Source organism: Balaenoptera borealis, assembly GCF_965194805.1.
Source record: "Balaenoptera borealis genome assembly, chromosome: 11".
Lineage (NCBI taxonomy): Eukaryota > Metazoa > Chordata > Mammalia > Artiodactyla > Balaenopteridae > Balaenoptera > Balaenoptera borealis.
The window spans coordinates 53,474,292-53,541,611 of NC_138868.1; the positions used below are offsets into that span (position 1 = coordinate 53,474,292).

General features: G+C 50.5%; 1 protein-coding gene across 5 annotated transcripts; it reads right to left on the minus strand.

Moving 5' to 3' along the window:
* Positions 1-23,998: 23,998 nt before the first annotated feature.
* On the minus strand, positions 23,999-60,690 carry CHRDL2 (chordin like 2). Of its 5 annotated transcripts, XM_082343188.1 has the most exons (13): positions 60,148-60,690; positions 49,532-49,644; positions 45,369-45,462; positions 42,962-43,104; positions 40,622-40,715; positions 38,869-38,924; positions 36,851-37,019; positions 35,723-35,917; positions 34,189-34,362; positions 33,294-33,348; positions 29,710-29,802; positions 28,858-28,960; positions 23,999-27,243 (listed from the first exon to the last, which is right to left on the minus strand). In XM_082343188.1, the coding sequence occupies exons 1-12, from the start codon at positions 60,227-60,229 to the stop codon at positions 28,870-28,872; spliced, it is 1,359 nt and encodes a 452-aa protein (XP_082199314.1). In that variant the 5' UTR covers positions 60,230-60,690; the 3' UTR covers positions 23,999-27,243; positions 28,858-28,869. The 5 variants fall into 5 exon arrangements, with proteins under 5 accessions (XP_082199314.1, XP_082199316.1, XP_082199313.1 ...); XM_082343190.1 differs by lacking the exon at positions 33,294-33,348; XM_082343187.1 differs by lacking the exon at positions 23,999-27,243 and having other exon boundaries at positions 28,798-28,960.
* Between the last annotated feature and the right edge of the window lie 6,630 nt (positions 60,691-67,320).

The following is a 67,320-nucleotide window of genomic DNA, read 5'->3' on the forward strand; positions in this document are numbered from 1 at the left end:
TCCTGGGCAGACAAGGTGGGGAGAGGCATACCCGGAAGCCCACTCTGTGGTGAGGAGGGAGACAGGCTCAGGGGACAGTGCCGGCGTTCCCGTGCCTTAACCCGCAGGCTGAGCAGGGGTAGGGCTCAGGGGTTGGCAGAGGCCACAGGTGAAGGTGCCTGAAGGCAGGTCAGAAGTGTGTTTTCCAACATCACCAAGCAATTACCGCAATTCTGATGTCCTCTACCTGGGCACAAGACCACCCCCACCTGTGCTGCTGGCTGATTAGCTGCGAATTGGTGATTCCCACAACCTCCTCCTCAGGTTCGGTTAATTTGCTAGAGTGGCTCACAGAGCTCAGAGAAACAGTTACTTACATTTACCAGTTTATTATAAAGGATAAAAATGAACAGCCAGATAAAGAGATACAAAGAGCAGGGTCTCAAAGGGTCCCAGGTGCAGGAGCTCCTGTCCCCATGGAACTGGGGTATCCCATCCCCATCTCCCAGCAGGTGGATGTGTTCACTAACCCAGGAGCTCCCTAAACCCTGTAGTTTAGGGCTTTTTATACAGGCTTTATTATGTAGGCACAATTGATTGAATCATTGGTCACTGGTGATTGATTCAAACTCCAGCCCCTCGCCCCTCCCCAGAGGTCAGAGGTCAGCTGGCAGGGGGGGTGGGACTGAAAGTTCCAACCCTCTAATCCAGGGTGGGGGTCCCCTGGCAACAATTCAGGTGTGGTTGAAAGGGGCTTGTTATAAATAACAAAAGACATCTTCCAAAAAATTGCAGAGGAAGGAACACTCCCAAACTCATTCTATGAGGCCACCATCACCCTGATACCAAAACCAGACAAAGATACTACAAAAAAAGAAAATTACAGACCAATATCCCTGATGAATATAGATGCAAAAATCCTCAACAAAATACTAGCAAACAGAATCCAACAACACGTTAAAAGGATCATACACCACAATCAAGTGGGATTTATCCCAGGGATGCAAGGATTCTTCAATATATGCAAATCAATCAATGTGATACACCATATTAACAAATTGAAGAATAAAAACCATATATGATCATCTCAATAGATGCAGAAAAAGCTTTTGACAAAATTCAACACCCATTTATGATAAAAAAACTCTCCAGAAAGTGGGCATAGAGAGAACCTACCTCAACATAATAAGGGCCATATATGACAAACCCACAGCAAACATCATTCTCAATGGTGAAAAACTGAAAACGTTTCCTCTAAGATCAGGAACAAGACAAGGATGTCCACTCTCATCACTATTATTCAACACAGTTTTGGAAGTCCTAGCCATGGCAATCAGAGAAGAAAAAGAAATAAAAGGAATACAAAGTGGAAAAGAAGAAGTAAAACTGTCACTATTTGCAGATGACATGATACTATACATAGAGAATCATAAAGATGCCAGCAGAAAACTACTAGAGCTAATCAATGAATTTGGTAAAGTTGCAGGATACAAAATTAATGCACAGAAATCTCTTGCATTCCTATACACTAATGATGAAAAATCTGACAGAGAAATTAAGGAGATACTCCCATTTGCCATTGCAACAAAAAGAATAAAATACCTAGGAATAAACCTACCTAGGGAGACAAAAGACCTGTATGCAGAAAACTATAAGACACTGATCAAAGAAATTAAAGATGATACAAACAGATGGAGAGATATACCATGTTCTTGGATTGGAAGAATCAACATTGTGAAAATGACTATACTACCCAAAGCAATCTACAGATTCAATGCAATCCCTATCAAATTACCAATGGCATTTTTTACAGAACTAGAACAAAAAATCTTAAAATTTGTGTGGAAACACAAAAGACCCTGAATAGCCAAAGCAGTCTTGAGGGAAAACAACAGAGCTGGAGGAATCAGACTCCCTGACTTCAGACTATACTACAAAGCTACAGTCATCAAGACAATATGGTACTGGCACAAAAACAGAAATATAGATCAATGGAACAGGATAGAAAGCCCAGAGATAAACCCACACACCTATGGTCAACTAATCTATGACAAAGGAGGCAAGTATATACAATGGAGAAAAGACAGTCTCTTCAATAAGTGGTGCTGGGAAAACTGGACAGCAACATGTAAAAGAATGAAATTAGAGCACTCCCTAACACCATACACAAAAATAAACTCAAAATGGATTAGAGACCTAAATGTAAGACCAGACACTATAAAACTCTCAGAGGAAAACATAGGCAGAACACTCTTTGACATAAATCACAGCAAGATCTTTTCTGATCCACCTCCTAGAGTAATGGAAATAAAAACAAAAATAAACAAATGGGACCTAATGAAACTTAAAAGCTTTTGCAAAGCAAAGGAACTACAAACAAGATGAAAAGACAACCCTCAGAATGGGAGAAAATATTTGTAAACGAATCAACGGACAAAGGATTAATCTCCAAAATATATAAACAGCTCATGCAGCTCAATATTAAAGAAACAAACAACCCAATCTAAAAGTGGGCAGAAGACTTAAACAGACATTTCTCCAAAGAAGACATACAGATGGCCAAGAAGCAGATGAAAAGCTGCTCAACATCACTAATTATTAGAGAAATGCAAATCAAAAGTACAATGAGGTATCACCTCACACCAGTTAGAATGGGCATCATCAGAAAATCTACAAACAACAAATGCTGGAGAGGGTGTGGAGAAAAGGGAACCCTCTTGCACTGTTGGTGGGAATGTAAATTGATACAGCCACTATGGAGAACAGTATGGAGGTTCCTTAAAAAACTAAAAATAGAATTACCATATGACCCAGCAATCCCACTACTGGGCATATACCCAGAGAAAACCATAATTCAAAAAGACACATGCACCCCAGTGTTCATTGCAGCACTATTTACAATAGCCAGGTCATGGAAGCAACCTAAATGCCCATCAACAGATGAACGGATAAAGATGTGTACATATATACAATGGAATATTACTCAGTCATAAAAAGGAACGAAGTTGGGTCCTTTGTAGAGACGTGGATGAATCTTGAGACTGTCATACAGAGTGAAGTAAGTCAGAAAGAGAAAAACAGATATCATATATTAACGCATATATGTGGAACCTAGAAAAATGGTACAGATGAACCGGTGTGCTGGGCAGAAATTGAGACACAGATGTAGAGAACAAACGTATGGACACCAAGGGGGGAAGCGGCGAGGGGGTGGTGGTGGTGATGTGATCAACTGGGAGATTGGGATTGACACATATACACTAATATGTATAAAATGGATAACTAATAAGAACCTGCTGTATAAAAAAATAAATAAAATTTAAAAAAAAAAGAACTGACCAAATATGGAGAATGGAAGCGGGAAGGACATCTGGGCAGTGTGTGCTAGGTAACCCAAAGCTTAGAGATATCGCCATAGGTCTGATCCTGACAGGAGTCAATTAGCTTCACATGGGTTCACAGAGGCATGCCTCTCCTGCAAATGTGGATGCTTCAGAACAGCCCTGCCATACAGCCTAATGGGCCTGGCTTGGGCTCCTACTCACCCACAAAGAGCCACATCTACAGGAATGACCAGAAAAGCTGAAGGCTCTTGCCCTCTGCAAGGAGGCTTCAGTGGGAATGGGCCTTGGGAACTACGCCAAGGACTCGTGCTGCCCAGAGAGACCCAGAATGGGCAAGGACCTGGCCTGAGGTCACACAGCATGACGGATGGCACCCAAGCTGGAATCTCATCCCCTGCTGGTCCCAGCTGCTTTCTCCTCCAGCCCCGGCACCTTGCCCAAACCTGCTGCCACCCACTCTGCTTTCCCACCCTCTCCTCCCCTCCTCTCTGGCTCTTGTTTAGGCCAGGAGCATGATTTCAGAATGATGAAACCCAGCTCCTGAGGTCACACCGGCTTCTTTGCAGTGGCTATAATTTTGCATGGCCCCATCCCCCTGGGGAAGCTGCCAGGCCTTTGGCACATGTCTGGGGGAAAGGCGAGGATGAGACAACCAGAAGGGATCACTTCAAGCCAGGTCAAGAGGAATTGTACATTACAAATCATCTCCTGACCCAGCACTGGTCTGGGGAACACACAGACCCATAATGCAACCTTATGCTCATGTCACGCCTTCGCCCATCATCCCACTTAATCCTTGTGGCATCTCGTTTACACTCAGGCTTTCCAAGTCACCACCACCAGGCTGTCTGTACCTCTGTCCCCCAGGCCGTGCTGATTCATATCGCTGGGGTCTTGCTTCTGCAGTTTTCTCTGTCTGGATTGTTCTTTTCCCCTTCTTCCCAATCTTCCTTGTCTCCTTTACTTGGCTAACTCCTACTCATCCTTTAAGGCCCAGCTCTGGTGTCACCTTTTCCAGGAAGCCTTCCCTGACCATCCTCCCAGCAGGTGGGTCTATATATGTCCTCTCTGCATGCTCATAACGATCTATCTTTGTGTTCATCGCATTGTATTTTAATTATCTACTTACGTGTCTGTCTGTTCCTCCATCCAGAATGGGAGCTTCTCAGGAGCAGGGATGGGGTTGGGATTAGTGTGGTTCACCTAGGTGCCCTCCTCCCCAGCACAGAGCTGAGCCCCCAGCACAGAACTGAGCATAGCACGGATCACTGAATGTTCGACAACCCCACCTCCCCCTCCCCCACAAAGAGAGATGAGGCAGGAGTGTTAACCCCCATTTTACAGAGAGAAAACGGAGGCCCAAGAGGAATTACCTGAGCTGTTCAAGGTCCCAGGGTGAGTTAGTATCAGAGCAGGGACTAGAATCCAGCTCTCCTGGAGCTTAGACTAGTTCTCTTACGGTCCAAGGACAGCACTGTTGGAACAGCCAGCCAAATGGACCCACTGAGCCATACTAGGCGTATTAGTTTCCTATTGCTGCTGTAACAAATCACCACAAACTTAGTGGCTTAAAACAATACATGTATTTTATCTTATAGTCCTGGAGGTCAGAAGTTCAAAATGGGTCTCACTGGGCTAAAATCAAGACATTGGCAGCTCTGAATTCCTTTCTAAAAGCTCTAGGGAGAATCCATGTTCTTACCTTTTCCAGCTTCTAGAGGCTTCCCATATTCCTTGGCTCACGGCCGTCTTCCTTCCTCAAGGCCAGCAATGGCTGGTCAAGCCTTTCGTGCACTGCATCACTCTGTCACTCCCTCTTCTGCTTCCCTCTTCAATGTGTTAGAATCTCACGATTACACTGGGCTCACCCAGATAATTCAGGATAATCTCCCATCTCAAGCAGCTCATCTGCAACCTTAATTCTCTTTGCCATGTGATCTAACAAATCCTCAGGTTCCAGGGATTAGGAAGTGGCTGTTTGTGTGTGTGTGTTGGGGGGGGGGGCATTATTCTGCCTACCACACTGGTGGGCAAGGAGGTAATGGATCTGTCGAGGGTGGAGTGACTGGACTTGCCAATGTTCCCCGAACTGTCCTGGCTTAAACCTGTCATCCCAGGGTAACTACTGATAGCACCCCCTTTCACTCTCAGAAGTATCCTGGTTTGAAGGATAAACTGTATGGTTACCCCAGTCACAGACTATTAGAGCAGGAAGTCCAATCCTACCATTTTGTAGATGAGGAAACTAAGACACAGGGAAGAGAAGGAACTTGCCCTCCCTGTCACACAGTTAGTGACAGAGTTGAGACTAGAATCTAGATGTTTTGCCAGGAGGAGGAGGCCAGCTTGATGCCCAATTCAGACTGAAATCTCTCATCAAGTCAAGGTTTCCTAGAGGAAGCAGTAGACAGTCATCAATGATGATGGTAATGAAGATGATAATGATGACAATTTATTAAATACTTTCTATATTCCAGGCACTGCTAATTAGTGCTGAATATTTTATATGTATCATCTCCTTTTTTTGCCACTCCAGCGGCTTGTGGGATCTTAGTTCCCCAACCAGGGATTGAACCTGGGCCCTCGGCAGTGAAAGCTTGGAGTCCCAACAACTGGACCACCAGGGAAGTCCCTATATCATCTCCTTTGATCTTCATGGAAATCTTCCATCATTTTACAAATAGGGAAATGAGATTTAGTTAAGTGACCAACCAGAAGCTACTGAAGCTAAGTTTCAAACGCATATCTTTCTTATTATAAACCTAATGTCTTCCCTCTCAACTTAGAGGGTTACTGGGCTTGGGGAACTAAGAGGACTGGAAGATTTACTTTGGAGAAACATCAGCTTTAGGGCAGAGATGGAGAGTGAAAGAGGACGCTTGTGATTTACTGAGCCTGGGAATCTGCGAGGGAAAGAACATGAGGATGAGGTGGCTCAAATAGCTGTGTTTAGTTTCCACTGAGGATTAAAATTATGGTCGTGGCAGGAGGAGTGTATCTATTTATTTTAAAAGGTTTAGCTATTTTTTCCATATCTGCTCAATGTAGAACATTTGGAAAATACCAAAAGCAAAAAGAAGATAATAACAATCATGATAATTCCATACTCCCAAAGAATCACTGTTAAGATTTTGGCAAATTTCCTTACAGGGAGCTTTTAAAAGTGAAATATTTTACATATGAAAAAGTATAAGAGTAATATTATTGACATCCATGTACCCACCCTTCAGCTTGAGAAATAAGCTGTCATGTATATAATCGAAGTCTGGTGCACCCGTTTCCCATTGTATTCCTTCCTTCCCTGACAAGAGGTCCTTCCAGGCTTTTCTCTATGCATATTGTTTTTACTTAGTTGATGTCACTGTGATTTTACAATTCAGTTCCAGAAGAGTGCAGAATAAACATCAGAGGATCCCCAACCCTCCCTCAGTCAGCGGTTCTACTTTTTCTTTCTTATGGAAAATAGAAAGTGGCTTTGGACTGGCTCCACCTCCACACGTCTGGCTCTTGGTGACCTAGCGATGTCACGCCACCCTTGGTGGTTCCTGCCCCAGGTGTGCAGTTGAGGACCTGGCTCAGTGCGACCCCTTCCCCACCCCCTCCCCACCTGTCTGACCTCTGTGCTCTCCATCCTCCTTCTCGGGCTCGACCTCTCTGTTTTCTCCCCTCTCAGCCTCACTGCCTTCTCCTGTCAGTCCCTTCCTTTGTCTTCCCACCTCCTGTCTCTGGCACCTCTCCTTATCTAGGCCGCTCCCCCTCCTCTACTGTGATGCTCAACCAGACTATGCAGCTGCCCAGGTGCACAGAGCAGCTCTGCTTCCTGGTGAAAGCCCTGCTGCCCAAGGGTTATAAAGTCCCTCCCATCTTCCCCGCTGATGCCTGGAATTCCTCCACTTAAGCTAGCTTCTTGATTATCAGGGCTGGAAGTACACTTAGAGGCCATTTAGCATCCCCTCTTCCCCCCACTTTACAGCCAAGGAAATAGCCTGAGAGGGGAGAACTGATCGGCCCACATCGCTCTGCAGAGTAGACGACAGAGAAGAACCAGAACCGGGGGTTCCTGCCTCTTGTCCCAGTGCTCTTGAAAGCTTTCTTACTAAGTAGCACCCGCCAGGGCTGGACCACTCCCCAAAGCCTGCTTGCAGGGAACTGGTGTGTTGTGTGTTGGGGGTAGAGTGCTGGTGACTGCCACTGTTCCATCTGGAGTGACGGAGCACCTGCAGCAGGGGTGTGAGAGGGCTGGACCGAGACCTGGCACCTTCCCTTCTTCAGGGGAAGAGGGTCAGAGCTGGTGGGGTCTCAGATCATCCAGAGCCCACTCCTTCCAGACGGAACGAAGCCGGAGCACAGAGGGTCTCTGCTTTGCCCAGGGTAACGTGCAGTCTGTGGCGTTCCGTCGCCTGATTCCCGCTGACTGTCTGCCCAAACTGGCATGCAGTTAGAGAGAAAGAAACCCACAAGCCCCAAGGAGACATGGCCTCTCCTCCTGTGTTCACGTGTCCCCTCTGTCTTGTTTTCTGAGACACAGATGTGTGTTGGTGGGAATGAGCAGTTCTGCTTGAGTACAGTGAGGAGAGAGACCAGTCTGCTTGATGGTTTTGAGGTCATTCTGCAAAAAGTCTTGAACACCAGATGAACTTGATCTTTACCCAAAAGGATGCTGTGGGATGCAGGGAGTCAGGAGACAGAATGGAGGCCCAGCTCCATCGTTTACTAGTTGTGTGACCTTGGGCAAGTCACTAAATGTCCCTGAGCCTCCATGTCCTCATCTGTAAAATTGGATAACAATAACATTTAACGTGCAGGTTAAATAAGACGGTGCAGGGCGAGCACCCAGTGCAGAGCCTGGCCCACACACACTTGCCTGCAGTAAGTGGCACCTGTGTGACTTCTGCAGATGGCCTGGGCTCCCACTGGCTCCTGCTGCCAAGACCCTGAGCTGCACCCGATTCCTTGGACCTTGCTAAGCGCTCCCCACCGAGGGCTTGACCCCATGGAGGGTCAAAGGTGAGGGGGATTCGTTCTCTCTAACCTGTCAAACACAGAGCTCAGTCTTTCTGAGGAGCTAGCTGCGTGCACACACAGGAGCTGCGATTCTTACCGGTGAGGGGTCAGATGTGCCAGAATGGGAGCAGATGTCCTGGGAGGGAACACCCAGAGGTGCGGAGCTGAAAGGCAGTTCTGGCCACGCCACATGCTCTTCAGGGCTAATAGCTCAAGATTCTGCTCTGGACACCAGTACCTGGCACAAGGCCCGGCCAGAGCAGACATCAGGGAGTGACAGGGGGCAGCACCTCCTGCTGCATCCAGACCCCTCTCGATAACATCCACAGGCAGCCAGGGATGCTGCAAAGACCACACACTCAGAGGCAGCTCCTACTGGGCTCAGCCCAGTTTCTCTGCCACTAACAGTACGACATGGGACAAGCCTCCCAGCGGCCTCCCGGAATCTCAATTTCTCATCTGTGGACTGAGGATAATACCAGCCACCTGAGGGGGTTGATTTATTCCATGAAATATCATGTATAGAGCCCACCGCACAGCGCCGGCATAGAGTAGGTGCTCCCCAAAACGGTGGTGATTATGTTCTGTGTGAATCCCATCTTCCCGGACAGACTATGAGCTCTTGGAGGGCTGTGCTGGGGTCTTTTTCTCTTGTGCCCCCTCAGACCCAAATGGTGCCAGGTACCCAAGGTTTTTTTTTTTTTTTTCTGTACCCACTGACCAAATGACGGAAGAATCTGCTAACCTGAGAGAGGGAAGAAGGCAAGGATTTGCCATTTGGTGTTTTCACGCGGGTGAGGTCATAAACGATGAATCACGTGTAATTGGATGCTGAGTCTCTGTGTGGTTTCCAATTTGTGATCTCATTTTATTCGCACAACCCCGCCCCCTGCCAACATCATGTTTTGCGGGAGGTTATGGAGAAACTGGGATTGGTCGCCCCAATTTCCAGATGGGAAAATTGAGCTTGGGAGAGGCTGAGTGACTTATCTGGGTCACCTGGCAGTTAATGCCATGGCTGGGGCTTGCTTCTCCCTTCCAGCCCGAGGGTTGGTGCAGGAGTCCAGGGCTAAGTTTGGGTTGCTCAGGTTGCAAGGAATAGAGAGCCACTGATTATTATGGGTACACGTGGGGATGGTGAGGGAGCACAGGACTTCTCGGGAGGAATGGCCTTTTTGATATCGGCGTCTAAACTGCAGCTCTGCTGGCCGAGCAGCCCCTCCAGCTGACGTGCAGCCTCAGCTCCCACCTTAGCCTCTCCTGGTTCCATGACCCAGCCTCTCTCAGCCTCTGCTTCTCTTTCCTGCCTGCTCTCTGGGCCTCCCATTTAAACCCCCTAAATGACAGAATCTGTTAGCTAAACAAGCATTTTGGTTGCAAGGAGCACAGGCTCTCTCAAGCAATCTTAGGAATCCATTTCTGGGCGTTGGGTGGGCACACATGGTCTGGAAGTGGGAAGAGCTCAGACACCAAGGCAGCCCTCCGCCCTCTCCACTCTCACCTGCCACTGCTCTGACCAGCCCAGTCCAGACCCCTGGAGGGTGCATTCAGACAGGCTGAGCTATTCACCACTGGTGAGCTGATCACCTCACTGGCCAACCCTTCCCAGACACCACCTTGGGGCCCAGGGAACCCGTGAGCTGATGTTCTCCCCACCTCTGGATGGATCAGTGGCCTTTCCTGGGCAAACACCTGCCCAGCCCCTGCTTCCTTGAAAGGACACAGGGTAGCTGTTTCACCAGAAGAAAATGCTGGACAGGTAAGGCTGTGAACATCCTTACTGCCTTCAGACTGGCTTTGCCTCTACTTATCCTGGAGTGCCCCTAGGGGGCAGGATTCCCAGGCCAGGGCACCTCAAAGAACATTAATCTCTCTGAGGTCCAGCTTAGGGATGGGTTTTTTTTTAGCCTGAGATGTGGCTAGGATAGAAGGGGCATATAACTCAAACCTGGCAATTTATGTGTGCACAGTAGCCATTTTCATCAGCAGGGGCTATGCAGGTAGCAGGCTCTCTGAGGCAGGAGCTGCCTCTCTATTGCAGATGAATCTGGAGCGTGAACGGGGTGAAACAGCCAGTGACTCCCAGGGTTCACAGTCAGAGCCCTGTCAGCCCACCAGGTGTGTGATAGCTGGGGACTCAAGGCAAGTGTTGCATCATGGTGTTCTGGAAAGTTCTAGGCAGCAAGTGGGGAGGTATAGATGTGGTGAGGCGCCCCTGTGGGTGTGGGGGAATGGCTGGAGTGATTGCACAGGCCCCAGATAAGCCCACCTGGAATGAGTCCTTTGCAGAGTAGAATTCACTGTGACGTCAAAAGAGGAAGTGGGAGGGGGAAGGGTAAGCTGGGAAGGAGTGAGAGAGTGGCATGGACATATATACACTACCAAATGTAAAATAGATAGCTAGTAAAATAGGAAGCAGCCACATAGCACAGGGAGATCAGCTCCGTGCTTTGTGACCACCTAGAGGGGTGGGAAAGGGAGGGTGGGAGGGAGATGCAAGAGGGAGGGGATATGGGGATATATGTATACGTATAGCTGATTCACTTTGTGATACAGCAGAAACTAACACACCATTGTAAAGCAATTATCCTCCAATAAAGATGTTAAAAAAAAAAAAGAGGAAGAAATGGTCCGCAGACCCCACCCGAGGTGAGCCTGGGGCTCTAGAGACCACGGGGGGGGGGGGGGGGGGCAATGCCCAGGGCCAGCACAGTCAGGCCCCCTCAAGGGAGGTCACGTGTCTTTGTGTTGCTGACCACTAGCCCTTCCTGCTCTAGACCCTGAATGGGGCCTGTGTGAGGGCCAGGAAGATAACAGCTCTGGCTTTACTTTCCCATTCCAGGAAATGGCATTTGCATCTGGTCTGATTGATTCATGGGAGGGTTAGAGAGATCAGGGAGAAGCCACCTAATAGGGAGAGGCCAGGCTTTGCCTTGAGTCTATAAGAGCCAGGATCTACCTATGTAATGTGTCCAGGGGATGCCACTGAATCCAACCAAAAGCAAGGTCACTGAGGGCAATCTGGTGTTTCTGGTCATGGGACATCCCAGTGCACTCTTAGCTCTCATCCATGGGGACAGCCAGAACAGAAGGCTTCCAGAGGCAAGTAATGCCTCCTACAGGCTGTCCCCACTGATTTAGAAGGAACCCAAGGCCTCCTGAAGTAACATGGGGAGGCTCCAGTCCCAACTTTACTGCATGACCTCGGACAAGTTATTAAGTGTCCTGAGCCTTGGTTTCCTCAAGTCACCTGGGAAATACAATATGTATTCTGTTTTGTGAGTTCACATGAAAGCACCTTGAACACAGCAGAGCTCTGTACACACCTAAGCAGATCTTGCAGTTAGACTGTAATGGAACTTAACCAGAAAGCAGGGGCCTGCCTGTCCAGTTCACCTTTGTGAACCCAGTGGCTGGCATGCAACACGTGCTCAGTAAATCTTTTCTAAATAAGTCAGTGATGGAAAAGGAGCATGTTGAGACTCATTATTAACGATGGTCATTCCATCAGCCAGCAGAAAGGGAGGCCAGGGGCCTGTTGAAAAGGGCATCGGGCCAGCAGACCCAGTCTTGCCACTGGCTTGCTGAGGAACCCAGGGCCAGTCAGACTACCAATCTGGCCCTCAGTTGTCTCATTTGTTCAATGAAGGAGCTGGACGAGAGGCGCTCTCAGGCTGCTTCTCAGTTCTGAGGCCCCAAGGATTTGCTGGGTGGTGACCGCGACCTCACCCCCATCTGGATCCATGAACCACTCCTCTGGCCCCGCGCTCCTCCCCTCCTGTTTTCTTCCTTCATCTTGGTATTTTTTACTCTGATTGGGCTGTTTTCTTTTGCAGGAGTTTAAACACCACTTTGGTCTCTTTGTACAGATGTGTTCTACCCCCCTCGCCCCCTCATCCCTGACCTCTACTCTGATTTGGGGAGCTCCTCCAACCACCTTATAGGCAAGACCGTCTTTCCCCTCAGCCCGTACATCCCGCTCCCCCATCAGATTGGGACAAGTCTCATCTCCTCCCTTGGGTTGGACCCAGGGCTGTGGCCGCCCTCACGACGGATGGGGGGAGGGCAGAGTGACACGCTCGCTGACAGACCAAGGCGATGCTCTGAGGGGAGTGGGCCAGCAGCCGCAAAGGTGCAGCCTGTGCCAGGTGGGCCTTGCCAGCTGGAGCTATTTTTAGAAGCCATGTTTGCAAATTCCGTGTTAATAGTGTCTCTGTCCAAGCTCTGGCTCCCAGGGCTTAGGGAGGGAAAGAGTCTTTGAGAAACCCTCCCTCCCTCCTTGTTCTTCTCCTCCTCCTCATTAGTGTGCTTCTCCTTACAGGTGCCTGGGATCAGTGGGGGACTCCCATCCAGGTCGGAGCCCTCCCCAGCCAGCCATCTGCAGACACAGGGCAAATGGGGGGTGGATGTGGGGGGAAGGGAGGTGGAGAGGCTTACAGCTCAGGTTGTTAGAGGCCCAGTCTCAGAGGGGAAGGTCCCCAGATACAGGACCCCCTCCGTCAGCGCTCATGTCACTGGATGGAAATTGTCAGTTGCCTGGCCTGTCACCACCTCACCCCACCCGGTGGGGGGGAACTCAGGCCCCCACCAGGCTCCGCATCTCTCTGATGGCACCCACCCTCACCCTAAGTCCCCTGCCAGGTCTTCACTGAGCCTGTTCTGGCCTAGGCTGAGCCCTGATCCTGAGGCACCGGAGGAAATACTACTCAATCAGGGTAACTTCCCAGGGTCAGTTCATGAAGGGAGGGGACTCGGGGCAGAGAGGTGAGCAAGGCCCATACAGTGCTATCCCCAGGGGTGCCAGTCTGGCAGGGGAGGCAGCGACCCTGTGCACATCATTACCACTGTGGTTGGAGGGGACAGCGCTCCCCACAGGGAGCTCCCCAAATTGGGGTCGGGGTCAGGGCGTGGGGTGGGACGTTACCGAAGGAGAAGCTGTGGGTGCTGAGAGTACAACCTGCTTAGCGCTGACAACTGAAGGATGAGTAGAAGGCAGGTGAAAAGTGGGTGGAAGGGACAGCCACGTGGTGGGAGCAAGTTCTCATCACAGGAGACCCTGGTGTAAAGGCCCAGAGCGTGAGCCTACGGTTCAGTGATTCTGTGACCTGAGCGGCCAGGGGATCCTTCCAAACACAGGGGCTCCCAAGGAGGAGGCTCTGGTCTCCTCTCCCTGGTGCCCACCGACCCACACAGACCTGCACCCCTGCAGGCACACACACTACCCCATCCCACCCCACCACCCAGTACAGCCCAGGATGGGAGGTGCCTCCCCAGCAGGGCAGTTCCACTGGTGCATACGCAGGGGATCCTAGAGACCCGGCCAGGAAGGGACCTCAGAGAGCCACACTGCTCCTGTTTAGGGCTCTACTTGAATACCCCAGCTCTGGGGAGCTCACTCTGACAGGCAGCTTGACAGGCAGTGAGCAGGTTCTGACCAGGGAAATTCTTCCTGCTGAAACCCACCTTCCTGTGACACTCCCAACTGGCCCTAGCCCTGGTCTCCCTCTGCTGGGAGACAGCCTCCTCTAGCTTCTGGAGTCCCAGTGTTGGATTCTAGGCCTGGCTCTTTCATTTAGAATTTTGTGACCTTGGGCAAGGCACTCAACCTCTCTGGGCTCCATCTGTAAAATGGGGCTATTAACAGAGTTAGGAGAAATATAATGAAGTGGGAAAAGCTTTAGCCCAGGGCCTGGAGTACAGTAAGCGCTCAATAAATATTAATTCTTAGTGATACTACTCGGTTACCATCATTACCACGTAATAAATACATGGGGACACTGAGGCTCCGAGAGGGAAGGGACTGGTCCAAAGGGGCCCCCAGAGTGGGGTGCGTGTCAAGGGCCGTCGATCTCGAAGCAGCCCGGGCGGGGGCGGTCGGTCGTGGCCTCAGGGGCCCTCTCCCGGCTCCGGGCCCCCCCCTTGCCTCCGGGGCACCACTCGGCTGCCGCGTTTTACGAGCAAAAACAAACACGTCCCACAAGCGGCCCCTGTGCGGCGCGGACCCGCGCCCGCCAGCACCGCCGCCGCCCGGTCAAAGCCGGCTTTGTGCCCGCCCCGCCGCCCCCGTGGCCCAGGCGATTTTAATTAGTGTCTGGGTCTGCGCCGGCTGATGGGAATCAAAGCCCCCGTTCTTCCAGCGTCCCCGCCTCCCGCCTCCCGGATCCCCCGGGCTCCGCGTACCCCTGCTGGCAGCCGCAGGAAGTGGAGCTTTCCCAGGACGCCGCCTCGAGTTCGAATCTCGCCTTTTACAGCCGAGGGACCCGGGGTACGTTCTTGGCGCTCTGAGCCTCAGTTTCCCCATTAATAATAGCACTCACCTGGTCAGCCAGCCCTTAACGTGTGGCTGGGAGGGTTTACATCAGAAAATAGCCGGGCGAGCCTTGGGACAAGGCATCAAAAACCCTTCTTAGGGGAGAGAAGGCTGCGTCTTTAAGCAAGTCGAGGTGTTCACCAGGGGAACGGAAACACCAGGGCAGCCCAGGCAGGGGGAACAGGGTCGCAAAAAGCTGGTGTGTCGCATCCTCAAGGGGGTGGGCCGGGGAGATAAGGACTTTCATTTGTGTGGAAGGGGTTTGAGGAGTGAGAAGGTCAGATTGGCTCTTCGGAAAGTTCACTTGGACTGCCCTGTAAAGGAGGGGTTGAAGGGTTGGTACTTGAGGCAGTGGCTTGTGATGAGGTCGGATATGACGGGCTGAGGCAGAGGAATGGGAGGAGGGGGCCTAGAGGGGGAAGGCCCCATCATGGGCAGCGTTCTTCTATCTGAGGTTTTGACTCTTATACTCTTTTTTAAAAAATATTTATTTATTTATTTGGTCGTGCTGGGGCTTAGTTGCGGCGGGCCAGCTCCTTAGTTGCGGCATGTGAACTCTTAGTTGTGGCATGCATGTGGGATCTAGTTCCTTGACCAGGAATCGAACCCGGGCCCCCTGCATTGGGAGTGCAGAGTCTTATCCACTGCACCACCAGGGAAGTCCTAGACTCTTATACTCTTGAGGGTTTCATAAAGGGTAGCCAGGACCTTCGGGTCCACCTGGGATGCTTGTTTAAAATACCAAAACCTGGCCTTACTCCACACCTGCTGAATCACAACCTATGGCCGTAGGTCCCAGAATCCACATTTCAAACGATCCCCATGTTGATTCTCGTGGGTGAATCTGGGATGTGCAGAGGATGAATGAGCCATAGTCTGTAGGGAAAAAAATATAATCCTTGGGCCCCATTTCCCCGGCGCCGTGCCTGAAGTGGGACATTGGGCCCCACTACTGAGTCTCATTCCCCTCATAGAGCAGCATGTCCTTCAATAGACCTCAGTGTCCTTGCCCATAAAATGGCACAGCCTCGCTCATCCACCCTCCCTTTTTGGGCTTTGGGAGGACTAAAGGTGCCCTTTTGTGGAAAAGGCTATTAGGGGCAAGAAAACTCTAAACAGTCCCCTCTCCCACACACTGCCATTAAGCAACCTCTCTAAAGGCATTTTTGTGCACGGCTGCTGCTGCTCAACACCCTTCTGTAAATCCTAATTGCCTTCAAAATAAAACTCTGACTCCTCAGCCTAATGTTCCAAATTGGGTCCTGGCCCCATCTCCAACCTCCTTTCTCACAGTCCCCCATCTTGGTCCGAAACAACCCTCCATCCCCACCCTGTCCCAAACAGCTGTGCTTTCCTGCTTCCTTGCCTTCGTCCCAGCTGGACATACACTTCCTCCCTCTCCCACCTCCCCCATTTTCAAATAGATAAATTCTGTCATTTCTTTATTACCCTGTTGAAGGGCTACCTCCTCCATTCCTGCCCTGCCCCACCCCACCCCTGCCTCAGTCTCCTATGAACTATTCCAGCACTCTTTAGTCCTCTGTTAAAGCACTACCTATCATCTACACTGGTTAAGATCTTGGATTTGGGAGTTTGATAAACCAGGTTTGTTGCCATGACTCTACCACCTTGTGACCTTGGGCAAGTTCCTTAACCTCTCTGAGACTCTATTTCCTCCTTGTGATTATTGAGGGGATTCAGGGACGTAGGGAAAGGGAAAGTGCTTGGGGCAGTCACTGCAGCATCATGGTTAAGACTGTGGGTTCTGAACTAGAGTGCATGGGTTTGAAACCACATTCCACCTCCACTCATTGGCAGTATGACTTTGGGTAAGGTTCCTAAAATCCCTCTTTGCCTCAGTTTCCACAACTATACAATTTGGATAATATTTGCGTAGTGGATAGATCATAGGGTGGCCCCCATGATTTCACACCATGTATAATCCCTCTCTTTGAGTGTGAGTGGAACCTGTGATTTGCTTGTGGCCTGTGGAGTATGGCAGAGGTGAAGGGATTTTGCAGATGTGATTAAAGTCCCAAATCAGTTGATTTTGAGTTACTTAAAAAGAAGACTATTCTGCCTGGGCCTGATTTAATCAAGTAAAAGTTCCTAAAAGAGGAACCAGACCCTCCCTGGAGTCAGAGACTCTCTGTTCCTGGCTTTTGAGAAGTAAGTTGTTATGTTGTGAGAGGGCCCATGAAAAGGGCATGTGGTGGTCTCTAGGAACTGAGAGTGGCTCCTGGCTGACAGCCAGCAAGAAAACAGGGACCTTAGTCCTATAACCACAAGGAGCTGAATTTTGCCAATAACCTGAGAATGCTTTGTAGTGGATCTTTCCCCCAGTTGCGTCTTTGATGAGACCACAGCCCCTACTGACATAGGATTGCGGACTGGTGACACCATAAAGCAGAGAACCCAGCTAAACTGTGTCCAGACTTCTGACCTATATAAACTGTGAGATAATAAATGTATTTTTTAAAGTATAGTTGATGTACAGTATTATGTTAGTTTCAGGTGTACAACATAGTGATCTGACAATCAAATACACCATAAAGTGATCACCATGACAAGTCGAGTAACCACCTTCCACCATACAAAATTATTACAGTATTATTGACTATATTCCTTATGCTGTAGATTATGTCCCTGCAACTTATTTATAACTGGAAGTTTGTATCTCTTAATCCCTCTCACCTATTTTGCCCAATGCCCCGCACATAATAAATGTGTTTTAAGCTGCTAAATTTGTGGTAGTTTGTTACTCAGCCTAGAAAACTGATAGTATCCACTTTATAGTGTTCTGGTAAAGATTAAATGAGGTCACCAAGGTAAAGCCTTAGCCTGTTCCCAGGCTCATGGGAGATGCTCAGTAAATGGTTGTGATTAGTTGCCATTGTTATTATGCTTAGAGTATAGCACTTTACAAAATTAAGTTTTTAATCATCAGCTTATTAATTAGTGCATTAAAAAAGTAGAATTTGCAAGCAGGAAACCTAGACTTGAGCAAACTTGCTAGGAGACCTTCACCTTGCTGGGTTATGTCTGTTAGGATGCTTTAGGCTGCAAGTACAGAAACCTGACCAGTGGTCACTCTCTTAGGTTGGAATTCCTAGAAGCAGAACTTGAGACAAGGAGTCATATGAAAGCGATGTATTAGGAACTATTTCCAAGACAAACCAGTAGTAGGGAAGTATAGAAATGGGGCCAGGAGGGCAAGTATTATATCAAGCCAAGTCCCCCAAGGGGGAATTTTGGCTCCATCTTGCAAAGGAGCTCTGGGGATAGTACAGATCACTCCTCAGAGCTGTACAGATCAGTGCAAGGCAGCTGGAGGACTGACACCTCTATACTATTCCATCATTGGTTAAGGGGCACCTTTGAGTGGGTGGGGGTGTAAATTCCCACACTCACAGGCAAAGTGGGCTCCAGCAGCCTGCGGGCGGTCTTCGGACAAGGAGAAGCCGATGCTGGCTGTTGGGAGTGAAAGCACATTGGAAGCCAGCATCTATGAAAATATTAAAGGGTCATTGGCAGTACTGCTACAGCGGCCTAAGCTATGAGGATATATGTTGTTTTCTTTTTTTTTTTTTTTTAATTAATTAATTTATTTTTATTTTTGACTGTGTTGAGTCTTTGTTTCTGTGCGAGGGCTTTCTCCAGTCGTGGCAAGCGGGGGCCACTCTTCATCGCGGTGCGCAGGCCTCTCACTATCGCGGCCTCTCTTGTTGCGGAGCACAGGCTCCAGACGCGCAGGCTCAGTAATTGTGGCTCACGGGCCCAGTTGCTCCGCGGCATGTGGGATCTTCCCAGACCAGGGCTCGAACCCATGTGCCCTGCATTGGCAGGCAGACTCTCAACCACTGCGCCACCAGGGAAGCCCTATGTTGTTTTCTTAACAACAACAAAAAAAATGTAGGTGATCCCCAGATTGTCTCAGTGTGGGTAATCGGTGTCATTGAGGATTCTGTTCTCTACAGCCTTCTTTAGCATTGCTGGCTTCCATAATCCTTGGCCTCATGGTCACAAGATGGCTGCTGCAGCTCCATGTCTCATGTCCTTAAACGATAGCATTTGAAGCAGGAAGCAAAGGGAGGACATCAGCAAAAAGGCTTTCTCCTCATGTGACTCTCTACTATGCAGAGGAAAATCTCCCCCCACCCCCCCACCCCACCAGAAATGGGGTCATGGGCTCAGCCCTAGACCAGTAACCGGCAGAGGGGTGTTGGGTTGCCAAAGCTGACTTAAGTCAGTCATGGTTCACTCCAGATGCTGAGCACCTATCCAGATGGGGTTCTGTTAGCAAAGAGGAGGTTGGGGAATGGCTACTAGGTGGGCAACCAACAGTATCTGCCATAGAACATCACTTTTCCTCATTTGCAAAAGAGTAATTTTGGTACTTGCCTCTGATATTTATAGTGAAGATGAAATGAGCTGATTTTTTTCCTTTTTTGCTGCACTGCATGGCATGCGAGATTTTAGTTCCCCCACCAGGGATCGAATTCGTGCCCCCTGCAGTGGAAGCACGGAGTCTTAACCACTGGACCACCAGGGAAATCCCCAGAAATGAGCTGATTTTAATTGCTATGTATGTTCACACCATTTCTTCTCTGCTGCACTGTGAGCTCACTGAAGGTAGAGGCCATGTCTCACTCACCTTTGCTTCCCTTGATTCTACCCTCTAAATGGTGCTTAACCCCGTCGACTTCTCTCCATCTCTACTGTCACACCCTAGTCCCTACTGCCATCATCTCTCTCATGATAGTTGAGATAAATTACTCATGGATGGCTTTGCTTCCATTCTTGGCTCCCTCCAAGGCTTTTTCTCCCACAGAAGCCTGAGAGATCTTTGTAAAACACAAATCTGATTGAGTCACCTCCTTGCTGAAAACACTTCCAGGCAAAAAAAAAAAAAAAAAAAAAAAGAAGAAAGGGGTGATATTCAGAATTATTACTGATTTGGAATAGGCTCTGGGCAATCAGAATAGGTGCCAGCATTGACAACCATGTGAGGGCATCCTCCCTGAGCACCATTCCTGTTCTGAGGGCCCCGGAAGAGCTGGCCTCTGCCTACCTCTCCTGGCTTTTCTCTAGAGGCTGTTGCTGCCACTCTCTGCTGCCTGTACCACCTGCCTCCACTGCCCAGCCCAACCGTCTTGCCAGGCTGGTCTGCTTGCACTCCCTGAATGTACCACTCTTACTTGTCTCCAGGCCTCTGAACATGCTGTTTCCTGGGACTGGAATGTGATTTCCCCACTTTCTCTGGCTGCTTCCTTAAAGTCTCTACTTAGGTATCCCCTCTTCCAGGATGCTTTCTCTGAAACCCCTCTCCTCATCACCATGGTCTCTCACAGCACCCGCCCCCCCCCCCCCACCGTGCTTTCTTCTATCAGAGTGTTTGTCACTCTCAATTGTCATGTTTATGTCTTTCTCCCTCACCAGACTGGGATCTCTTTGAGGGTACATTGGGACACAGAGGACCATTGCATCACCGGTGCTGGTAGTAATGGGTGGTGATAGTGGTGGTGGTGATGGTGGAGGGCAGGACAACCCTTAGGCCCAGGCAAGGGGGAACCCCATCCTGGGCCACACCCTCTAGAGGGCCCCAGTCTGACCCTCTTTCAGCTGCACCCCTACCCATATAGCACAAGGAATCTGTGGGATCAAAAGGATGTGTGCCCCCCCACCCTGACTTTAGACCAGGGAACCCAGGGCCCTGGTATTCTCTGCCCAAACAGCCTGAGTCTGCTTCCAGGACTGTGCAGTCCTCTTCCCTAGGTCTGTTCTCTAAGCCTGAGGGGTAGTTTGCCTGGGGAGGGGGGGAGGGTTTGGATGAAACTTGGACATTTTTCTAGTTATTATTGCTACATAACAGATTACTCCAAAACTTAGCTTAAAACAACTATTTTGGGAGGGAATTTTAAATATCTTTTATTGAAATATAGTTGATATATAATATTATGTTAGTTTCAGGTATACTACATAATGATTTGACATTTGCATACATTATGAAATGTTTACCACGATAAGTCTAGTAACCGTCTGTCCTCATATAAAATTATTACAATATTTGGACTGTATTCCTTATGCTGTATATTACATAATAAATAAATATCATTTATGATATAACTAGAGGTTTGTACCTCTTAATCCTCTAAACCTGTTTTGCCCACCACCCACTTCCCTCCCTTCTGGCAACCACCCATTTGGTCCCTGTATCTATGAGTCTGTTTTTGTTTTGTTTGTTTTTTTAGAATCCGCATATAAATGAGATCATGTGGTATTTATCTTTCTCTGACTTATTTCACTTAGCATAATACCTTCTAAGTCCATTCATGTTGTCAGAAATGGCAAGATTTCATTCTTTTTCATGGCTGAGAAATATTCCTATCTATCTATCTATCTATCTATCTATCTATCTATCTATCTCTATATATATATCACATCTTTATCCATTCATATGTTGATGGACACTTAGGCTGCTTCTATATCTTGGCTATTATAAATAATGCTGCATTGGTGTACATATATCTTTTTAAATTAGTATTTTTGTTTCTTTGGATAAATATAATACCTAGAAGTGGAATTGGTGGTTCATATGGTAGGTCTAGTTTTAATTTTTTGAGGAAACGCCATAATGTTTTGTATAGTGACTGCACCAATTTACAATCCCACCAACAGTGCACAAGGGTTCATTTTCTCCACATCCTTGCCAACACTTATTGTTTGTTGTCTTTTTGATAATAACCATTCTGACAGTTGTGAGGTGATATCTTATTCTGGTCTTGATTTGCATTTCCCTCATGATTAGTGATGCTGAGCATCTTTTCATGTGTCTGCTGGCCATATGTATATCTTCTTTGGAAAAGATGACTATTCAGATCCTCTGCCCATTTTTTAATTGGGTTGTTTCTTTTTTTGATGTTGAGTTGTATGAGTTCTTTGTATATTTTGGGTGTTAACCCCTTATCAGATGTATCATTTGCAAATATCTTCTTCCATTCACTTATGCTGCTATTTCATTTTGTTGATAAATTCCTTTGCTGTGCCAAAGCTTTTTAGTTTGACGTAGTCCCATATGTTTATTTTTGCTTTTGTTTTCCTTGCCTGAGGAGACATATCCAAAAAAATACTGCTAAGACCGATGTCATAGAGCGTACTGCCTATGTTTTCTAGGAGTTTTATGATTTTAGGTCTTACACTTAAGTCTTTAATCCATTTTTAGTTTATTTTTGCATATGGTGTGAAAAAGTAGTCCAGTTTGATTCTTTTGCATGTAGCTGTCCAGCTTTCCCAGCTGATGTCTTTTCCCCATTGTATATTCTTGCCTCCTTTGTTGTAGGTTAATTGCCCATATAAGTGTGGGTTCATTTTGGGGCTATTCTGTTCCATTGATCTATGTGTCTGTTTTTGTGCCAGTACCATACTGTTTTGATTACTGTAGCTTTATAGTATAGTCTGAAATTAGGAAGCATGATACCTCTAGCTTTGTTCTTTTTTTTTTTTTTTTGAAATAGATTGAGAAACTGATTGGAAATTGAATGCAAACTAAGACCACTTGACTGTTACTGAAATGAATAGCCCAGTTTGCTTTTTTTTTTTTTTAAAGAAATTCACGTTCTTTATTTATTTATTTATTTATTTATGACTGTGTTGAGTCTTCGTTTCTGTGCGAGGGCTTTCTCTAGTTGTGGCAAGTGGGGACCACTCTTCATCGCGGTGCGCGGGCCTCTCACCATCGCGGCCTCTCTTGTTGCGGAGCACAGGCTCCAGACGCGCAGGCTCAGTAATTGTGGCTCACGGGCCCAGTTGCTCCATGGCATGTGGGATCTTCCCAGACCAGGGCTCGAATCCGTGTCCCCTGCATTGGCAGGCAGATTCTCAACCACTGCGCCACCAGGGAAGCCCTCTAGCTTTGTTCTTCTTTCTCAAACTTGTTTTGGCTATTTGGGGTATTTTGTGTTTCAATACAAACTTAAGAATTATTTGTAAAATAACTATTTTTTAATGCTTATGAATTCTGTGAGTCAGGAACTTAGACAGGGCACAATGGGAATGGTGTGTCTCTGCTCCATAATGTCTGGGGCATCAGCTGGGGAGACTCAGTAACTGGGGGCTAGAATCATCTGGAGGGGTCTTTATCTGTATATCTGATGGTTGATGCTGGTAGTTGGCTGGGAGGCCAGTTGTGGCTGTTGACTGGAGCATCCATGTATAGGCTCCCCATGTGCTCTGGGCTTCCTCACAGTATGGCAGCCTCAGAGCACTTGGATTTCTTATTTGGAGCAAGTATCTTAGTAAACAGAGAAGCAGCTGCATTGCCTTTTCTGGCCTAGTCTTGGAAGTCACCCAGCATAGTCTATTGGGTTACAAATGAGTCACAGCCCACCCAGACTTAAGGGGAGGGCACATGGGCCACACCTCTCAATGAGAGGAGTATAAAAACATTTCTAGACATGTTTTAAAACCACCAAAGACATGTAGACTAGGGTATCTCCACCTAGTCTATGTGTGTATGAGGCTCCTCATAGTTCAGGACAGAGCTGGAATGAGAAGAGAGTTGGGCCAGGAGCTAGAAGCCAGGGGGTTGGTCTTCCTGTGCTTCCATGCTCTGGCAAAGAATTCAGAGAAGTCAGAAATTTTAAAATTTGAACTTGGCCTTCCAGGTCATGAAGAGAATATGTTTGTCAAGGTAGGAAGATAGAACATATTTATTTAATGGTTTGTTAGTTTGATTTATAGCTTTTAAATATTTAGGATGTGATAAATAGGCTCTATTTGTATTCCTGGCTGGGCCCTGCAAATGAGAGGGGTAGTCCTGGTGATGGAGGTGGCAATAATGGTGATGGCACTGGTGGTGATGGTGGTGAAAATGGTAGTGGCGATGATTCGAGGGCTCAGCATTTATTGAGCACCTACTATAGGTCAGCAGTCAACCACGTTGTACCACCATTGTCTTCATCGTCATTATTTCCCTTCCTTCTCTCCTTTCCTTCTTCAATAAGTACGTATTATTAGGGCTCTGCTAGGGGCTGGGAATACAAAGATAACCACCATGTGGTCTCTGGCTCAAGAAGCTTACTGACCAGTGGGCGAAAGGCTCGGGAACATCACTGCAGTACAAAAGGATGAATTCAATTACAGAAGAGTGTGCAATACTGGGGCAGCAGAGGGAACCAGGGAGGGCTATTCTGAGGAGGGCTTAAAGTCTAAGCTGGACCACTATAGGCAGAAAACAGGGAAAAGCATTCTAGAAAGTGGGAACAGCATGTTTAAGGTGTGGAAGAGAGGACACTGGCTTAAGAAATGGTCTGAAGGTGTAGCAGTGGCAGCCTGGGAACAGGGATTCCTTTTGTGACCCTTTATTTGGGGGACTGCTCCCCCAGTCCAATCATATGATTCTAATACCTCCTTCCTGATCACCCAAGATGGACCAATCCAAGTTCTCCCCGAGAATCTCTCTATTGGAATTGGAAGGGAAGAACCTTTGTATCTTATCTAATTGAGAGCTATCAGGATGCTGAGCAGTGCACGGTATATCTGCTTCTTGAAAGAGCTGGTTGGAAAGAAATTGCTGATAGGCAGGGGGCAACAGAGAGAGAACATCCTGATGGTGTCGGATCCTGTGATCCAGGTGTTCCTAGAGCCCACACCCATCCCAACTTGATCAGGTGGGGCAGCAAACCGGACCCTGGGATGCAGCTGGGAGAAAAAGTGGGGGAATTAGGGCTGAAGAGGCAGCAGGAGTCAGATCCTGAAGGGCCAGGAGAGGAAGTTTCAGTGCTATTCTGAGGGCAGAGGGAAGCCATTGAAGGAGGGGCTTAATGGAGGGGAGACAGGGTAAGATTTGTATTTTTAAAAGATCATTCTGGTTTGATAGGTAAGACTTGCTAGGAAGGGGAAAGCGTGGAGAGGAGAGGCTGGTGGCAGGGGAGCTGGCGAGAAGACAGATCTCATCCTCATCCCGGACATCATGGGGCAGAGGGAGAGGGCAGACTTTGGGGCCAGACCCTGCAGGTTCCAGTCACAGCTCCAACTCTTCATTGCTGTTTGACTTTGGGCAAGTTATGTGGGCTCTGTTTTGTGCCAGGGATGGATGAAGGTGGGGAGAGACATTAGGTGTCATGTGGTCATTCAAACAGCCTTGAGCTGGGGACCAGAGATCCAGGTCCTAACTCCCATTATAGAAGGTCTGAGATAACCCCTGTGCACAGAAACCCACACCCCCCAGCCCCTCCCAACTTCAGCCAACCTCCTAAGGCGCTTCCTGTTCATCTTCCACGAACTGACCCTGTGGGTGAAGAAGGCAGGCAGTGGGTGTCTTCCAGGGACCAGGGTGAAGGGAAGGAGGGTGGCCGGGCCTGCCTTGGAGAGAGATGCCATTGTGCCTGGTGGGGCCCCAGGCCTTCCTTCACCCCCAGGCCAGTCCCAAACCACAGGCCATGTCCTGTTTCTCAGAAATACTGCCATTTCCCAGAGCCCAGGGTTTGTTGGGGGACAGGGGGAGGTGGCTTCACAGCTGCTGGAGGAGGAGGAGGAGGAGGAGGGAGCCTCTCCAGGAAACCTGGAGGCCGGGCTTGGCCTCATAATAGGATGATCAACTTTAGAGGCCAGGAAGCTACCTGGGAAGGTTGAGTGGAGCAGAGCCTGCACCTGCTCCAGCCCAGGACCTGGCCCCTCCAGTGCTCTGGGATCCATCAGGGTGCAGAATCCCAGACCTCAGCTGGAATCCAAGCCTTCCATTTACTAATGTGTGATCTTAATTAGGTCACTTCCTCTCCCTGAGCCTTAGTTTCCTCATCTCCATAATGTGGTTGACACGCCCCACCTCATTGGGTTGTTCCGGGGATTAGATGAGACAACGGACTTGACCGTGCATGTGGGAGGGGATGTCCCTACTTCATCCAGAGCCCACCCTGGCCACCAAGATAGTGGATCCCACAGGACTCCCTGCTGCAGTCTCAGAGAGCCCCATCAGGGATAGAGCTGGACAGCCCCAGGAGACCACCAGCCCCAGGTCACCATAGCCCCAGGAGACCATCCCTCTCCCCCGTCACACTCATGGGGAGACCAGCCAGGGTTATGCAACGAGTTAGTGGCTGAGGAAGAATGGATTTTAACTTGTCCCTAAATCTTCCCTTCCTCCATCCTCACTCCTATTTCTTCTACTTTTCCCTCTCCTGTGAGGTCTCCTCATCAGCAAGACTTGCTTAAATTTCTCCCGCCTGAAAAACCCCCTTCTTCCATCTCATGTTCACTGCCATCCACTGCCCTGCCTCTCTCCTCTCCTTTACCACCCAAGTTCTTCAAAGGCTCGTCTGTTTCCTCACCTCCCAGACACCGCCTCAGCCCTCCACAACCTGCTCCTGCCTCCCAGCTCCCCTCACATTGCCCACGGCCACGGTCACCAGAAGCCCCCTTTCCCCACTGAGGACCCTTTCCAGGTTTCACCTATTGGACTCTCAGCCGTGCACTCTCCTGGCTTGTCTCTCGCCTCCATGCAGTTCCTTTGCTGATGCCCCGGGGCTCTGTCCTAATGACCCTTCTCTTTTCACTCTGCAGGCCAATGTCTCCCATCTCCTGGCGTTAGTTACCACCTGCAGGCCAACAGCTCCCAAATCCTTGTCTCTGGCCCAGCCTCCTCTCCAGACCATAATATACCCAAAGGGCTGGGGTTCTCTCCTGAGACTCAGCTCAGCTGAAACTCCTGGGTTCTCCCCTCAGTCACCACGTGAGGCACCAGCTGCACCCGGACTCCCCCCTCTTCCTCAGCTCTGCCTTCTCTCCCATCCCCATCGCCTCTCTCCTGCCCAGGCGTTGTCATCCCTTCCACGGATCCCACAGCAGCCCCCTACCTGGTCTCCGCCTCTCTCCTCCACACCGTGCTTCACCCAGCAGGCAGGGCCAGCTTTCTAAACCACAAATCTGACCAAAGCACTGAAACCCTTCCAGGGCTCTCTGCTGCCCTCAGGATGATGCCAAAGCTTCTCGGCTGGGCATTCAGCCTCACCTCCCTCTGCTCTTTGCCTCACATTTTATTATCCAGCAACAGTGAGCTGTTTGTGGTTCTCCTTGTAAGATGCTGTTTTTCGTCTTCCATGAAGCTGTCTCTTCCTGTACCACTGTCCCACCCGCCTCTCCCTGCCTCCACCTTTTCTTCTAACTCCTGCTCATCCCTCAGAGCTAGCTGAAGTGTCCTCCATCTGGGCAGGGGCTGTGGTCCCCACAGCCCTGCTGTCACAGCCCTTGTACTCATGGTGTTGTGAGGCCTCATCTCCTGCTCAAGATTCTGGCTCCCTAGGGACAGGCAGGGCCATATTGGTTCCTTACACTGTGTCAGTCATCTAGCACAAGGCCTAGGCCAGTGTAGATCAGAAAGTGTTTTATGAATGAATACAGGGAAGGAGAAGACAACTCAGAGTGATGTAAAGCCCTGGGAGAGCTGCTTAGAGATTCCCAAGGCAAGCCTTATGTTGATACACTCAGAAAAGTCTGGACCAAAGTCCGGAGGTGCTGACGGGCTGAACATGCTCCCATGGTGGGAAAGATCTGGGGTGAACATCACAGGCTTCAGATAAGTCCATCAGAGAAACCAGGAAGGCAGTTGGCCTGCAACACCAGGAAAAGTATACAGGGAAGTCATTCCTGTCCTGAGGCCCCGGAGATGCCTCTGATTACAGAGCCTTGCCTTCAACCCCATTCTCCAGCCGAGGGGAGGCGACCCTGTGCAGGAGCAGGGGTGGGGGTGGCGTGGCAGGAAAAGCCCCACTGAGCAGGAGACATCTGAGCTAGGTTGAAGGATGACCAGTTCATGGTGTGAATGGCTGGCTCCTATGCTTTAAATTCAGGAGGCTCAGAAGCCATGCCTGGACTTCCAAGTTAACCCCACGTGGTGCGCAAACAAGGCCAGAATGACGAGTCTTCTCCAGGAGGGACAGGCAGAGGCTGGGAGGAGTTGGATGTCTTTTGACTCAGAGGATGAGGGGGAGATTCCAACCATGTTCCTCAAACCCCAGCCTCTCAAACCAGGCCCCCTGGGAGCTGGCAGAGGGAGTTTGGGGAGGGTGATACCCATCCCTGCTCAGTAAGGGCAGCATTGGGAGGCTGCTTAGACGACTTCCCAGACCTCAGACGCCCAGGTACAAGACCAGGACTTGGAGCAGAGCCCTCTAAGTGGCTGCAGGTGGCAGAATCCAACCAAAAGCCTGCTTGACACTGTCTCTCCACGGCTTCCAATCAGGCTTGGGGTGGGAGTGGGCATGGCCGTGGGATGAGAGCACAGGTCTAGGAGTCAGTAGGTCTGAATTCTGGTTCTGGCTTCACCACTCATCACTGTGAGGCTTTGGGGAAGACAGTGGCCGATCCTGAACCTCTGTTTTCTCCTCTCTAAAACGGGGGTAATTCCTATACTAGTTCACCTTAAGTAGAATCATGGGCATTAAAACATCTTTGAAATGGCAAGGAATTGTACACGCGGGCAGGATAAATTACTGATGTTGTCTTTAATCGTAACTGTTAGGCTTTCTTCCCAGACCGTGGTGCCAGGGTTGGCAATCTGACTGCCAAGTCTTGGAAATCCTCTGAGGTGAGAATATTTGGGTTTATAACATTGGTCACGGTGGAACGGGGACGAGTGCTAGCTTGGAGCAAGAGACCGGGCATCCAATTCCAAATCTGCTACCACCCTGCTCTGTGGCTTCAGGCAGATTACTGCTCCTCCCTAAACTCGGCATCCTCACTGTAAAGTGTAGCTGACAATTGTAAGGATCCCTGGAATATCTGCTGGGAAAGCACTTTGAGGCTCCGTGCACCCCCCTCCGCTGGCTAACTCCAGTCAGTCCCCCTTCCTAGGCTCACTGCCAAAGAGCTATGGGAGGGGGACGGCCCACAAAAGCAGGAGGCGCCGTAGTTGGGGGCTGGGCACAGAAGCAGCACAGAGCAGGGGAGAGGCCACGATGGCAGACAAGGGTCTGCATCAGAAGGCTGGGGGAACTAGCCCTGGCTCTCATAACAACTCACCGTGAGGACACAGGCCAGTCTCTGCCCCTTCTTCCTCAGTTTCCAGCCCTGTGAAATGGGGATAACCACAGTTCTCACAGTGACTGCCTGCCTGCAGTCACTGTGAGAACACGTGGAGACTGGATATGGACTCAGCAGGCAGGGTTGAGGGGTAATGCAACTTCTTATTTATTAATATATAACAACAAAAATAATAAAGCTCACATCTGCAACTGTTCAGGTCTTTGCTATAAGGTCCTGGTCACTTTGTCTGGACTGGCCGTGACCTTCAGCTCCGGGGTCTGGGCTAGGAAGACGTTCCAGTGACCTGCATGGAGAAAAGAGGAAGTGTCGTGTGTGTGTGTAGGGGTGTGTGCTGTATGTGTATGTGCAGGGGGGTGTGTGTGTGTTGTGTGTGTGTGTGTTGTGTGTGTGTGCATGCATGTGCACAACAGAGACAGGGTGACTGGGGTGGGGCAAACTTAGGACAACGAGGACTGTGTAGCCTGAGTTTGGAGTCCACAGGGAGGAGGGAGGTGCGGACCCCATCACACCCCAAATCCCAAAGGGTTCTGACACATGACCCCGCCTTCAAACAACCAACATGTGTGGGCCGGGCTGGTATCCTGACTCCTGTTGGTGACCCTCCCATCTGTGACTTCCTCTCCCCCACCTGAAGACCCACCTGGGTCCATCTTCCTCAGGGGAGTGTAGAGCAACTTAAGGGCATCAGAAGGAACGTGGTTAGAAGGTTTCAGTGGGAAAGGCTCCAGTGGAGAGACGCTAAGCAGCACCAGGATTTAGGGGCTCAGAGCCCCACCTCTGACAGCCCTGTCTCCCTCACCCCCAAGACCAAATCCAGCTGGCTCTGCTTTACCTTCCCGCTCCCAAGCTCCCGAGAGCGTCTGAGTTGGGAAATCTCTGGCCCAGACGCCCACTGGATTCCTGTGCCGGGAACTGACGTCTGTGGCTGACAGCCGCCCTCCTCCCGGCACCAGCAGCCTGGAACTCCCCAGGAGGCCCCAGCTTCTAGCCCGGCTCTCTTCCCAGGCCCCAGTCCTCAGCCCAGGGTCCCACCTTTGTGGGTGCCAGTGAGCAACCGGAAGTTCTGTGCCTCTTTCTGGAAGTCTTGCTTCCTGACTTTCTTGATCTGAATCAAGTGGAAGATTCCTGAGGGCAGAGACAAGGGCGTGAGCAGGAAAGGCAGGGTGTGTGGTCAGTGAAACAGGGTGACTTAGACCTGGGACAGACCCCGTCACCTCCCTCCCCTCCCTCTTTCTGACCAGACACCAAATCCTGTGGACTAAATTCCCTAAATATTTTGAATCTGTTCTCCCATCCCCACTGTCACCCTTCCCATTCAGGCCCCATCATGCCTTGCCTGGGTCACTGCACTAGACTTCTGACCCCTTTAACCCCGCCTCTAATCTATGATCCTGTCTGTGGTCATTGGAAAATATGCATGTTACCCCGTCATTCCCCTTCTGTGACCCTGCTCCTGTCACCGTCACCTTCCTGCTCTCACACCACTCACCTGTCCACAATGCAGAGAGGGGAAAGGCAGGAGGGAGGGAGGAAAGAAGGAAGAAAAGCTGCCAGGCCTGTAGGGCCTGGTCAAGCTTTTTTCTGGACATAGAACGTATGATAAAAATCAATAGGTGATTTGCTTCAGACACCCAAGCACTACAGGTGTCAGGGTTGTAGTCTCCCTTTCAGCTCAAGGCTCAGTTTACCCCATCCCTCTGAGTGGCCTTGCCTGTGCTCCAGTCCTAATCAGCTACTTGAGGTCCCTGAGGGGGCCAAGCCTTTACATATGCTGCCCCCTCTGCTGAAACACCTTCTCCAATTGCCACAGGTGAACTCCTACTCATCCTCCCAGCCTCACCTGGGAAGTCTTCCTCGATTCTCCCTCTTCCCCCAAATAGTTATAATTTCCTCCTTGGGTTACCCACAGCTCTTGGCTTCTGTTTGTGATTGTTCCTATTTCTAATGTGCTATCATTGTGTCTGCTCTTGCCTCCCTTACCAGACTGGGAACTCGGGGAGGGTGTTCCTCTTGGGTTCCCCGCACCTGGCCCACATTAGGCATGCTGAATGAATGAATGAATGAATCCATGGATGGATGGATAAGCAAATATATGTGTACCCTGTGTAGGCCAGGCCCTGAGGGGGAATGAGGTATTAGCTGGATCTCCTGATGTTTGCATCCCCTGGGGAGCACAGGCACCACACATGGCGCTGAGGCCCTGAGCACATGGGCTCTGATGTCGTGCCGGCTGTTACCACCGGGGTCTGTGGCCAGAAAGAACAGATGTGACAGCAAGACCTCTGCTAGGCCAGCACCGCCCTCAAGAAAACCAAGAACTGGCCTTGCTTATGGGAATCCAAGTGGGATCCCACCGAGGGGAAGAGACAGCACTGGTCCTGGGACTGAGGCCCAGGAAGCTGGGAATGCCCAGCGCTGTCTTCAGGCCCCCCAGTCCAGATGCCAAGGACCAGAATACGGGAGAGACTTGCTCCAAAGGCCCAGGCCACATCACAAGCATGAGATGGGGACAGGTCCTGGTGCTCCAGTCCTGCCACTGCACAAACCCCCAAACACAAATTGGAGAGGTAACGGGGATGAGGGCGGGTCCCCACGCTGTTGCCTATAAAGCATGATTGAAAGGTCTGAGATCTTGGGCCTGGAATCAAGAGCTTGCCTGAGGGTCATGGTTGTGCCTCTTGCTCTTTGAAGGGCGTGCCAGGCCTGAGAGTGGCTGGGCTCTGTGTGTCCCGGGCAGAGGTGGCAGTGGTGGGCGAGTTCCAAGAGATAGGACAGGCTTAGCTTAGTGTGAAGAACCCTCTCTGGGTAGAGCCATGCCCAGAATGGCAAGTGAACGACCTGTCTGGAGGTGGGGAGGGGGTGTGTGCAGTCAGGGGCTAGAGACCATCAGGGAGGCTGCAGGGGGACTTCCTTCCTGGGGTTGGGGGAGGAATTGAGACCCCTGAGGTCCCTTCTACTCTGAAATTCTAGACTCTAAAAAGCCCTTTAACCCTGCGCCAACTCTCTGCTCAGACTCTGGGCCTGGGGCTGGTCCCACTGTGGTGTGGCCTCAGCCCAGCTTTCAGCATTCACCTGCTCACTTTGTGTCCAGGCCAATTGCCCTCTTCCTCTCCTGGCCCCCAAGGCCTGCTGTTTCCACTTGTCTGGGTGAGGAAACAGGAAAGATTTCCCACTGACGATCAGACCTTGGGAGAGTTTGTTTTGACTTTCACAGTCTGGGACAGGGAGGTAACAGACAAGGAGGCTGATGGGGCATTTCAGGCACCCAGAGGCTCAGGAGATAGCGGGGCGGGGGTGGGGGAAGGTTTGCTAGTGACAGGATGGCAGGGCCTGGCATTGTGAAGTTGAAGAGTCCTCCCCACCTTGTTCCTTTTTGCTGGGCCGCCTGGTAATGAGATTTTGCCTTGAGCTATCATGCCTCCTTCTCTGCCATCCTGGGCCTTCCTTAGGCCCTTCCCTAAAAGCATAAGGTCACCTTTGTGGAGGCGGCACTGGGGACAGTAAGACCTGGGTTTGAATCTTTGCTTTACTGTTTAAACCGTGTGGTTTTGAGCAAGTCATTTTACCTCTCAGACTCAGTTTTCTTATCTGCAAAATGGGGCATTAATACATACCCTTCAGCTTTCTTATATATGGGTGAATTGAAGCACATTATATATAGTACCTGCTAAATACCAATCACAGAGCACCAGGCATGTAAACATGGGCTCTGGCACCAGAGTTTGAGGCTGTCACTGTCGGCCTGCCTGTAGTGTGCCCCTCTTGCCTTTCTAAATCCTGTCCAGCTCAGGCCCATCCTCCACAAAGCCTTCCCTGACCAGCTCAGCTCCCAGGGAGCTCTTCCTGCACCCAGGGCACAGAGCCATGAGGTCCTGAGGACAGAGCCTGGGCCTGTTACTCTCTTTGGTCACAGAGGGGTGGGAGGAGGCCCAGCATAAACATGCAGCCCCACCTGTCCAGGGAAAGATGGAATCTCAAGGCTCAAAACAATCATGAAGGTTATTGAACTTACTCCTCAGCCAGTGGCCAAATCCCCACCCAGCCCTTGCTTGCACACTTGCGTGAATGGAACTTGCTTCCTCCCTTCCACTGCAGGAAGGCTTTATGGTTGAGAAGGTGCTTCCTCTCATTAACTGAAACCTGCCTCTCTGCAATTCTAACCAACTGATGAGGCGGGATAAGAAGGAGGCTGACATTTTTAGCACTTACTATAGGTCAGGGGTGGTACCTATATTCTTTCATTTAATCCTCCAAAACCCCTTCTCCCCCATTAACAGAAGAGAAATCTGAGGCCCAGAGAGGTCAAGTGATTGCCCAAGGCCACACAGCTAAGAAATGGCAGAGCCGGGATTCAAACCCAGGTCTGTCTGATTCCAAAGCCCCCGCTTGTTGTTCTGACCCTTGTGGTCACTGAGAACACAACTGCTCCCTCTGCCTGGGGCAGTCCTTCAGAGCCATGAAGCCAGCGGTCCTGTCCCCCTGAGTCTTCTCTTCTCCAGGCTGAACAGCTCCGCTTTCTTCGTCCATTCCTCCTACGACAGGGGGCAGAGTAGAGCAGGGAAAGAGCCGCATCTGACGTCACAAGACCTGGGCTCTAGCTCCCGTCCTCCACTTACTGGCTGTGTGGCCTTGGGCCAGGTACTTCACCTCTCTGAGCCTCAGTTTCCTCATCTGTAAAATGGGGATAATAATACCTAACTCTCAGGATCGTTGAGGATCAAATGATAATGAACGTGAAAGCACTTTGTAAACTCCAAAGTGCTTCACACATTGGTTGTTATTATCATTGTCATCATTCTTATTATCATCCCCTTTCACCAACCCCCATCTCCCCCACCTCCCCACTGCCAGCCAAACACATCAGTAAATTGACCTTAGAGCTAATTCCCAGTTAAAGGGTTTAATTTGTTTTACTCTATCCAGGGGATTTATGTTTTACAAGAAGAGCCCCAGAACTGAACTCCCGGCAATTCCCTTATCAATGAAAACTCTTGACCTTCAGTTGGTGATAGGAGCAGCCTGATGAACAGGGTGAGTTTCTCACAGAATGAGAAACATATTCTGATGTCGACTTACCTTGGAGGGATAGAATCCACCTTATAGAAAAGGCTGAATGAGACTAGCCTTGAGGATTTGAGGATGCTGTGAGGGCCCTCCTGCCTGAAAAGATCTCTCCTCCCAGTCTGCTGAAAGTCTACCAATAGACAGCTCTTTGTTTTATCAGGGTAGGCATTACTCTGTCCTGGCTCCTCACAAAGTGTAAAAACCCCTTTCCCCCAGGAGAGGGAGCACTTCAAGGCCCTGGCATTTCAGAGTGGGTGAGCTTATCAGAATTGTCAGATAGAATCAGTCTCCCTCTATCTCGGAATCTGGGACTCAAAGCTGGAAGGTGGCCCAAGGCAGGTCTTCCTGGGCCAGAGGCACTTGATCAACAAAACTCCCTTAACACCCTTGGCGGGTCTGGAGCAAAGGAAGGGGGACAGGCCAGAGGGGGAGTGGGCCACTGCTCACCTTTTACCAGCTTCCAGAGATAGATCTCCACCTGATCAGAAGCCTCACGCTCGAGGGCAAAGCGACGCAGGTTGTCCGGACTTGGGGATACTGACGTGTGGACGAGGACCCGGCCCGGCGCCTTCGGACACTTGGTGGCACTGATCTCACTGTGGTCAGGGTCTGCCTTGTCCTCTGGGAGAGACAAGGAGCTTGTGAACACTCTGTTTCCCCACCCCTGGTAGCCGAGGAAGAGGGGCCACTGGTCTGACATCCCCCTCAGGGTCAATAGGGTCCTTGGGAAAGTTCTGGTGCCCCTGGGAAGAGAAGGAGGTCTCTGGGGAAGAGAGAGGGGGCCTCTCCCCCATTCACCTCCCATTGATTAGCATGTCAGGAAACTTCTCACCCTTCAGGGCCCAGCTCACCTTCCACCTCTTCCAGGCAGCCCACCTGGAACAGCTCAGTGCACCATTTCCTCCCACCCGTAGCTTCTAAAACCCTTCTTGCTTATGCCTCTCCCTCAGGCCCTTAATCCCACACTGCCTTGCATTGCCTTGTAATTGTTTCACTTGGGTATGTTTTCTCTCTAAAATAAACCCACAGGGTGAAGGGCAGGAATCATGTTCTCCAAGTCTTCTGAGTCACTCATACCACCCAGCACAGGCTCACACTGAACACACATAGAATGAAAGGTTTGGGAGGGATTGAGGTGACGATGGCAGTAATGATGATGATGAGTGTGATACGGGACAGGTTCTAGAAGGAGTTCCAGTCCCAGCTCCACTGCTCTTTTGCTGTGTGACTTAGGAAGTTCCCTTCCCTTCTCTGGGTCTCAGTTTTCCCATATGTTGATGAGGATTGAAGGAAGACAGCAGTGGTCAAGAGCATTGTCTTTGTGGGAATTCCCTGGAGGTCCAGTGGTTAGGACTCGGCGCTTTCACTGCTGTGGGCCCGGGATCCGATCCCTGGTCAGGGAACTAAGATCCTGCAAGCCGCGCTGCGCGGCCAAAATAAATAAATAAATAAGTAAATTAAAAGAGGGAATTGTCTTTGGAATAAGACAGACAGGGTTCATATCCCAGCTCTGTCACTTACAGCTTTGGGACCTGGGACAAGGTATTTATCTTCTCATTCTGTAAAATGGAGATAAAGATGCCTGCCTTGTCCATTTTGGTGAGGATTACATGAATTCAGCCAAAATACCTACCCCGGCACATGGTAAGTGCTCAATAAATGTTGGCCATTCCTCTTAAAAGTCCTAATAGCCTAATATTTTATGACTTCACAGAATCCAGGACATTATTTGATTCTATGTATGTCTGAAAGTCTCTGAATCTGTAACAGCAGATGGTTCCATAAGTCTAATATTTTATGAGTTGGGCATTTTTCACTGCTGTGCTTCTAACATTCTGTGCATGTAATAACCCCTACGTCCCCTGGCTCTGAGTCCGTGCCCCATCCATGTCAGAGATGTTCCAAGTGTCTGTGCTCTGGGGAGAGAGACCCATGGCTCACTCTGGCCAGTGCCCTCCCTGCCCCCAGGCTCTCTTTGTACCTGGACAAATCTTGCAGCACTTCCCAGCCACTTTCTTGGGCTGACGGCAGGGGTACTCAGTGGGGCAGGTCACCCGCTGGCAGTCCTGGCGGCCGTCCTGACAGGTGCACAGGATGCAGGGCAGGGGTCCGAAGGAGCGGAAGGCTGGGTGCCACACCTCCCCGTGGGAGTACGTCTTCCCGCCATGCACGCAGGCTGGGAGGGCAGGAGGGGAGGAGGGTCAGTGCCTCGGACTCGGGTCAGAGTCCAGTAACGGCTGGGAGTAGGTCCTTGGGGCGCCCCTGCTCCGCCAGCCTGGCCCAGCCACACTGCCTGCAAAGTGGAGGCCAGGGAGTAAACCAGGCCTCTGTCCCTGACATCCCCCATCTCAGCACTCAGGGCTGAGATGGGCCAGTAAGTTCTTGCCGAAGATGGAGAGTCCTGCTGTTCACAGGCACCTCCAGTGGGGCACGGGGAGGGATGGCCTGACAGTAGGAGACCTGTGATCAAGTGCTGTCACTGCCTGGCCATGTGAGCTCTGTCAGGTCCCTTCTCCCTTCTCAGCCTCAGTGTCCCATCTGTACAGAGAGGGGCTGGACGGATGCCTCTGCAGCCCCTCCCGCTCCACCAATCAGGGTGCCCTGCAGTGAGGCCTCTTTCCTCCCCCTCTGCTGCCACAGTTGTCCCCTTAGCCTCCTTCCCTGATCCATCCCAACCATCATCCTGCAGCCCAGCTCTGCTTCCTCCTTCCTTCATCAGAAACTTTCCCTCACCACTTCCTTATCTTATAATAATTAATGTACATGTCTGTCTCCCCTACTAGTCTATGTGCTCCTGGAGGACAGGGACCATTTTCATCTCTCTGTTCTGTGTCCCTCAATTCCCAGCAAAGACATGGCAGATGCTAAAAAAAATATTGTTGTATGGCCCGTAGTCCTGGTTCCAGGACTGGTTCTGTCTCTGACTCAATACTCTGAACCTGTGTCCTCATCTATCAAATGGGGGTTTAGACCTGACGTTCTAGGGGTCTACAAGCTCATGGCCAAGTTGAGATTGGGGAACCGCTCAGTGGAGGTGCAGGGATCGAAGTGGGAGCAGTCATGGCCCCCCTTTCCCACCTCAGGGGTGGGCAGAGGCTCCAGTTCCCACCTTTCTTATGTTTCTCCTTCAGAACAATCTTGACTGTCGTGCTGCCTGCCTCCTTCGGTCGGAAGTGGCGAGGGAGGAAGCCCAGGGGGGCGCTGGGGCCAGTGGGGCTTGGGGTGCTCGGGTCTCTCTTTCTCCCACCGTCCCCTGAACACGGATCCTGGGAATGTCTCTGCAAAGGGCAGGAAGGATGCAGCTCACCGACAGGCCACTGCCAGTGCAGGAGCAGCCAGACAGAGGCTGCGGTGAGAGGCCTGAGGATGGCTCGAGTGACTGAGCCTGACGGCCCAGGGAAGACAGGACATAGGCTCTGGGTAGAAAGAAGATCTGGATGGGGTCGAAGGTGTTCCCAGGCAATGGGCCTTTGAAAACTCTCAGAGGATAGTGGTTTGGAAATCCAGCCTCCACTGAGCCCTTCTCAGGCTGGCAGAGCCAGAGCCTTGGGGCTGAGATGGGCAAGGGTGCTGAGGTCTTGATCTGGGAGACATAAGTGATCAGGGACCTGGAGAACTTAATATGTAAGAAATGGAAGGTGAGAACGTAGTGGGGATGAGAGTCAGGAAATTCTTCTTTGTCCAAGAAGATTTAGGTGATAGGACAGGGGATGGGCCTCTGAAGATCCCACCAGGCCCTGGAATCCCACAGGCAGGAGGACTGAGAGCAGGCCCTGTCTGGAGGTGATGGGTCTTGGGAGCCTCCTTTCCTGAGTCCCTGGAATCCAACATCCCGAGACCCCACCCCTCCAGATCAGGTCTTGGGAGGGCTGGCAGTGAGAACAAAGGGTGTGTGTGTGTGAAGGCAGCCTAACAGGGCAGGGACTCTCCAGTCCAGAGATTGGGGATTGGGAGCTCCAGGCCGTGGGAGAGGAGCAAGTGGGCTGGGGGCAAGGGGCAGAGCTTACCACCCCGTCACTGACCCTGAGTCACTCACATGCCTTCTTCTGCAGCCCCTTTCTGACTGTACAGTCTCTGAGTCAGTCCTCTGATGGCTGGACTGAGCCCACAAGAGCTCCTAGAGTGGAAACTGTGTCCCAGGCCCCAGCACAGGCCCAGGCACACAGGAGGCACCCAGGAAATGCTTGTCAAGTAGAATAGAGGCAGAAAGGAATTGAAGAGCCCAGCCCCCTAATTGGTGACTTGCCCACAGCATCCAGCAAGTCAGTAAGTAGCTGCTCGGGGCCTGGAACTAAGTCTGGTGGGTTTCACTTAGCTGCCTCCTGGGGAGAGGATGGGGAGGAAGGGGGATGACATGGTCAAGTCCCGTGGCCCAGGACCCGCTATACAAAGCCCAGCCTGGGAAGTGGGGGTGAGCTGGCAGGGGAGAAGGGAGAGCTCATTCGTTCAGACCCCCGGGGAGTCTCTGGGAAGGGGAACCCCCTCCCCCCTTCGAGTCCCCCAGGGTCCAGGTGACCCAGGATGAAAGAGCAGGTGGAGCTATTCACATCATAGACATAGCACAGGTGGCAGACAGGGACGTGAGTCAGTGTGTGAGCCCATTCTCCCACCTCTTTCTCTCTGACCAGAGAGCGCTGGGCAGGTTAGCTCATCTTAACTCTAGACCAAGATGGAGAGGGGTCAAGATGGAGCCAGCAACAGTGAGGTAGCCCCAGACAAAGAACTGGTACCTCAGGAGCTAGATGGGGAAGGTTGGCCCAAGTCAGAGGCCACTCCCCTGGGGGACATGCTGCCCAGAGGTGGCCTGAATAAGGACAGACACAGGCTCTGGACGGAACAGCGTCAGAATTTTCCAGGAGGGAAATCGGGAAGCTTGGGGCCTGCTCCTGCCCTGTGTGGTGTTTTTTCCCAGACCCCTCCTGACTCATCAGCCCACGGTGGGAGCCGGGATGGAAGTCTAAGGAGAGGGCCTGGAACCTGGTGGCGGCTAATGGAGCTGACCCAGGGCACAGATGAGAAATGAGGACCACAACTGGTATTGCCTGCTCCAGAGCAAGGAGATCTAGGCCCTGGATACCAGCCCCCTCCCCTCCTCTCCCCACCCTGTCCCTAAAGCTGTGCACTCACCACCCCACGGGGTGACTGCGTGGCGTCCTCTTCAGCTGATTTCTCACTTGACCCATCTGGAAACCCAAAGGGAGTCGGGTCAGCCTCTGCTTCCTCAGCCTTGGGGCCAGAGCCCTGCAGGCCACCACCTCTAGGCTCTGCCCCTCCAAGGCCTGTTGCCACTTCTGCAGCCCCCCACACCAGTAGGTCCCTTTGTCCCAGTGGGGACTTATTCCTACTTGTCATTATAGCGTCGCCTCACCCTTGGGTTGATGAAGTCCCTACAACTGGGCCACTGCCTCAGTTTCCCCACACTGGCCTCTTGGTCACTTAAGACTGAACCACTTGGCTGGGCCAGAGCATCTTGTTCAGTGTCGTCACGGATGGCCCAAGGGCTCTGAATCCCAGCCTGCTTAGCTGCAGTCCCCTGGGCAGCCTCTCTGCCCAGCCACGCATGAAGTCACCAGACTTGGTCTACACTATATGCTCCCGTGGTTGCCCTCTAGCCCCTCTGCCCCTCCAACTGGAACAGCCTAGGACTCCTCCATCCCCTACACCCTGGGGCACCAGCACACAAAACCCCCTGGAGTCCTGCAGCTTCCTAGATCCCTGAGTGGGATTCTCTCCCCTTCACCCCTGCCTCACATACAGAGTGTCTACCACTGAGCATTCTGGGTTCAAAGATCCATAACGTTGGAATCAGCCTGTTCATTAGAAATCACCAAGGCCAATTTCTCAGTGCACACACAGCACAGCTGAGGCCCAGAGAGGGGAAGGAATCTGCAGGAATTAGCTGGAAGAACCAGGACTAAACTGGGATCACCTGGCTCCTGGTCCGGTGCCCTTCCACAGTGCCAGCATCTGGGGAAACGTTCTATAGTGGAGCACTCCCCTCAAGTCCTGCCCACAGGGGACAGTCCGGCCACCTGTGCACTTCATTCTGCCCAAGCTGCTTGCCCCGCACTCGTCAGTGTGCTGCCTCTCTCTGCGCTATACAGAGATGCTACCTGGATTCTGCTTGACACGGGTGCCCTGAGCTCCAGTGAGCCCAGGCCTGTGCCCAGCTCTGCCATGAGGAAGACAGGAAGAGACACGGTCACTGCCTGTACAGACCCTCTCTCGTGCCTCTTCTGATCCTCTTGGCCTCATTTGATTGCAGGGGTTTTGTCCCCTCACCGCAGGCATTGCAGTAACACCCCCTTCACATGGGCTCCAGCCCACTTCCCTCAGACTCAGCCTGCCGGCGGGTGCCCTCGTGCCACACCTCCTCCATGTCTCTGCCCCCACTTCTTACCCTGCCCCACTCCCACCTCCCGCTCCCAGGACAGCCTAGCACAACCGGGGAGTGTGAGGGAATCACCCCGCCTTGGGGTGAATCTTTGACCAGTGAGAGCTGGTGGCTGTCGGGCAAATTCCTCCTCCTCCGCTATCACCTCCAGACTTTTCTGAGGAGCAGAAGGCCACTTAGAGCAAGAGGTCACACTTGATGTCAAGCAAAGGCCCGCTCCCCAGCACATTCCTGTGTTGTTTTTCCCTCCCTCCCTGCTTCACTCTCCCTTCCCCTCCTTCCTGCTCCCTGAGATTGCAATAACAAATAATGCACATCAGCCTCTGACACAGGCTTAGCTTTCTAGAGGCTGCAGCTAAGCCACTGCCCTGAGGAAAGAATGGTTTGCTACATGCTTGGTGTCCCCTGAGGTTCCCCCCTAACAGTCCATGGCTAGGTCCCTGCGGTGGGATGGGCGGGCACTGCCGGATCTAGGGACAGACTCACCTTTGCAGGCCTGGCAGCAGGAGGCGGGCAGCAGGAGGGGCGCAGGGCAGCCCGGGTCTGGGCAGGTCATGAGGCCGCAGTAGATCTGGCCCTCCTGACAGACAGAGCAAACAGGAGCTGGGAGACGAGCCCTGATGAGGACCAGCCCAGGGGCTGGGAGAGCCCCTGCCCTGGGGGCAAATGGCCTTGAGGTCCCCTCTGAGGTGCGGAGGGAGGGAGCAGCAGAGTGTCCTGGGCAAGGCCCAGCCACCTCAGAGGAGGGGTCCCTGTACCCCTCCCACTCTTACTCCAGGCCCTGAGGTAACAGTTACCCTTCAGCTTCTAAAGTGTTTTTGTACCCAGTCTCTCCCTAGGCTTTCACAGCAACCCAGTGAGGTGAGATTCTCCCATCCTACAGATGGGGAGGGACTGCGGAGGGGCCTGGACCCTCTGAAGTCAGAGACACAACTGGGCAGAATGGGCTAGAACCCCGTCTTCAGGCTTTTCCTACTGCTATCAGTGTCCTTCTCCCCTGGCCTAGAACAGGGAGCCCAGCATAGAGGAGGGGACGTGTGCATGACTACTTGGGCTCATCTTGCTTTTACTGAAACTCGAGGTCCCCAAACTTCAGGACCCAGCCTGCAAAGGCAAGACTGCAGGAGAAAGGGCCTTCTGGGAGTCAGAGACCAGATGACCTTAGGTGAGTCACTTCTCTTTTCTGGGCCTCAGTTTCCTCCTCTGTGAAATGGGGGCACTCCCATCTGGGTTGTGAAATCAAATGAGGGAATGGTTACGAAAACCCTTGTTAAACTGCAAGGCACAATGTGTACCTGGGAGGAAGTGATATTACCTTGAGTCCTTTCCCTATTCCTTTTCCAGTGAGTCTCAAAAGTAAGGATTCTGATCCTTCAAACCAGTCCCATATAAACAGGGATCAGAAGAAAGAAGGGGAGACCCAAGTATCCAGGGAGTGGAGACAAGGGGTCACAAGAATGCTCTCTCCACCCCACCACCATCAGTTCTGTCTCTTCTCACAGCCCCTCCTAATCTAGGTGCTCATCCCTTCACAGGAAGCCACACAATGCAGGTAAAGGAATGTGGGTTTGGAATTATGTGGCCCTGGGTCTGAATTCTGAGTCTGCCACTTAACTAGCTGTGTGACCTTAGGCAAATTGCTTAACTGCTCTGAGCCTCAGTTTTCTTATCTAAAAAATATGAAGAGTGATATCCCCCTCATAGGGCCACTGGGATGCTGTATATAAACATAAGGCATTTCCTAGTAGGTACAGTGTACTAGTTCACTGCAAGAGGCCCAGGCCCTGCAAAAATAACCATTCTCTCAGTTGATTTCTAAGTGGTCACTCTTGTTATTATAAGTTGTTTGCTCTGCAGCACAGATACCTTAAAATTCAGATTCTTGGAGGGATGAGATCCTCTCACTGAAAAGATGGGAGGCAGGCCAGAGAGAGGTGACTCTCTCAAGGTCACACAGGGAACCATGGCAGAGCTGGAGCTGAAACATGGGTCTTGGTCTCTTATCCTCTCATCACCACTGAATCAGATTATTATCTTAAATGGAGAGGACCTTGGAGATCACCTGGTCAGACTCCCTTACACACTCAGAGGAACTGAGGCCCAGAGAAGTTCGATGATCAGGTAGTAGGGAAATCAGGAGGGCAGGAGTTTCTCCCACCAAAGCACAGATGCGCTAAGCCCAAGGATGAGGGTGACATGCCGAAGGGCACCTGCAAACATGCAGCAGGGCCAGGCCTAGAACCCCCCCTGAGGAGGAGGGGAAGACTTTCCAGCTCAGGCCCTGCTTGGCTTCAGTTTCTGTCCCCTGATAACACTGCTGGTTCAGCCCTGCCTATCCCTAGGCCCAACTCTGACCACAGCAGGGGAGTTTAAGCAGTTTCAGATTAAATTACATTTGCTGCAAACAGTCTGGCCCTGTCTCTGTGCCCCAGGATTGATAACTGATCATTTACTCATTCACTCATTCACTCACTCATTCATTCAACAATCATTACAGACATCTGTGGGCCGGGCCCTGAGCTGGGCGTAGTGGAGGATATAGAAATGAGTTGAATATATCCCCTCCCCTCAAGGAGTGCAGAGTCTACTGGGGGACACAGTAATGGCAAATGTCAGTGCAAGGTGACCAGGCAGCTTAGGAGGGTGCAGAAGCCCAGAGAAAGGCAGGACATTCCAAGTCCCAGATGTTCCCTTCCCCGTGAGCCCATTCACTTTCACTGTCCTTTGACCAGGAGGAACAATTCCCCCTACCCGCCCCGGTCCACACCACTGTGCTCTGCAGGCCCAGACCACTGGCCTGTGCTAAAGGGAAGTAGCAGGTCTTACGGTACAGCTGCAGAGGACACACTGGTTGGGCAGGCGGGAAGGGAGCAGCTCGTGGGCACTGAAGATCTCTCCATGTTGGTATGTGGTCCCGTTGTACTGGCAGGACCTTGGCGGGGCCCGGAGCCCAGAGGGGGTGTGAGGTTCTGCAGGTGGGGAGGGGAAGGAGGAAGGAGAAAATGGTCTAAGAGCTTCGCCAGAACTAACTGGGTCACTTTTCTGAAATTTTTGTATCCTATCCCTTGCTATCATTTAAACCAAGCTCTGGCCTCAGCCTTCCCAGCCAGACCTCCTATCAGTGAACAAAGAGGTCCCCGGGACACCTATGTCTGACTATGTCACTCCCTCCCATGGCCTTTGAGCCCCTCAGTTTCAGAGCTGGCGCTGATCGAAGCAAGAAGGCAAGGCCAGATGCTTCAGGTACACTGAGCCCCACTCAGTGGGGACTTGTGTGAGTTCATTCAACGTTCAATAAGCATCCATGGAGCACCTCCTAGTGCCAGGCACTGTTCTAGGTGCTGGGGATACAGCAGTGAACAAGACAAGGTCCCACATGGAGTTTCATCCTAGTGGAGTCAGCTGGTATGATATGGACTGTGCTTGTGTAAGCTTGGTGTCAGCTCCTGCCATTCCCTGGCCACCAGAGCCCCCTCCCCATCACCTGCCAATTAGCCGGCCCTCACCCTGCTGGGTAGAGGGGTAAGCCTCCTGTCCAGGGGGAACCTGCTCATTCTTTTTTTTTTTTTTAATTTTATTTTTTTAACATCTTTATTGGAGTATAATTGCTTTACAATGGTGTGTTAGCTTCTGCTTTATAACAAAGTGAATCAGCTGTACATATACATATATCCCCATATCTCCTCCCTCTTGCGTCTCCCTCCCACCCTCCCTATCCCACCCCTCTAGGTGGTCACAACCTGCTCATTCTTTCAAGACAAATTTACTAAGCACTTTCTCTGCACCAGGCGCCCTGCTACACATTGGGAGTGGAGTGCGAATAAGACCCGGCCCCTCCCATCAGGAAACTGACAGTCTCACTGGGGAGAGACAGGCCCCAAGCAGTGACACTGGTGTGGTATGGGCTAGGGCGATGGAAGCACAGAAGTTGTGGCAGCACAGAGGAGGTGCCCCTAACTCAGCCGGGGAGGGTGGGCGGGGAAGGCTTCCTGAAGGGGCTGATGGCTGAGCTGAGTCTTGAGGAACTCTCAGACCAGGCAGGCAAAGGGGCAAGGCTGGGAAAGAGAGAGGGAGGGAGGCTGTGAGGAAGAAGGGGTCTGGGCCAAGGCACAGTCCGCAAGGCGTGGTCAGGACTCCCGGGGTCAGCCTCAGCCGGGGAGGAGGCGTGATGCCCCCTCACTGGTCAGGATGAAGCACAAAGCCTCTGCTCCCCTAGGGAACCCAGAATCAGGAAACTATGACCCAAGCTGGAGTCATGGTCAGAGCCCTACTGGGGTCCCACTTGGAAAAGGAGCCCCTCTACATACGTACTCCATACAGGCCCCCAGCTCCCCAGGAGAGCCATGATTCCAGAGTCTGGAGCTGAGGCTACAATCTGGAGCCTCCCTCCCTTCATCACCTTTTTTTTTTCTCACCCAACTTAACCTTTTTTTTTTTTTAACATCTTTATTGGAATATAATTGCTTTACAATGTTGTGTTAGTTCCTGCTGTACAACAAAGTGCATCAGCTATACGCATCACCTTCCCAATGCTACTAAACGTGGATGCTCCTCTCAACGTGTCCCTGCCTTCTGAGTTGCTCTCCCCACTGGCTGCTCCTCACTTGCCACTTGGTTATGCCAGTCTCTTCCCAGACCACCTCTCCTCTCCTCTCTCTTACCTCTGCTTCCTCGAATCCGAGTCTCAGAGGCTCCTAGCAGGTTCTTAAAGTCATGGACATTTAGCATCATGGCACACAGCATCCCTAAACCCCAGCCCTGGGAGGAATCTCAGAGTACATGTACTCCAACTCCTTCGGCCAGTCCCAGCCCCTGGTGGTAACCCTGGGGTGACCCTGCAGGGCCTCCCAGCCCCAGCTCACTCACTTGCACTTACACAAGGCACGTCCACTCGCTCAGGCTCTGGCCGCCAGCCCAAGAGCGATAGGAGACCATGTGTGCCGTCAACAGGCCAAGCATGCCCATTTTCCTTCAGCTATTTTCCACATTCTCTCTGTCTTCCTGCCAAACACAGCTGCTTAAGTACGAGAAGTTTGTGGCTACCCCAGCCCTCCCTGGGGATCCATGGAGGATGTCTTCCCCTGAGCACCTTGGTGTCTCAACAGTTCTGGTGTCTGCAGACTGCCCCTCTCATTCCAGGGGTCTCCTTCAGCTGGAGGCCTGTGCCAGGAGTGGGTCAAGGGTCAGGGGGCCAGCGGGAGGCTGGCACAAGGGCAGGAGCGTGGCTACTTACCCACACACCGGGGGCAGCACTGCTGTGGCTCGGTCACAGGCTGGGGGCAGTGGACAGGCGGGCAGTGGAGGCGGTAGCAGCTCACATGGGCACTCTGAAGGCGACACAGGGGTCAGTCCTAGTTCCAAGGAGCCACTGTCTCCCACCGTCCTCTCCCCAAACCCCCTCCCAACTGCAGGGCACTGTACTCGTTTTAAGCCTGCGATGGGATAAAAGTGATAAACTCCGTGTGCCCAGTCTCTCCCCTTCCCCCGCTCATTTGTCTGGCTCGCCCATCCGTGTCCCTCCCCACCACGCACGAGGGCACCGTGTGCCTGGATTTGCACAGATCTTGTGTCCCTTTGTGGTATTTGAGAAATACAAGTAAAAGACTGGGTTATTCTAACATTGATCTTGACTGTGCTTTTTTAACTCCAGGGCTTTGTTCTTTTATCTCTGGACCTGAGCCTCAGGGCTAAGAGAGGAGTGTGACACACAAAGGGAGGTGACAGGGATGGGGACACAGCTAGAAACAGGATGTGGAGAAGACTCAGGGCTTTGTGATCTGCTCTCTAAGTCTCTGGGAGGTGTGGTTGATCCCACACAAAGCCTTGGGATTGGTACCAGAGGAAGGGCCTGAAATCTTGGACTTTTTCAAATACAGCAAACGAGAGGGAAGGGGCAGAGAAGCATTCAGAGAGATGAGCAGAAACAGAACTGGAGGGAGAGGCCACCACTGGAGGTTTTCCCAGGCAGTGTGTCAGCCTGTCACAGACGTCCCACACTTTCCTCTCCCTCTGCTGTAAGGGCGTTGCCCTGTGTTGTAACAAACCATTACATCTGTCTCTTCTATTCAACCGCGAATTCCCAAGAACAAGGGCCAAGCCTCACTCTATTCATCTCTGAATTGTGGGCACAGGGCCTCGCTCCAAACGAGTGCCTGCTGAAGTTCGAATGAACGAATGAGAGAATGAATGAGAGCCAGGAGGGGAAGGAGAGATGGTCTCTCCCTTAGTCAAATGGAGCCAGCTTTGTTTAAACTTTGGAGTTGGCAAGAGTGTTTCCAGCCCCAGCTGAGTGCCCCCGAAACACTTCTCCCAAGGCAGCCTCCTGCCTCATGGAGAACCCTGGAGCAGGCCTTAGTCTCTCTGGGGTCACTGCTTCCCCAGATGGCCAGAGGTGATCGCAAGGATTAATCAGTGCTAAGGGACATCCTAGAGTCCACAGGATTGGTCTGAGCTCCAAAAGGGGCCTTCTAGAGGCCTGGCACACAGGGGTGTTTGATAAATGTCCAGAGGGTGAACGGAGCCCCTCAGGTGAGAAACTAGGGTAAAGTATGAGGAACTGTGTTGTCTGAAGAGTTAGAATCTCTCTCTTGATTCTGGCCTTGAAGGAACCAAGGGGTGGAGATGATGAGCGACATGCAGCAGGAAGTAAGGCAGAGACAGGCTAGGGGGGCGAAAGGGCAGGGGCAAGGCAGGAGGCCTTGCAGCCAAAGGGTGCCTCTCAGGAAAGTCATAACTACCATTTATTGAGTGGCTACTAGGTATGGGCATTATGTTATATAGAAATGCATTCTCTCACTTCATCCTCTCAACAACCCTAGAGGTAGATACTATTTATTATCCACTATTTCAAAACGAGAAAAGAGCCTCTGAGAGGTCAAGTTGCCTAAGACACACAGCAGGTGAGCACTGTGTAGGGTCTGTGCACTTTCCATGAAAGTGCCTCTGGTGGAGGGGGCGGGGACTAATTCATTCACTCAGTGTTTACTGCATGACAGCTGGCGCCACATCCTCTTCTGAGCACTAGGGGCATAGCAGTGAGCGAGAAGCAAGAGTTCTGCTCTCACGGAGCTCCCCCCTAGCAGGGGGAGACAGACTATAAAAAATAAATAAGTAGGAACAAGATCATGTCAGATGTTAAATTTATAACAGGAATAAAACAAGGTAATGTGATTGCGTTAACAAGGTTAGACTATTTTAGAAACAGCCATAGAGAAAGCCTCATAAGGAGGCAACTTTATGTTATAAACTGCAAGATGAGAAGGAACCGTTCCTGGGAAGATCTGGGGGAAGAACATTCCGGGTGGAGGAACAAGTCGGAATGAGTTGAAGTGTTGGTGCAGGTAGGAAATGAGGTTGGAGAATAAGGCAGAGTCATATCACATAGCACCCACAGCAGGCAATTTGAATTTTACTTTAGGTGCAACGAGAAGCTATTGGAGGGTTTTAAGAGCTTTTGAATGACATGATTAGTTTTTTGTTCAGAAAAGATCCTTCTAGCTGCTGTGCGGAGGACAGATTAGAAAGGGGTACAGGGAGACCTCATGGGATGCTCACATAGCAGCCTAGGTGAGAGAGGAAGGTGGCTTAGATTAGGGGGGAGCAGTGATGATGGAGAGAAGGAAGGGATTCAGGATGTATTGGGGGGATGCCAGCTACAGCCCCTTGGGGTGAGGAAACTGTGTATGTGTGAACTCTGGGGAGGGAGAAATGAATTAGCTCCACTGGATCACAAAACTTGGACTTTGTCAACTGGACCGCATGATATGTCTGGAATTTTCTGTTATGGTTTCCTTCCTGTTTTTTGGCTATATTTCACAAAGTTCTTTTTGAAAAAGCTGATTGGCCTCAGATGTGCTAAGGAAAACCAAGGGGAAGCAGGGATGGGGGGTTGTGCTCCCACTGGCGTCAGGTTCGACCAGGGGCCAGCATGGTAGAAGCAGTGGGGAATCAGAGGGAAAGACCCCAGGAGGAGTGAGACCCCAGTGGTCAGAGTCAGGAGAGGGGCTGGCCCACGCCCCCTCCATGTCCCAGTGTTTCCTCAGAAGCTCTTCTCTGCTCCCACCCTGAGGATTGTTTTAACAACGGAGGCTCTCACAGCCTTGGCTGTGCAGGGAAAGAGAGGAGCTAAGGGGCTGGCTGCAGCTGGGAGCTAGGTACTCCCTCCCCCCAGCACCCTCGCCTGGACAGAGAGAGCTGCAGACTTCACGCCAATGAGACTGGGCCACCGGCAGCTGAGCCAGGGCCGAGGGGGTTCAAGCCTCCTAAATCAGCAGTCCCCAACCTTTTTGGTGCCAGGCACCGGTTTCGTGGAAGACAATTTTTCTACGGACGGGGCAGGGTGAGGGCCGGGAATATTACTTCAGGTGGTAATGCGAGCAATGGGGGGGATGGTTCAGGTGGTAATGTGAGCGATGGGGAGCATCGCGGCAGATGAGGCTTCACTCGCCCACCGCTCACCTCCTGCTGTGTGGCCCAGTTCCTAACAGGCCGCAGACCGGTACCGTGGGTTGGGGACCCCTGTTCTCAATCACTCCCTCCTTCGCCATCCTCTAACCCCATACCTGGTCTGGGAATTCTGGACCACGTGGGGCTCTCGTTTATTCCACCCAGTTGACTGTACAAGGGCCTGTGGAGGATACTGGGTTGGGGTGGGCTGGGGGGAGACAGAGGTTAACAGAAGATCTGGTCTCTGCCCCAGTTGGTATAGCCTTCTGCAAGACCCCGAAATGGGCATGAGTGAATGCCTAGGAAGACCTACTCCCAGGGCTCCATCTAGGCGAGGCAGTAACTAACAGACACAGACAACCATTTTACTTGGCCAACAGTGATCAGGAGAAAGGGACAGAGAAACTTAGGTGGCCTCCCAGAAGAAAATACTTCCAGGTGAGGGATCAAGTAAGGCTCCTGGTGGAGGTGGCGTTTGGGTGAAGCTGCAAAGAATAAATACTTGGACCAGTGGTGTTGGGAGAACGCATCCTAAGGCAGGGCGGCAAGAGAGGTGGTTGGAGGAGATAGCCCGAGGAAAGGAAGGATTAGGAGGTCAGGTCACGAAGGCTGTCTTCTGCTGCATGGGCACAGGGAGGCTGGCACCAGCAGGAAAGAAGGCTGGATGAGAGATGGAAGGCCTGGGTCCTCATCCCAGCCCAGCTACCGACCCACTGTGTGATTTATCTCTGGGAGGCGTGCACAGTAGGCATCTATGCCTATGTATTAGATACCCAGTAGTGAAGTGGTGTGGCCCCAAGTCCCTCAGTTGCTGCTGACAGAGCACAATTCTAGGGGGCCCAGTTCCAGAGTGCCCCTGACCCTCAGAGTCAGGCTGTCCTCCCTCCCTCCGGGGTGCCTTCATTGGAGGTCTCCCAGACATACCTGTCACAGGTGGCCAGAGGAACCTACCTCGGAACAAGTACAGCGCAGGCAGTACATCAGGCCCTGGGGCTCCAGGTAGGGGTGCCAGCTCTCGCCGGGGGAATACCTCTTCCCGTGGAAAAGGCAGAACATGTCTGGGCCTGGCAAACCAACCAGTGCTTTATCAGTCCCAGGAGGCTCCAGCCTGAAGTCCCTGCCTCTTCCCTCCTTTCTGGCTCTAGGAAGGATGTCATCTGGACCACTCAAGTGAAAGAGAATCCACAGGACGTGCTCTCCTAGTCAGAGGGCCAGAATGTCTGAGTTTGAATATCAGCTTGACCACACACTTGCTGTGTGACTTTGGGCATGTCACTGTCCCTCTCTGAACCTTAACACTTCTCTCACAGCGTGGTTAGGGGATTAAGCAGTGAACATGCTTTACAGATTTAAATTGTGGTGTTAATGTTAGTTATTATAATTAGATGAATAATCTGAGGCCCAGAGAGGCCAAACTACACCTCGAAAAACACATAGTAAGTCAGTCATCAAGCAGGGATGACAGCCAAAGTCTCCTGACTCACAATGCAGTGCTCCTTCTGCCCTCATAATCACACTTGCTTCCTTTTCCTTTGTCCCGTTTTGCTTATTTATTTACTACATCTCTGCACCCTCCCCTCCCTTGCCCTCTGCTGCTCCCCTGCCTACACACACACACACACACACACACACACACACACACCCCTTCTCTGGGCCATGTGACCTATCTTTCGAATAAAGCCAATGACAGCAGCTTTCTTGCTTTCATACTCTACTGTGTCCCTATATCTCATTGAGCTCTGATGGAAAGTGCTTGAATTGGGAAAACAAAGTGCTGCCTAGTGAAAGGTTGTTAGAAAACTGACTTTTAAATATCCTTAAATATAGCCATTGGTACTGTGCACATCACTTGATTACTTTTGTAATCTGCGTATCAGTCGTCAATATGTAGATGAATGCTTCTAAGAATGACTAAAATAGTTTATTTCCTTATGTGGGTTAGATATCTCTCCTGCAATCCTGCTTTCCTGAGACCTCCACCCCTTCTCTCCTCCCACAGCCCGTCAATTGCCCAGTCTTTCAAGCTGTCTAGAACAATCATGTCCTCACCTCTCACCAGCTCAGCACCTAGCCCCAGGTCAGGGCTCCAGCTCAGGCGCTGAGGCCCCCTTGCTGTGTTCCTCTGCCTCTGGCCCTATCCCTGCCAACCCTCCTCCATACAGGTACCTGATGATTTTTACAACCCAGAAGGGTTGCTATCATTCCTACAAAAACCTCTCCATTATCCAAAGAATAATCTAAGCTCTTTCAGGGGGAAACTGGGAGGCCCAGCACAAGCTAAGTATCCATAAAGACGTGTTGAATTAAATGAGATTGAAATTTGGAGAAAGGAACCAACATTTGTTGATGATATTCTATTTACGTAAATTACTTAATTATCTTATTAACATCAATGTTTTGAGAATTAAATTGAATAATGCTTGGAAAGTGCTTACTTAGCCCCGTTCCTGACACTTAGCTGAATGCTATTATTATGATAATTATGGTAACAATGACCCTGCAAGATGGACATTGTCATCTGTTCAAGATTCAAGAGGATAAGGTCAGTTTTGCAGGGTCATTGGGATCGTTACCACGATTATAAGAAAACTAGATGAGAAAACGGAGGATCACAAAGACGGAGTGACTTGCCTGAGGCCACCCACCTATTGATTTGAACCCAGGACCCCAGGTTCCCAAGCGGAGATCCCTTTAGTTCACCTCACCTGCCATGGCTTTGTGCTCAAACTCAGGGCCTAGAGGTTTATTCTCTCGGTCCCACGGGCCACCATCCCCCATTCACTATTTTTTTCTCTTGGTCCCCTATTGGTCTAGAATCTAGAGGGGGATTGCCTTTCATGCCTCCTCCTGCACACTTTCTAGAGTCTCACACTTTCTGAATCATTCTCTTAGATGTTTAAACTCACAGAATCACAGAGCATGGAAAGCAGTACAGTAGCGAGGGCAGCTCACCCGCGAGGCCAGAATCCCCTCTCCGTGCTGGGGATGGCCTGGAGCAGAGGACAGGAGCTAAGGGCCGTTGCGGAGCTTTAGAAAGTTTCCTTTGTGAGAAGCTGAGAGCAGCCTCCCCGGCTCCCTGCACTGCTTCTGCTCTGCCTCTTGGGCCTCCCCAAAACAAGGATTTGAGGCCGCGGTCGTGATGCCCTCAGAGTCTGCGCTTCAGTGGCCACTGGGGCGGCCAAGGCTTGGTTTGCTCCCCACCCACTCTCCAGCCCCGCATAGTAGAGGGGGGATCAGACAGCAGATCCCGTTCCCAGCAAGGCCCCGGCTGGCCCGTATCAAATGAGCTGTGTTTATCTCTCAGCCGCTGCTGGCAGAGAGGGCAGAACACAGACCCAGCTGGGGTGCTCGGCAGAGCCAGCCCAGTGCTCCGAGGATTGAATAATGTCTTTCTTCCTCAGTCCCTCCCCCACCAGAGAAGGGAGCGATTGCAACACTGCTGTGGCCTTACGTCTTAGCCTTGCTGCTGAAGAAAACCTGTCCCACCTTCTCTGGGGCGGCCCTGTAGCCCGGCCCCTGTGCCAGTTGGCAACCCCTCCCCCTCTCCGCCGGCTCAGAGCATGAAGACAGAGAGAATGTCTCAGCCCATGCCCAGGCCAGGAGGTCCCTCCCTGCCACAGACGGACCTGGCAGCAGCTAAGAATGTGGAGGCCTGGCAAGCCGTCCCCCAACCCCAGGAGTCCCAGGCCCACCACGCCCTCCAAGGTGAGAAGCACTGCCCAGAGTTCCCTCTTCTTCTAGGGAGGTGAGTGCCCAAGGCCACGCCAAAACCAGGCAGGAGGAAGAACTGCCAAGACCTCAGGCTGCCTCCGTCCCCGCAGTCCTGGCACTCGCCCCATCCTTGCACGTGGCTGGTAGAAGGGGCTCTAGCCTCCTTATGCCACAAAATCACTGTGTGATGTTGAGGAAGACTCCTCCTTTCCTTCTCTGAGCCTCAGTTTCCCATCTGCAAAATAAGGGGTGGGGGTGAACTTGGATCTTCACGGGTTTACTGTACAGATAGTTTCTGAATCCATGATTTCAAAATTCTAAGATTCCAAGGTTCTAGGTTTCTAAGATTCTACATTTCATTAGAACACAAAGCTTCTAGAGTTGTAGGATGTTGTGCTTCTAAGATTCGATCATTTCAGGCTTCCATGATTTCGGATGTGTTGATGGTCCCATACACCTAGGCTCTCAGGGGCTCCAAGGGGGGCTAGGATGAGGCTCAGGTAGCCAGTGCAGCCGATCCTGATGACATGGAGAAGGAGGCAAAGTCTGTTTCTCATATCCCCTCCCTTCCCATCCACTCTCTGTTGGTCCTCTGTGGCCTTCCCACTCCAGCCCTGGCCTGAGGCCTGCCCTGCTTCTTCTCTCCACCCCGCCACCATATCTCATCCCACCCATCATCTCTTTCTCCAACTCAGGGGCCAGCTGCGCCTTCTCTCAGGGGACTTTCGGAGTTAACGTGCCCCGCCAGTGATGTCTAACCCAGGAAAAAGACATTAGTGGAGGAAGTTTCTGTTTGAGGAGGATGATTGGCCCTGTTCCAGGCTTTAGAGAGACAAAGAAGAATTAAAGTGGGACAGGTCTCATACCCCTCAAAACCCCTCACCCAGTGTGTATGTAGTTCCCAAACTCTGGCTTCAGAATCCAATAGGCTGGGGTTCAAATTGGATCTGGCTTTTATCTGCAGCCTGCATTTAGACAAGCTATTTAAACATTCCAGGCCTCAGTTTCCATATCTGTTCAATGAGATTAGTAATAATCTTTGGGGGTTATTGCAGAATTAAATCAAATAATATGTGTAATATGCCTAATGCCTGCCACGTATTAGATGCTCAATTAAATGGTAGGTTAAAAACAAACAGACAGAAAGCAGACCTGGGTGCTGACCCCAAACTTCCCTAACAGTCCATTCCTCATGGTATTCCTTCTACTCCCAGAATTCTATTAGGGCATGAACATCATGGTGCCTGCCATTAAGGTCAAATCTCCCAGGTCTCAACCTCACCAACCTTGCTTCCTGTGGTTTCCTGCACTCTCCTCACAAGCCAGACTCCCTCAACACCACCTCTGCCTACACAGATCTGGGCTGGGATACAGCCACGAAAGTGGTCAGAAAGGTTGGAGGAGAAAATGGGAGGGCAGGGATGAGAGGCCAGAGATCAGGCTGGAGAAAGAGGCAGAGGCTCACGAAGGGCCTTGAGACCCCCAAGGGCAAAGGAAAGCCACAGAAAGGCTTTAAACTGGGGTGTGCCCATGGTCAGGTTTGCATTTTAGAATCATCACTGCGTCTGCAGGAATGGAGAATGGTTTGGAGAGCAAGACTGGAGGCAGAGAGACCAGGGAGAGGCTGTTACAGTCATCTGTTTTGAGATAATGCTGGCCTGGACCAACGCAGGAGCAGTGCTGATTGGCAAAAGTACAGATTTGAGGAACACTAAGTAGGTACAGTAGGTAGGCTTTCAGACAGACTGGATGTGGGTGGAGAGGGTGAAAGAGCAGTCAAGGCTGGGATTGAGGTTTCAGGCCTGAATAAACAGGTGAATGTGGGGTTCTTAGCACAACAGGCAGTAAATGTTATTGTCATTAGTTTTGATGTATTATTATCATTAGTAATAGTAACATTAGTTCCTGCTATTCATTCACTGATTGAGCATTTTGTATATCAAGTCATACATGTCCATGGGCCTGGTACGTAACTAAATAAGACACCCACCCCACCCTCAAGGAGCTTACAGCCTAATGAAGAAGACAGATAGATAGGATACATACAGTTGACAAGTTCTAAAATAGTGGAAGCATGGGGGCTTGAGGGAAGGCTTCCCTGAGAAGGTGCCTGAGCTGGACCTTGAAGGAGTTAACAAGGTAGAGATGGGTTGACCTAATCTGAATTCAGGGTAGCAACGTTTATCAGACTCTGGGATCTGTCACAATGTTATCACGTCACCCTAGCCTGTCATGAGCAGGCTCCCACCTGCTTTTCCAGCAGAACTCTCTGTGGTGGCCCTTTTTTAAGCCTCACCTTCTCTTGCTAAATTTCTCACTCCCCCCATCCAGCCCCCACCCACGCTCCTTCAGGCTTCTGTGCCTTTACACACACTGTTTCTTCCACCTGGAATGTGATCCCCCATCTCCAACGTTTGACCAACTCCTCATTCTTCCAAAGCCTGTTTAGATGCCACCCCGTGAAGCCACCCAAACCTTCCGGGCCACTGGCCAGTCCTTCCTGTGGGGTCCCACAGAACTGAGTTCAGCCCTCTGTCACAATTTTCATCATACTAGATTAGAAATACTTATTGAATGGGTTCCTCTTCCTTACTAAACTGTGAGTTTCTTGAGAGCAAGGACCAGATCTCATTCATTTTTGTATCTCCAGTGTTCCGTGCAGAGGCTACATAGAGTTGGCACTTGATAAATGAATGCATGATGTTGTGCTTTAAACATCAGAGAGACCAGGGAGAGGCTGAATGGAGTTGAGGGAGGTTCTGGAAGAGGAGGGGATTGCTGGCCCTTAATCCTGGAAACCTCTTGCTTTAACAAAAAGGGAAATTCAGGATGTGACAGGAGGGCCAAATCCCTTTAGGCACTTTGATCTTGCCACCTAATGGGAATTAGCCTTTGACCTCCCCTTTCCATCTCCCATCATCTGAACTCTCAAATTACCCACCAAACCAAACACCATGTACAAAAAGGCCAGGAGCCTGGGGAGGTATGCAGCTGAGCGATTCCATGATCTTCACGTGTAAGTCAAAATTCCCAAGCTGCCCCATCCAAGGTCAATGCACATTCTGCCTTGAAACCCTCATGCTGCGATAAAGCTCTCTTATGGAGTAGTCAGGAGTGGGTAGTGTGGCTGGGAATTCTTCCAAAAAGAGACAGAAAAGACAAGAAGGAAACTTCTGGGCTGCAGGAGAGGCTGGATAAGACCACGAAAATGGCACCAGGTGGAGCTGGGGCTGGAACTGTGGCTGGCCTGTCCCCAGCCTGAGAGAACTCAGGAAACCTTAGAGAGAGCCAGCCTGCGAGGGAATGTGAGAATGTTCACATCTTTTCCCTCACGCCCAATCAGCCATACTTTATTTATGTATAGTTCCCTTTTCACACAAACAAACTTGCTCCCCTCTGAGACATAAGCTCTGCTCTGGGCACTGGCACTCGATGGGGGAGGCCTCCGAAGGGAATCAGAAGTACAAACCTCGGCTCCTCAGTGGCTGAGCTGTGCAACCTAGGGAAAGTGCCCTCACTTCCCTGAAGCTGAATTCTTACCTGGCACATGGCAGATGTTCAGGAGCATAGAAGGACCTCAAAGGAGAGAGTCCTCAAACCAGGAAAGGCAGCTCTGTTGCCTGGCAAAGGTCAGGGGGCATAGAAGACCCTATTTATATTCCATTCTGCCTTGGACGTGTACATTTATAGACTTACAGAATCTTAGAAAGTTAGGGATTGAGAGATGATGTCCAATCCCCTGTTTTACAGATGTGGACACTGAGTCCCAGAAAGGGATTGGGACTTGTCTAAGATCATTGATTTTTGCTAGCAAGAACTCCAATGCCAGTCTTCAGATCTGGGTAGGTGGGGGCTGATTATAGGTAAACCCATACCCTAAGGGACAGGATCAGAAGAAATGGCTTTAAATTGCAAACAAAAGGATTTAGCTGAGACACAAGGAAGAATCCTGACTGCAACAGAAGAGTGTGGAACAGGCTTCTCTGGGATGGGATCCTGCCCAGAGGCAGGGGGATGCCTGCAATGATCTCTGCATTGCACCTCCCAGCAGCACTGCTCCCATGCCAGTCCTCTTCTTTGGGAGTCCAAGGGATTCAAGGTCCCTCTCCCAGAGCCTGGCACCGTGGCCAGCGGCTGGGGGAACTTGAGAGGCCAGTCCTGGAACAGGTGCAACAGCTGGAGCAACTGCACAGCTGCTGCCCTGCTCGGCTCGGCAGCCGGCAAGCCAGTGAGTGAGACAGAGACCTCTACTGGTGGGAGAGAGGAGGTGCAGAACCTCCTAGACAGACCCAGAGAGGGGCCTGACTGGAGCCAGGTGTCAGCCCTCTGTACTCACTGTGCCAGGCCCTCTAGGCACTTTCTCTTGGTGTCTGAGAATCAGTCTGTCTATCCAGTCCTCCCTGGCAGGGCAGGAGTACCAGGCTGCCGACCCACACTCTCCCAACTCCCTTTTCCAAAGGTCAGAGCAGACTCAGAACCAAGGCAACAGCATCTTTGGTTCTTAGAGTCTTAGATTCATGGGATGTTAAAGCTGGAATGGTCCTCAATGATTATCTATTTGACTCCAACCATCTCACTTTACAGCTGGGGAAATCTCAGGGGCAGAGAAAGGCAATTTGCCCTGGGTCACAGTTGGAATTGGTGGCAGAGCCAGGGCTGGAGCCCTGACCTCCTGATTCCAAGTTTGCCCTCTGTACCATATCATACCATGGGAGCTCCCTTCCCACCCCATCTCTGCCTATGGGGTCTGGGGTTTTGTCACCTGGGAACAAAAACTTTGATTCCCATAGTATATATAACCCTTGGAGATAGAATAGAGGAGCCGATGCTTTTACCTGATAACTGACTCTCTCCTGAAGTCAGGATTGGCTGGAGGGAGAGATGAGAAAGCAGAAGTGTGCTGGACCCCTTAAAGGGGGGTGTGGAGGGCACAATTAGTAAGGAAAGAGCACAAAGAAGAGGAGCTGACATAGGAGAAAGAGCACTGGAGAGGGAGTCAAGGTACTAGGCAGGTTCTTGTTCCACAGACAGAAGGGAGGGATGGGTGCCCAAAGCGACTGACATCATGTACGCATGCGGCTCAGCCTGGGACTGGCAACAGTACTGGTCAGTGACCAGGTCAGGGACCTCACCCTGGCTAAGGGCTCTAGCTGGGAATGGAATAGGGGTTTGATCTATGGTAGTGTTTGAGGATTAGGCCTCAGCCTGTGGCTGGAGTTGAGATTCAGTTTGGGCTAGGATCAAGGCTCAATCTGTGGCTGGAAATAGAGCCAAGGATAGAATAACCTTTGTTTGAATACCCTTGTGCTTTAAATAAGGAGCAAGCTGCCACGCATGTCCACAGGACCTAGGCATTCTGCAGGACTGGGCCACCTCAGGAGTCAGACACCACACGGGCTTGAGACTTTCCATCTGTTGGTACCACTTCTGAAAGCACCTAAGATGTCACCAGGAGATTTCTTACCTATAACAGGCCCGAGACCTTACTAACTAAACTTACTAAACTAAGATGAGGGTCTTCATAGGAGATCTTCACATAAGATCTGGGCAAATGACTATAGGATTGTTTCTAGATTCATAGGTTGTTAGTACTACACAGAATGAGGCTCAGAGAAGGAAAGTGATTTGTCCTAATTCACACAACCAGTAAGTGACAAATCGGGGACTAGGATCCAGGCCTCTGTTCTTTGCTTTAATAAATTTGCTTTGTGACTTTGGGCAAGTCACTCCCCCTTTCTGGGCTTCAGTTTAACTATAAGGATTGGTACATCGAGGGGTAGAAGATTTTCAAAGGTTCTTCTGGCTTTGACATCCCAGAATCTTACACCCCTCTGACTACCAGTCCACCTCACATTAACTCAACAGTTCTGCTCTGAGGTTCTTCTTGCATGTCGGGAACCAGGCTCCAGACTAGGGGAGATGGAATACTGGCAGCACCTAGTGAGAAACATGGCCCAAAGGCCAGTGGAGGCACAGAGGAGGGGAGATCAGAGTGCATCAGGTGGCAGGGAGAGTTTGCTGGAAGAGGTGTGACCTAAGCAAGGCTGTAGAGGGCTGACAAACTGTGGGAGGCAAGGAGGAGAGGTGTGGGTAGGACATGAGCTATCTGCAGAAAGATCTGATTCTAGGACATCTTTCTAAGACACATCCAGGGCAACGAAATTTGGAGAAAAGCCTTGGGGGTTAAGAGCCATGTGCCAAGTGGAAGGGAGGCAGGCATGGAGGGCTTCCTGTGCTAAGTCTCTTTTAAGAAACAACAGGAAGGTACTAGGAGGAAACCTCCAGGGCTCCAAGAGGGGGAGGAGACCTTGATTGAGTAGTAGGCATTGTGCTGGGTACTTAACACAGTCACCTCGTTTAATCCTCCCATGAAGTGTTCGGGTTCCAGGTGAGTATGGGTCTTAGATAGATGCAGAAATTGAGGCTCAGAGAAGTTGTCACTTATGAAAAGTCACACAGCTACTAAGAGGCAGAGCCAGGACTTGAACCAACCCTGGGCTCTTTTCAGGACTTGTTACTAAGGACTTCTATGAGTTTCACGCTGCTGGCAGCCCAGAGACGACCAGACATGCAGCCTGCCCTCATGATCAGAGACAAGAATGAAACAAAATCCAGCACTGCCGGCTCCAGAAAGTCACGTGCAAAAGAAGGCAGAGGTGGGGGAGCTGAGCTGTGGAGAGCAAAGAGCTCTAGGCTGGGAAACTGGGGTTTCATCCTAGGCTCCGCCCTGTGTAACCTGGAGCAGACCACTGCCCTGGGCCTCGGTTTCTTTATTGGGTATGTCAGGGTTTGAACTAAGCTCCTTCCTTCTTTTTAAGAGAATCTTTGGTTTTGTTTTTCCATCCTCACAGCGTTCCAAGAGATTGGCAGAAGACGGGGAGGAGGTCCACCAGCCTATTGTGGAAACAGTGAGGAAACTGAGGTTCAGAGAGATTATATAAACTGTTTGCGGTTACGCTGTGTCTAAGTGGAAAAGCATGAATTAGGGAACATGTTTTTCAAGAACCTACCATGGACCAGCGAGTTGCTGGTGCTGGTTGCTTTCCATGTTTTCTTGAATTTAATCCTCAGAACAGTCCTAGGATTTTTCACTCCCATTTTATAGATTAGCAAACTGAGGCTCCGAGACATGCCCTCCATGCCTGCCTCCTACCAGCTGGTATTCAACAGATCTGGGATAGTGAAGACCCTGGTCTATCTCACTGTGCCCTGCTATCTTCCAGTGTCTCACAACTCCAAATCAGGGTTCCTTCCACATGCTGTGGGACACGGGGGAAGAAGGCCTAGGATTTGGAACTGGAGAGTCCTGGCTTTGGATAGCTCACTACCTCTGTAAACTTGAGCGCGTTTCTTCTCTCAGCTTAAGTTTTCTCATCTGTAAAATGCAAATGATAATACCCACCTCATGGGAGTGTTGTGAGCATCAAAAGAGAAAAGTAATGGGAAAGTTATCCTAGTTAGCTCTTCTTTCTTTCCACTGGCTCTCTTTAAGTGCAATAGCCTCTTCGCCTTCATCAGACCCTTACAGCCAAACATACCAGACTCTCTACTAGGAATAAGCATACCACCTCCCCAACAAAAAGCACAGTGCCCTGCCCTCTCTCCCACTGCTCTCAGTTCCCTCCTCCTCGGGTCCATGGCTGCAGCCCCCTTGGCTCTGAGTCTTGCCAAGTTCCCCCCAGTCTCCCAGACTCATGAGCCCATACTGGTCCGCAGAGAAGTCTCCACCCTCCCGGTACAGGTGCTCCCTGGATGGCTGTCAGAACAGTCTGGGGTCCCAAGTCCTGGCACTTTCCCACGCATCCCGGGTCTCCCATCCCTCTTCTGCCATCCAGCACACCCACCCCGCTACTTACGGGCTCGTGCGTGGGAGTCCAAGGGGAACCAGAGCAGCGCGAGTCCCAGCAAGGAGGAGAGGACCCTTACCTCGGGAACCATCCTTCCTTCCCCAGGGCCAGGCCCCCAGGCGCTGAGCCGGGAGGGGGAGTCGGGAGAAAATGAGATGAGGGGGTCACTGAGGCACAGGGCCACAAAGCAATGCACAGACACAGGGAGGGCGGCTGCTACAGTGGAGATTCAGAGAAGCGTCGAGAAGAAGGTGGTGAGGACAAAAAGAGAGGTCCAAGGTGGGAATAAGGGGAAGGTGGAAAGAGAACGGAGGGAAAGAGATGGAGGGATAGAGGAAGGTATGCAAGAGGGGAAAGCGATTAAAGCAAAGGAGAAGGTGAGAGGGAGGGGTGGAGAAGAAAGACAGGAGAGGACAGGGGTCCACCGAGCGCGCAGCGTTGGGCGAGGCGCGCGGGACCGGCGGGCTGTTCCGGGCGTGCGGGCTAGAAGCGGCCGGCGCCCTCTGCTCGCTGGGCTCGGGGTCGGGCCGCGGGGTCCTGGGGCCCGGCGGGGCGGCGGTACCGGCGGCGGCGACGGCGCGGCGGCCGCTGGGGGAGGCTGCGCGCGGGCCGGCTGTGCACGCCAAGGGCGCCAGGCGCCGCGCTCGGGCGCATTTGTACTTTGCCGCGGGAAGCAGGCAGCCCCGGCCTGGCGCTGGCCTAGCGCTGGCGCCTCCTCTGGGGCACCGCGGGCTCGGTGGATTGGCCACCCGAGAAACAGGCCCACTTTTCCCCCTCCTCTCTAGTGCCGGTCTCTGGGACAGTCGCTCCAGGCGCGGCGCCGAGTGGAGGCGAAGGGGCTGGGGAGGGGGAAGGAGCCACCCGGGCCACGGGTTTTAACCCCTGACTCCCCGCGGCGCCCAGAGTGCAGGAGGACCGAACCCAGTTAGGCTTCAGGTGGGACGTGGGGGTGGGGAAGGATGAGATGTCGAGTCGGGGAGGGGAAGCGGGCTGAGGAACCGAGAGGCGCTCAGGTTAGGGAACTCGGCGGTGCGTGCACGGAACTCCGCCTCTGGATGAAATCGGGACACTTGCTCTTCTTAATTCTGTTTGTGGACTTGGCCACTCCACCTGAGTCTGTTTCCCAGATCCCGATACTAAAATTGGGATCTTAGTATCTTCAGTATCTTTTGATATTTTAATGTCTTCCCACAATTATTTCGAACATGAAATGAGATAATGAACGTCAAAGCACTCAGATCTCGAAAGGAAGGGGTCCTAATTCCAGGAGCCTGGAATGCTTTTAACAGTTACCCCCCACCCCCGAACCCACAGACACTATGCCCAAGCTGAAATCCAGCCCAGAGGGATCCTTGGTTCTTACTCTGGGAGTCTTCCTCTGCTTCCCCCTCCCAGTCCTGAAGCAGGACACAATCTCTCCTTTGCCTCTGCAGGTGAGGCCTGCACCTCTCTGAGAATGTTTGTCATACTCAGTCCTCTTGAGTAAGAGCTTTTTGTCAAAGTGTTGTCTTTCTTACCAGAAGGTGAGTTCTGGGAGGGCAAAGCCTAGAGCTCCCCATCCCAGCCCATGGTTGGTGCTCCATACCTCGTGTTGAATGAGTGTATGAATTAATAGGACCTAAGAAGAGAACCACCAGCTCAGTCCAGATAAGAAACACTCAAAATCTGAACTCAAAAGGGCAGGGCCCTTGTCCTGGCTCTCTCCCTAGCTTGGACATCTTGTGTAAGTTCATCCATCCCCAATTTGGACCTCAGCTTCCTGCCCAGCTTCTCTTGCAGAGCTGCTGGGAACTCCAGTGAATGTTGGAGGGGAGAAGACTGGGAGGAGTAAGAGATAAGATGGGATGTTGAATCACATCCCACTCTGGTAGGGAATCACATTTCCAGGTTGAAACACTTCTGACTGTGTCTGTAAAGATGACTTCCTGGGCTATGGCTGTGCTCCCCATCTACTGTGTGGCCAGTCCATGCTCTCCAAGAACAGAGAGCACTGGAGGAACGAGTGATCCCAGAAACAGAGTTTCCCCAGGGCTCTCCGAAATAGAGACAAACATGATCTGCCCCTGGGTGCCCTTCAGGCTTAATTTCTCCTTCTCCAACATGGCCAGCCACTTCCTCTCCCTTGAGTTTCCCTTTTTGCTTAGGCTTTCAGGGCATTCAGAGTTAAATTTAGTGTTTAATTGCGTCCTCCCTCCCCCCCGCCCCCCTTTTTTGGGCCACTCTGCGCGAGGCTTGTGGGATCTTAGTTCCCTGACCAGAGATTGAACCCTCGCCCTTGGCAGTGAAAGTGCCGAGTTCTACCACTGGACCTCCAGGGAATTCCCATTTTAGTGTTTAATTGCAGAAATAACCTCATCCCAAGGACTTGGGACAGAGCTCTTTTCCTTTCTCCATCTTTGTTTAAAGTCTGCTCTACACATATATTCATGTCTCAGGTAAAAGAGGTAGATTGAGATTGGCCTCCCCTACATCCTGTCCATTCTACTTCAGGAAAGGTCTCTACCACGAGACAAAAAAGGTCTCAACACTCCTCTCCATCCTTATTGTCCTCAGAGGTCAGGCCATCTTCATCCCCTACTGGACTTTCTTAACAGCCTCTTAGCAAGTCTTCTGTCCCTAGCGTGGCCCCTCCAATCTATTTTCTTCACACCTGCCATAAGGATTATGTTGATCATTTCTACTGACAAATCTGATCACATCATTTTCCCACTTAAAACCCATTATTGGAAATAAAAAATATATAACATTAAGTGCAATGTGATATCCTGGATTGGATTCTGGGGCAGTCAAAGGACATTAGTGGGAAAACTGATGAATAAAGTCCATACTTTAGTTTATAGTAATGTACCAACATTGGTTTCTTAGTCTTGACAAATGTGCCATGCCTATCTAAGATGATAACATTGGGGGAAACAGGGTGAAAGATCTATGGTTCTTAGATAAAAACTCTGTACTATCTTTGCAACTTTACTGTCAATCTAAAACCCTTCCAAAATAAAAAGTTTATTAAATATATAACAAGATAAAACATTATTGACTTCCTATCATTTATGGATTATAATCCAAAATCATTAGCATTGGATTCAAGACCACACATATTTTGGCTCCTACTCACCATTGCCACCTACCCTATACTTTCACCAGCCACTCACCTCCCAAACTGGCCGTGCATTTTCACACCTCCATAGCTTTGTATATGTTTTCCTTCTGCCTGGACTATCTTTCTCCTCCTTCATCTAATGAATTTTGTTTTACTTTTCAAAAGTCAGCTCTGAGGCATTTCTCTCTCAGGCCTTCTCTGAGTCCCCCAGGCAAAGTGAATTTTTGGTAGCAATTTGTATTTTAACTGTTGAAGTGTAAATATTTGCATTTCTACCCTGCACTCTGAGGGAAGGGTTTGTTTTTTTTTCCTTTTTTTTTTTTTAATTTTATTTATTTATTTATTTATTTATGGCTGTGTTGGGTCTTCGTTTCTGTGTGAGGGCTTTCTCCAGCTGCGGCAAGTGGGGGCCACTCTTCATCGCGGTGCGCAGGCCTCTCACTGTCGCGGCCTCTCTTGCTGCGGAGCACAGGCTCCAGACGCGCAGGCTCAGCAGTTGTGGCTCACGGGCCTAGTCGCTCCGCGGCATGTGGGATCCTCCCAGACCAGGGCTCGAACCCATGTCCCCCGCATCGGCAGGCAGATTCTCAACCACTGCGCCACCAGGGAAGCCCTGTTTGTTTGTTTTCATCTATATCTATATTTCCAGCATTTAGCAAAGTCCCTGATACACAAAGATACTGGGTAAATAATTGCTTCATGAAGGAATGAAGACCTCAGTGATATTATTCTCTCATGGGAGAGCCTTCAGCACCCCTATTGCCCTCAGCTTTAATCAGTGATTGACATAAGAAACAAGCTCTTGAGGAAAGTTTCTGTGTCATCTGTAGAAATGTTGTTGAGGATGGTTGTCCATATATTATCTAATATCCTTTTAAAAAGGAGATTTGATAAATTTTTCCAAAATCTAGTCAGGAAAAAAAATTACCCATAGCAATTTGTTGCACCAAGTTTGTCTGGCACCTGCTTGCTTCTGCCTTAGGGAACTTGCTCACAGCCTTCCCAGGTGGCCCATTGCACTGTTGGACAGCTCTGTTAGAAAGCTCTTTAACTGAAATCTGATTCTCTGAGATTCCCCTCTTTGCTCTTAGCTCTGCCCTCAGGGCTGCACAGAACAAGCCAAGTCCTTTGGTCTTTTGAGATCTCTACAGAGATGTGAGGCAGAGAACTCTTCCGTACTCTCATCTTTACCAGTTCTGGCCCCTGGACCCCTCATGCCACATTAAATTTTCTCTCTCTTCAGATGTGCTGAGCTCTTTTCTCCCTACGCCTCTGCACAGTATGTTTTTTTCTAACACCTCCCTCTACCCACTCTTATCTGTCTGGCTTATTTTTCCAGGATCAAGGTAACCTCCTTCATTCATCCAATAGTTATTGAGAGCCAACCCTGTGCTGGGCACAGTGCTAGGTGCTAGGGACACAGTGGAGAACAAGACAGACACTGATCCTTATAGTCTAGGTTCTCGCTGAAGTCCCTCTAATGGCCTTCTTTCCTCCATGCTTCTGTATCTCCATTATAGCCCTTATTGCACTGTATCACCAAAGGTTTTATGTCACCTCCTCTAAAGTGAGGACATTCACTGTTATTTGTCTAATATCCTCCCTAGCTTTCAGCACACAGTTTTGTACATAGTAGCTGCTAAATAAAGGTTTGTTGAACAGAATTCTTGTTCTTTCAAACAGTCCTTTTGTGACTTGTTATTTGTGGCCAACAGGCCTCCTCCTGGACTGCAGGCTGCTGATTATGTAAAATTAATATAGCAATAAGGACCATCGAGTTCAGAGTCAAGGAAAGTTTTCTTAACTCAGTCAACTTAGTTCTGTAAGTAAGATCCTAAAAGCAGATTTACCATATAAGAATCAATATAAGAGGACTACATAATACATACTACAACAGTGGTATGCTGATAAACGTTTAACAACCAGTTCTCCAAAGGAAAAAAGCCCTGGTTTATAGCATTTGCCAATTTCCATGGTGTAAATATTCCCATCAGGGCCAATTTCAGGCTACTGATGGACATCATTGGATGCAGAGTTGAGATGCACAGTAGGACACCATTATGCAGTGCTTCCATCATACAGATACAATAAATGTAAATAGTGTCAAGAACATTGGTAATAAAATGTAGTAAAATAATTAGGAGGCAATAATTTGAATGTTTTAAATATAAATTATTTAACTGTAAATTTATATAAGTTACTGTTGAGTAACGATCGAGTTTAACCATCAGCTTGCAAAATTCCTGAAAATTTACCACTGGGCTCTCCCAAGCCCTTATAAGCCAACTCTAGTACATTGCCTTTATGCGATGCCCTGAAAAGGGTGAACAAATTGACTCTTGAAAGTTGTGTCCAATTTAGATACATTAAGAGGAGAGTCTTATTTATAGGAGCTGTTAAAGTTGATGTTATTTGTAAAGTGAACAGTCCCCACTCCACTTCTACTCTTCAGCCAGGTCAGAGTTATTCATCCATGTAAAAAATATTTATTTAAGACCTACCGTTATTTTAGGACATGTTCATTTGGATCTCCAGATACTGTGCATGTAGTTGGCCTAAATAAACGTTTGTAGAATGAACGTGAGGCTCACCCATATTTATTTGTATGGGTACTTATGTGGCTATGTGAATATTCCTAAGTCCTTTTTTTCCTCCGTCAGTGGGCCATCTCTTCCCAGGATAGCCTGCACACAGAGATTCTGATGGAGGAGGTATCAGGAAAGCAGGATGGGGGAACACATAGCCCTTAATTTCACAGAGCCCTCATGAGGGACACTGAGTGGGGACAAAGCGTCTTCAATGGAAGGCATGGAGTGGGAGCATCATTCATCCAGGTCCTAAGCTTTGCAACCAACCAGAGGCCTCCTCCACGGCTGGCGTCATCACTAACCAAGCACCAAGGAGAATGGATCTTCTGTTCCTACCTCCTCCAAGCTCAGGGGGACTTTTGAAAAGCAGCTTGTCCTCAGAGACTTCTTTCCGTAGGTCTGTGAAGATGTAGCTAGAGCACCAGTAAACAGTGCCACACGACTTGGGGTCTATAGCCAGACAGTGGCAGGCACTGTATCCACCCAAAGGTAGAGTGAGGAACCACCAGAGTTATCTTTTAAAAATGTAAATCATTCAGTGTCACCTTCTTGCTTAAAACCTCTCCAGTGCACTTAGAATAAAATCTAAACCCTTTGTCATATTTTGAAAACCCCTCCATGACCTGGCCTCTGCCTGCCTTCTAACTGTAGACCATCCTGCCGGGGCCTGCAAGGTTCTAGTACATTGGCTTTCTTTCTGTCCCTGGGTACACCAAGCTGCCTGGACCCTTGGCAGGGTCTTTGGCCTGGTAGTTTCTCCTGCTTGGAATGCTCTTCCCTCAGCTTTTTTTCCCCAGCTGACACTATATTCAGCTCAGATGTCACTTCCTCAATGAGGTTTCCTTTGTGCAACCTGTCTAATGATGTCCCCTTCCCGTCATTTTCTATCATATTGCCTTATTTTATTTCCGTTGTGTCACATCATTATCTGCAATGTATTTCTTCATTGTTATACCATCTGCCTCTGCCATGAGCAATGAAAGCTCCATAACAGCCTGGACCGTAATTCTTTTTTTTTTTTTTTGATTAATTAATTAATTAATTTTTTTGGCTGCGTTGGGTCTTTGTTGCTGCGCGGGCTTTCTCTAGTTGCAGTGAGCACAGGCTACTCTTCATTGTGGTACACGGGCTTCTCATTGTGGTGGCTTGTCTTGTTGCGGAGCATGGACTCTAGGCGCACGGGCTTCAGTAGTTGCAGCTCGCGGGCTCTAGAGCGCAGGCTGAGTAGTTGTGGCGCAGGGGCTTAAGTGCTCTGTGGCATGTGGGATCTTCCTGGACCAGGGCTCGAACCCGTGTCCCCTGCATTGGCAGGCAGATTCTTAGCCACTGCACCACCAGGGAAGTCCCATGGACCCTAATTCTTGATCTCTGTTTTATTCCTAGTTGGTAGAACAGTGCCTAGCACATAGAAGGGGCTTACTGAATATTTTTTTAATAAATGAAAATAAATGGAGGATAGAATACTTATCTGGATTATCTGATTCCTGTGAGGAA

Bases quoted from the DNA above. Each gene is read 5' to 3' on its own strand.
- CHRDL2 (XM_082343188.1), bottom strand. From the start codon at position 60,229: ATGGTTCCCGAGGTAAGGGTCCTCTCCTCCTTGCTGGGACTCGCGCTG. The intron at 35,918-36,850 runs GTGGGAACTGGA...CTGCCCTCCCAG, and splicing joins GAAGGAGAAACATAAGAAAG to CCTGCGTGCATGGCGGGAAG. The intron at 33,349-34,188 runs GTGAGCAGTGGC...CCCATTTTACAG, and splicing joins TCTCTGGAAGCTGGTAAAAG to ATGAGGAAACTGAGGCTCAG.